General features: G+C 44.3%; 1 protein-coding gene across 1 annotated transcript; it reads right to left on the bottom strand.

The window, feature by feature from the left end:
- Positions 1 to 22,232: 22,232 nt before the first annotated feature.
- MATN1 (matrilin 1) lies at positions 22,233 to 51,235 on the bottom strand. Its single transcript, XM_043997701.1, has 8 exons — positions 51,142 to 51,235; positions 44,122 to 44,468; positions 34,281 to 34,503; positions 31,522 to 31,647; positions 29,474 to 29,890; positions 24,996 to 25,148; positions 23,698 to 23,778; positions 22,233 to 22,282 (listed from the first exon to the last, which is right to left on the bottom strand). Exons 1-8 carry the CDS (start codon positions 51,233 to 51,235, stop codon positions 22,233 to 22,235), a joined length of 1,491 nt encoding a protein of 496 aa, XP_043853636.1.
- Positions 51,236 to 72,089: the final 20,854 nt, after the last annotated feature.

The following is a 72,089-nucleotide window of genomic DNA, read 5'->3' as shown; positions in this document are numbered from 1 at the left end:
AAATGCTCCCCCTCACCTCCAAGTCTTGAAGCCTCCTACCACCCCTCAAGGTATATCTTGAGGGCCACCCACTTCAAGAGGTTGTTCCTGATTCTTCCAATCGTTAGTTGCTTCCCCCACTCCCCACCTCCATACCTTATATTGATTTTGTATTTACAAATCTCAGAACCTGTCATATCTTCCCAGTAGAATATCAACTCTGTGAGGAACTGTCTTTTTTTGGTTGTTTTTGTCTTTATATCCAGTGTCTAATAGAATTTCTGGGACATAGTAGGTGCTTAATAAATACTTGTTGATTGATCTTTGATCATTATGATCAAATTGATCCCTAATATTTTAATAACGCTTTCAATTTTTCAGTATAGCTTCATTCCTATTGTTTCACTAAAATTCCATGCAGTAATTGGATTCTGAAAGGTTAGAATTGAACTCCCATTGCTTAGGAAACCCTCAAGATAAATGAAGGAAGAGAGGAAGGGAGGGAAAGGTGAATGGGAGAGGCAGGGAGGGAAGGAAGGAAGGAAGGAAGGAAGGAAGGAAGGAAGGAAGGAAGGAAGGAAGGAAGGAAGGAAGGAAGGAAGGAAAGAAGGAAGGAAGGAAGGAAGGAAGGAAGGAAGGAAGGAAGGAAGGAAGGAAGGAAGGAAGGAAGGAAGGAAGGAAGGAAGGAAGGAAGGAAGGAAGGAAGGAAGGAAGGAAGGAAAATTTCCTGGTGTTTTGTCAGGATCTTCCTTTCTCTCTTCTCCTGATTAGCCATACTGGTCACATATACTAACATGCCTGCTCTCACTCATGGACTTTCACCCTGAAATTGGTTCCCAAAATCAGTCTCAGAAGGCGCCTTAGAGTTCACCTGCTCTAACCCCTCCATAATACCCCTGATAAGTGGTATCCAATGTATTGAGACAGCCAGATCCACTTCTGGACAGCTCTGATTTTCAGAGACAAATCTCTCCAGACCACAGTAACTACCCCTAGATTCTTCATTTGATCCCCATCTGACATGGTTTCTACTTCTTTCACCATCCTGGCCACCCTCCTCTGGATTACCCCCAATCTGTCAATTTCCTTCCTAAAAGGTAATTTCTAGAACTGAACACAATACTCTATGTGCAGTCAATCCCAGCAAAATATAGCAAAACTACAACTTCCTTCATTCTGGATTCTATGCCTCTATTATCTATAACAATAATAACAACCAACATTCATACAACACCTACTATGTGCGAGGTACCACACTAAGCACTTTACAAATATTATCTCCTTTGACCCTCGTAACAACCCTGGGAGGTAGGTGCTGTTATTACCCCCCTGTTACAGATGAGGAAACTGAAGCTATCAAAGGGGGAGTGACTTGACTAAGTTGACAGAAGTTAATGTCTGAGGTCAGATTTGGACTCAGGTCTTCCTGATTCCAAGTCCATCACTCCATCCTTTCAGCCACCTAACTTCCTGGACTATTAAGAGATCATTGTCTTCAATGGATGCCTTCTTCTAATACCGCATCAAAGCCTAAAACCACATTGGCATTTTTGGCTACCAGGCTAGCAGTCTGCTAGAACCACCCACCCAGATCATTTATTTAGTTATTTGTTTTTGGTATGGACTACTGTCTAGCTATGCCTCTCTGGCCTAGCTTTATGATGCCTACCTTACCAAGAGATAGATAGATATGTAAATATAAGAAGCTTCCTAATTGAGAAAGAACTTGTTGTGTCCACCAACCAAATTGCTTTCCAGTGTTCTATTCTCTCTGCCTTGTCAAGCTCTTAATTGGTGGGGAACCGCCTGGAGTCCTGGATCTCCTCCCTGCTCTGAGCCCTGGAAATGTTATATACTTTAACTCTGTTTTTTCCTGCTTAGATTTCTGTGATCAGAAGCCTAGCTCTCTCCCTGGCATTTTCTGGGCAACCCTGCTCTGCTGCTGCCTAGGGTCCCTATGTGGCATTGTCCCCCTCTTAAGAAGGGAACAAATTCTTGGTCTAGGTTGCCATCATTTTCTTTCTTTCTGGAGACCCAAACTAGTATGAATGATGCCCTAAGGCCCCATGAGAGAAGACCAAGTTTGTTCTATTCCAGGTGCTCCTTTCCCCTCTTAGAGAACATGGGGCCAAGCTTGTCATGATTTGGGTTTGGTGCCTTTTCTGAATCAAAGAGATATGGGAGGGAAGGAGGCAGGGAAGAAAGGAGGGAAAAGAGATAGGGGAGAAAAAGAGATTACCAAGAGTTCCTGAGTAGGAAAACCACATTTTTAAGAAAAAGGGGTAGGGAGATCCACTGTGGCCCAAAGCTAAGCCCATCTTGTCTGGGTAGTAAAGTTTGTCTACAATGCCCTAACCTTTCTTCTCTTTTCTGTGTCCTTTCTGCTCCTCTCAGCATCCCTTCCCCCAGTTGTCCAGTGACCTCGTGGTGCCCCTGGGCCTGGGAAAAAATAATATAGAGGCATGTAGGATATCATCAAGCCTTGAGTTTCATCTAATCTAACAGCCATCTGTTAGTCAAGTGTGATTTTAGAAATCATTAAGTATAATCTCTATCTTTCTCTCTCTCTCTCTCTCTATCTATCTATCTATCTATCTCTCTCTCTATCTCTCTCTATCTCTCTATCTATATATCTATGGAGAAGCTGAAACACAGAGAAAGGAAATGACTTGATCAATGTCATCTAATCAGTTAGCAACCTGGATTTTAAAAAAAAAATACAGACCTGGGATCTAATATTAGCTTTTCTATTAATCAGACATCTGAGCTTAAAGAATTTACTCAATCTTTCTGTTTTCTCATCTGTAAAAAGAGGTGAGAAATAGATCTCTAGTTTCCTTCCCAGATCTGACATTCTCTGTTCTAAGATTTCCTCTTAGCTCTGCCATCCTGTGTTCTAAGGCCCCTCCCAGTTCTGACATTCTGGTCTAAGATCCCTCCCAGCTCTGACATTTTGGGTCTAAGGGCCCTCCCAGCTCTGCCATTGTAGTCTAAGGGCCCTCCCAGCTCTAACATGATGGTCTAAGGCCTTCTCAACTCTGACATTCTATGAAGAGTAATCACATTAAGTGCATAAAATCAAAGGGTTTAAGAGCTAAACAGAACCTTAAGGATTAGCGCACATCACTGGGCACTCATGAAGGCAACTGGCCCTGAACAAAGTAAAGGATACCAAGGCCCCTGAGGCATGTGAAATGTGAACAGAAGTAAATCCTCTGGGAGAGGGGTTAGTGGTGAGAGAGAACACTTCAGCTCCCCCTTCTTTCTGTGGCAGTGAGCATCATATTTGGCCCCACAGGAAAGAATGCTGTACACAGTATGAATTCCTTTTTGGATGCAAAGGTTAAACCCATCAAACATTGCAAGGCAGTATGAATGACAGAAGGCTAAATGGTGTTAGCTCTAATTACCGTCAGTGTCAAACTCAGCAGCTAGGGAGGCCAGCCGGGCAAGCTGCCATTCCTTCTCTGATGGCGACCTCCAGTGGCCATATCATTCATAGCAATTTAGCACCAAGAATTCCAAATGAGGTTATGCTAGGCTGACTCTTAATAGAAACTCATTAATTCAATGAGCTTTCAACATTACCTTGCCCAGGCCCAGATCTCAATGGCACTTCCTGGAAGTCCCCTCACCATCCTGCAGCAAGGTCCCCATTCCTTCCCCACTTTTAGCACCCCTTTAGCTATTGTCTTTCTCCCTTTTGAATGTAAACACTTGGAGGGCAGAAAGTATTTTGCTAATTTGTATCCCCAGCATTTATCACAATGTCTAGTACATAGTCTGTGCTTAATAAATGGGTTATCTCTTTTTTTTTTCTTTTTCTTTTTCTTTTCAGGGGAATGAAGATTAAGTGACTTGCCCAGGGTTATACAGCTAGTAAGTGTCAAGTGTCTGAGGCGGAGTTTGAACTCAGGTCCTCCTGTATCCAGGGCTGGTGCTTTTATCCACTGCACCACCTAGCTGCCCCAAAATGCATTATCTCTCTACCTAGCATCTAGCATCTATCTATTATCTGTCTATCATCTAACATCTATCATCGATCTATTATCTTCCTGTCATCTATTATCTATCCATCTGTCTATTCACATTTGTTGTTGTTTTTTGTTCAGTCATGTCTGACTCTTCATGCCCCCATTTGAGGTTTTCTTGGCAAAGATCCTGGACTGGTTTGCCATTTCCTTCTCTAGTTCATTTTACAGATGAGAAAACTGAGGCAAACAAGGTTAAGTGACTTCCCCAGGGTCAACCCACTAGGAAGTATCTAAGGCCAGATTTGAACTCAGATATTCTTCACTCCAGACCTGGCGCTCTATCCACTGTGCCACTTAGCAGCCCTCATGCTATTTTTTTTGGCAGGACAATGAGGGTTAAGTGACTTGCCCAGGGTCACACAACCTCATACTATTTCTTAAAGAATATGTCCTAGAAACCCATCAAGAGACATTAAATTTAATAGCCTATAGTTTGCAGTCTTTACATTCTTCCCTTTTTTAAAAAAAAATAGTGACATTTACTCTTCCTAAGTCCTGCAGCTCCTCTCCCATTCTCAATTATCTTTCAAAGATTATTAGCAGTAGCTTAGCAATAATAACCACCAGTTCTTTCAGTGTGCTGCATTGTAGATGGGAGGCAGCAGAGCACAGTGGAGAGGGTGTTGGATTTGAGTCAAAAAACATGGGTTCATAAAACACTGGCCCTGGATTCAGGAGGACTTGAGTTCAAATCTGGCCTCAGACACTTGACACTTACTAGCTGTGTGACACTGGGCAAGCCACTTAACCCTCATTGCCCCACCCCCCCCAAAAAATAATGAGTTCAAATCCCAGATCTGCAATGTGTGTTAATTTTCCAATTTGGGCCTCAGTTTACTGATTAGTAAAATGCAAGGGTTGGACTAAACAACCTAGGAACCTTCCAACTCTATATCTAATATTAATTAAAAAGTTAAAATAGGGGCAGCTAGGTGGCACAGTGGATAGAACACCGGCCCTGGATTCAGGAGGACCTGAGTTCAAATCTGTCCTCAGACACTTAATACTAGCTGTGTGACCCTGGGCAAGTCACTTAACCTCAATTGCCCTGCAAAAAAAAAAAAAGTTAAAATTATTTGGGCTTGAGCTCATCACTTGAACTTATCAAAGATGTGTTCTCTTACTATCTCTATAATTATGTTGGGTTTCAATTCCTTATTAACCAATTTTCTCCTGTCCTTTTCAAGCACAGCTCTAAAATCATTGTCCCTAGCAGAGTAAACAAATGTGAAATGAAAGTTAAGTAGTTTTTTATTCTTCCTACAATCTATTTCCATCCATTTACCTTGAATAGTGTCTTGTCCCTTCTTTTATCTTTCTTCTGACCCCAACATAAGCTTAGAAACCCTTTGTTTATCGTTATCTTTAGCATTCATCACCAGCCTCTTGATGTAGTCGTTTTATGATTGTACCTTTCTTCCATTCAATCCTTTACAATAGACACATGTTTTTGTCTTTTATTAGTGGCTTTTAAAATTCTAATTTTGTTGGTGAGTTCTCAGTGCATCCACATCTATCTCTTTAGATAACTCCCCTTTATTGGAATAAAGGGACTTTCAAGCATTCCTGATAAAAAGACCAAAACTGAGTAGAAACTTTGAATTACAAACTCAGGAATCAAGAGAAACCTATAAAGGTTAAATCTGGTCAATGTATTTGAGCAAAAATGTCATACATTTCAAGATAATAAAGTTAAGTAAGATGAGTAGAAGACATAAGGGTGGATCTTTTCTGTTATGAAAAAGAAATGCATGGGGAAGGGGAAAGGAACACAGGGAAGAAAAGAGAAAGAAGGAAGGGAGCATAATTTTTCTCATAATTGGGTAGATGAAAATTATTAAGTGTATACTATGTGCTAAGTACCAAGGATACAAACAGATAAAGTAAAACAGTTTTTAGTCTTAGGGAACTTACACCTTAATTGGGAAGACAACACATAAAAACAAAGTTTAGCTTCAAGCCAGATGGAAAGGCCCAGCAGTGCTGAGGGTGCTTTGATGTGATGGGTGGCATGGCCCAGGGATCTTTAGGATACATCAATTAATTAGAGCATAACTCCAGGGATCAAGAGGGTACAGAAACAGGGCAAATGGGAAGACCTGGTGATTTTCCATATCACTGGAAGAAATAAAGTTGGTGACTTCCCAAGTTATCTCTCTTATCCAAGCTCTCTGAGCAATCAAATAGTCCAGAAGAGTTTTATATGTCTCAGAATCAGGACAGATTGAAAGATGTAGAAGGGCAGTTCTGCTGGTGGTAAAGTCTTATTTCCTCATGGAAGTTCCAGGTTGGTTCTGGGTTCCCAGGGGAAAGGACAAAGGGGGAATGAAGAGGGTGTGGGGAAGGAATATTTACAAACATAAAAGGAGGAGAGGGAGAAAAATCCACATGAACTTCACTTATCTGGAGCAGGCAAAACAGGATTGAACACACACACACACACACACACACACACACATACTTATACATACATTCAAAGACTTTGTTGCAAAAATATCCTAAAATCCTTGGGGAAACAGATAGGGACAAGGAGGGGAGAGAGGCCAGTTTCAAAGGGAAGATAATATTGAGGAGGGAATAGACACAAAACAATTTCAAAATCAGAAAGCCGTTTGCATGAGAGAATTAAAAAGGAAAAAATGGGGGAGGCAGGAAGTATGGTAATGAAACTGAATAAGATCACTCCAATTATAGATCATTAGGGCCAATCACACTCCTCTTTGTAAAAAGGAAAATTGGGAAACAAAGAAAGAGAAGAGTTCAAGAGGACAGGATGGAGAAAAACACAAAATTAACTATTATAACCATGACCATAAATAAGATAGACCTACCTATAAAATGAAAGAAGATAGGAAAGTTATTAAAAATCTAATAATATGTTGTTCACAAGAAAAACACATGAAATATAAAACATTCAGACAGAATTACAACAAGAGGTTGAAGCAAAATAAGGTAAAAGTAAAAATAGACAAGATTAAAAAATATTAAGCAGGGACACTAAATTAAGCTTAATGACACTATAGACAATGAATTAAAAAACATATACATATATGTATGTATATATTATATATACTGAATGGCATAGGATCTAAGTGCTTGAAGGAAATTTTGATTAAATTATAAGAAGAGCAAACTCTAATAATGGAGGACCTCAATATATCCCTTTCAAACCTAGGTAAATCTAACAAAAAGGTAAACAAGAAAGACATTAAGGATCTGAATATAGTATAGGCTCTGGACTTATTCTCCAAACCCCTACTTATACTGAAGGGCCAAGTTTTCAGAGAGTGGCTGCTATTTCTATCTTCAGAATTCTAAGGATAGCCTTGGGGATTTAGAAGTACATTTTTAATGCTATAACTAATGAGCCCCCATAAGTGTATTTCCTCCATTGGTCACTTGTATATACAATTGGTTAGCCAGACAATTAGCTTTTAGAAAAAGCTATTTGCTAAAGTGCCATAGTAAGAAAAGTTGGTACAAAACACGTCCCCAAAAGTCTGTGACACATTTTCCCATCAGTACATTCAAGTTCTAGGGGAAAGTGTATTCTAACTGAGATGTCACATATGGCAAAGGAATAACTCATAGTTCCTGGTTTATAGAATTCCTCTTTACCTTTTATAAAGTACTCATGAAGCTCCCTTAGGTACAATGTAGTTTTCTTCTGGGCTCCTTTAACAAGTCCTGCTTTTCTTTGGTGTGCCTCAGCTATTTGTTTTTAATCATAAAAATATTTTATTATTTTCTAGTTACATGTAAAGATAGTTTTCACCATTTGTTTTCATAAGATTTTTAGTTCCAAGTTTTTCTCCCTCTCTCCCTTCCCTCCTCCTCTCCAAGACAGAAAACAATCTGATATAGGTTATATATGTACAATCAAATTAAACACATTTCTGCATTAGTCATGTTGTGAAAGAAGAATCAGAACACAAGGGAAAACCTCAAAAAAGAAAAAAAAAACAACCAAAAATTAGAAACAGTGAGGTTCAATCTACATTCAGAATCCACAGTTCTTTTTCCTGGATGTAGAGAATATCATGAGTTCTTTGGAATTCTCTTTCTCCTCAGCTCTTGATACAAATACTGCTGCCACTACTGTTCTAAAATTCCAGTAGGAGACAGAGGAGAAGTCTGAAACATCCAACCTTACAAAGTCCACAAAGTCTTCCTCTGGTCAAGGAGGTGGGAAAGGAGACAGAGGCTTCTCCCTGCTCCTCCTCACCTCCCTAGAAATTCCCTCTCAGGGCTCTGTCCTGTAGGCATCCCAATTCTGAACTAGCTTGTGACTTTTAGATGAGTCTCACGAGGGATGATTGAGTCTCCACTTGATTAACTAGGTTATTCTTGCTCAAGCTTATTTTAATGTCTTTGATTGATTGAATGAATGATTCAATAGAGATATCTAGGTCTTGTTCATCCCTAGGTCATATCTCTCTGTGATATATTCACCTGAAAAGTCTTGGCCCTTTGCAATTATTGGAGTGGAGTTTGGAATAGGAATTAGAATAGAAATAGAAATTTCCTTGCAATAGAAATTTTTTTAAAGTTGCATATTGTTCTCTTGTAATTGTGGAATGGAAATTGAAAGGAACATGCATATTTCTCAACTATAAATGGAAACTTCACAAAAATTGACCATGTCTTCCTATCAAAAACCTCAGAAACAAATGTGGAAAAGCAGAAATATAAAACACATCTTTTAATACAATTTTAAAAATCATAATAAATAAAGGGCTTTTGCAGAAAACTTCCAAACCTAATTGGAGACTAAATGATTCAGTCCTCAAGAACTGGTGAGTCAAAGAGACAATCACTAAAATAATAAATCATTTAATCAAAGAACTAACAAGGAGATAAACCAGTGATGGAAGATGGAATGTTACATATGAGAAACAGCAAGCAGAACAATATGGTTGGAGCATAAGATTGTGGAGAAGAGTAATATATGAGAAAACTGAAATATTTGGAAGGGGCCATGTTGTGAAAGGCTTTAAAAACCAAACAGAAGAGTTTATATTTATAGGAGTTATATAGCTAAAGGTATCATATTTACATGAGTTTATATGGTTTATGAAGGTAATAGGGAGTCATTGGAATTTATTAAGCAGGGGAAAGGGGATGATATGATCAGCTTTACCTACAGCAAGGTGCAGTGGATAGAGTACTGGGCCTGGAGTCAAGAAGACTCATCTCCCTGAGTTCAAATTTGGCATCAGACACTTATTAGGTGTGTGACCCTGAGCAAGTCACTTCACCCTGTTTGACTCAGTTTCCTTATCTATAAAATGAGCTGGAGAAGGAAATGGCAAACCACTCCAGTATCTCTGCAAAGAAAACCCCAAATGGGTTCATGAAGAGTCGGACATGACTAATTCGACTGACCAACAAAACTTAAAGTATCCAACACTTTAGGAAGATCACTTAAGTCGCTGTGTGGGGAATGAATTGAAGTGGGGAGAGACTGGAGGCAGGGAGTCCAATTAGAAGCCTTTGTAAGGCTTGGCAATTGACTGGATATGCAGGGTTTTAGTGAATTGAGGACAACACTAAGTTTGTAAGCCTTGGTAGCAGGGAAAATTGGAAGAGGGGTGAATGTTTATTGAATTTTGAGTGAATTCAAAGACAGCAATTTTAGACCTCTCCCCCCAACCTCAAGGTTCCCACCATTTCTTCTTGGTTTGTTTTTGGTTTTGGTGAGGCAATTGGGGTTAAGTGACTTGCCCAGGGTTACACAGCTTGTAAGTGTCAAGGGTCTGAGGCCAGATTTGAACTCAGGTCCTCCTAAATCCAAGGCCAGTGCTCTATCCACTGTGCCACCTAGCTGCACCCCCCCCTATCATTTCTTCTTCAGCATACAGTTCCTTCTTGTCCAACAGAGTCAAGCTGAGAATAGCAGTTCCTCTACCTCTTAAAGAATGAAATTATCCTTAAAACAAGACAGAAGTCTAATACAAGTTCCATCTTAGACAGAGAAAAGTTCTACCAGATGTTTGAATAAGTGAAGTTCTCAACCACTGGTAAGTTGTGCCTCCGTGGAAGGCTTGAGATCTTTTCCCTCAATTTTTCATCTATTTCCTCCCTCTGTCCAGGTGGTCTGTAATTTATTTCCACAACAATATAAGTTCTATTTCTTCCTCTTGTTTGTCTTCAATTAAACTTGGTTATCTCTACCATACATCACCCCTCATGTCCTTTAATTTCCTCACATGAGCAACTCTTCTCTACCCCATCCCATGCTGTTTTCTTTTACTTTTGAATATAGTACACCTTTCCTATTTTAAGCATTGCTCCAGGGCTTCTCTTTATGTAAAACTGATAGAATAATATCCCTACTAACTACCTTCTAGAATTCTTGTGAGGAAAACACTTTGTAAACATTAAGGCATTGTAGAGGGGTGAACTATCATTATCACCGCTGTCATCAGCACCATCATCATCAATCACCACCATCATCATCATCATGCCTTCCTTCCTCCCAAATCTTTTCTTCCAGTTAAATCTGTCCATCTTCTTCCACTGATCCTCATGTCCCATGGTTCCCAGCCTTCTCACCTTCCTGTTCACCCTCCTCCAGACACCCTCCAACTTGTCAATATCCTTCTTGAAATGCAGTGTTGAGAAATGAATACAATTCTCTAGATGTATCCTGTCTGGGGCAGCAGACAATGTAACTCTCATCTCACTCTGTCTAAAGGCTCAGTCTGGGTCAATGAAGTTCTAACATTCTATTCTGGCCCTGCTATATCACCCTCTTGATTTAAACTGAACATGGCACCCCTAGATGTTTTTCCACGTGAATTACTGTCCGGCCACATTTCCCCATTCTTTACTTGAGAAGCCAATCTTTTTGCTCCAAGCTATAGGATTTTCCCATCTATCCCCTTTAAATTCCATCTAATTTGATTTCCCCACCTTTCTAAACTGTTTAGATCTCTTTGGATTCTAACTGTCACCTGGCATATTCTTTATATCTCCAAGGTTTGTAATATCTGCGAATTTGCAAAGTTTGCCTTCATCTAAGTAGTTAATAGCAATAATGAATAGCACAGGGCCAAGAACAAACAATTCCCTTGTTAGGAGAATTTGACTCTCCTAACAGGCTTAACGATTAGATCTCAATCGTACTAATTAGTGGTTTGATATCCACTGTTGAGGTCCCTAGTGGAGTTCCGCAGAACTCTAACCCTAAATCTAACCCTAAACTTCAACCTTATGTCAGCACTTAAGCTTTAAAAAAACAACCTATCTCAATTAAAATGGAACAGTCATCCTAATCCACACAGTGAGCTATATTCATTAGCCTCACATCTGGAACATATGGGCCAGTGTGATTTTCATTTTTCACAGAGCTTTTGTTGGGGAGATAACCATGTAATTAAAAAGGGAGAAATGCAAAACAAACCACTTCGAGGGCGGATTCCATCTCTCCACCATTGCAGATCTATTAATGAACTATAATTGCAGTGATAAAGCCTATATTGTAACCTGGTAACTAATTCACTTTGGGGCCAAGGGACCTCTTTTGTAGTGCCAGACCGGAAAAGAAGAGGCTTAATTAGTTTAGTTCTGTTTATCTAAAAAATCAAAAAACAAAAATATTAGTTGCAAAGTAATTTGGCGCCTGCCAATATATTCAGACCTTTCCACCAAGGGTGTCAGTTTTCCATTCTTTCTCCAGCTTATTTATAACATTCTGTTAATCAAACCTATGGCAGAGCCGTGCTTGGAAATTATCCATAGAAGAGGTGCTTCATTAGAGCCCAGAATAGACGTGCCAAGAATGAGAAGTCGGTAGCAGGAGGTGGGGCTACATCTTGCCCCAAGGACTCAAAGGAAAGAAGAGTCCTCTCTTAAGGCCTAACTTGACCCCTCGAATAAAATGTTTGGCAGTTCCCCTTCCTCCAGTCTGGTTCAAGCTGCTATATTCAATAAACCCTCAGCTCTCCTACACTTCCCCAGAATTTTTATAGATCTTGTCACTGTTTGTATAGAAAAATCAGTCACTCAAGTACAGAACAGATAAAATACATTCAAGTGAAAAAATCTTGGTGTGAGGTTGGAGGAGAGCAAAGGTTGGGAGGAAAGTTAGTAAACTCCCAACTCAATAGGACTCAATAACTTATTGGTGAGCTCCTCATTTTTAAATCCAATAGTCTTTTTTCAATACACATATGTCTTGTCCTCTTTGCAGTTTTTTCAATGCTGTCTCCCACAACTCCACCTCCTATTTATTCCTTCCTCTCTAGGGTTATGTAACACTGCACCTTCCTACTTCTCTCTTGCCTCTGGGATAATGTATAAACTCTCCAGACTGTCATCTAAAGTCCTTCACAGCCTGGTGTCAAGCAATCATTCTTTTTCAGACTGATTCCATGGTCCTCCCCTCCCAAAGTACTCCAGCTTCCAGTTAAACTCATCTGCTGACTCTTCCCCAGACACAAGATTCCATCTCCTACCTCAGCACCTTGGCACAGGCTGTCCCTCATGCCCAGAATGCTCTCCTTTCTCACTTCTACTTCTTAACATCATTCAAGTATCAGCTCAAGTGCCATTTGCTACATAGGACCTTTTCTCACCTCTCCAATGACTAGTTCTCTCCTCCATCTCCAAAATCACTTTCTATTTCCCTTAAAAGTATCTTGTCTTTACTTATTCATGCACATGCTGTTCCTCTTAGCAGAATGTAAACTCCTGTACAGTTTTGTTCTTATCATTGCATTCCTAGTAATACCTAGTACATCATAGGTATTTCATTCCTTGAGGTCTAGGACTATCTTTCTTTTCCATATTTGTATTAAATGTTTGTTGATTGACTGACATACTTCACAAACAGAACAAGAGGAGAAAATAGTAATAGTTTACTCCTTGCACATTCAATGAATCATCATCAGCTGTTCTAGCTCAGGCAATTAGGCGACTCTTCATCATTTCCCATTACAAGACAATCATCAATGAGACATACATGACCAGAAACAGCTCCACCCCCAGTCTTCCATGTGATCAGCAAGAAAAGTGATGGGAGGTGCCCCCCCATACCATCAGAAAAAAAATTTATTGATAATTAGATAATTAGAGGTGTCCAAAGTAGTATGACCTACCATGAGGCCAAGAGGGTTCCCCAGCCTACAGAAATCTTCAAGCAGAGTCTAGAGTAAAGCTCACTGGAGGTGCTGGAGAGAGGATTTCTGCTCAGGCAGAATTTGGACTGGATGACCTCTGGAGCTTCTCTCAACTATGGGATTCCACAATCCTCCAGAAGCAGGAGGAGGTTTTTGACAATCTCCTTAGATATAAAACTGCCAACCACAAGATTCACTGATTCAGACAGAGGCAAAGGAACATGGTACATGCAATATAGAGAACAAACTTTTTTCAGGGCAATCAGGGTTAAGTGGCTTGCCCAGAGTTACACAGCTAGTAAGTGTCAAGTATCTGAGACCAGATTTGAACTCAGGTCCTCCTGAATCCAGGGCTGGTGCTCTATCCACTGTACCACCTAGCTTCCCCTTGTACATGCAATATATTTGACCTTTCTAGATCTTAAATCATGATTTGTTGAATAATACCCCTGTTGTGTTGGGTCTGGTTTTGAAAAGCTTAGCCACTTCTATCCATGATAGATTACCTGCACTGGCTAGGAAATGTGCTGCCTTTAGTCCTTTGGCTATGGCTAAAGTGATTGGGGTCCATGTAACATTCCCCTAGCCCATCTGTCAGTAGCTCAGTCATCTTCTTAACCAGCTGTTCACTTCCCAAATCTGCCTTTCACTTCTAAAGCCACTGCCTTTGATCAACAGCAGTGATGAAAATACCACCTGTGGTTCAAGGTACTCCACTTCTTCTCCAAGGTTCCATAATTCTGGGGGCAGCTAGGTGTGCCTGGGCTTGGAATCAGGAAGACCTCATCTTCCCAAGTTCAAATCTGGCATCAGACACTTAGTAGCTGTGTGACCCTGGACAAGTCACTTCACCTTGTTTACCTTAGTTCCTCATCTGTAAAATGAGCTGGAGTAGGAAATGGCAAACTGCTCTAATATCTTTGCTAAGAAAACTCCAGATGGGGTCATGGAGAGTAGGACACAACTGAAGCCACTCAACAACAAAAATATAACCAATCCTAGGGAACTCAGGTCATGGAGTTTCTTTCTCCATTCCTATGTGCGATTGTTCATAATTCTCAGAAACTCCTTTCTGCAGGGTTCGGTGTCCAGGAAGCTCGTTCTGGGTATTTGTGTAGGGCCTGTCTCACCTGTCTGTAGGTTGAGAGAGGAAAACAGAGCCTGGAATTCTAAGGCATAAAACAGCCTGAGGGGCAGCTCCCTGGCCTTGCTCTAAGGCTGGTGGCTGAGGTTCTCTCTGGTGTTATCATCATCATCGTCGTCATCATAGCAATGTGCATTCATTAAGTGCCTACTATGTGCCAAGAACTTCACTAAGTGCTTGACAAATATCTCATTTTATCCTTACAACAATCTTGTGAGGTAGGTGCTATGATGATTCCCATTTTACAAATGAGGAAACCGAGACAAACAGATGCTGAATGACTTGTCTGGGGACAATTAGAAAGACTAATTTGAAAGCTTCACAAGATGGATTAGAAGGGACAGTATGGAACATGTCAAAAAAATTCTGGCTAGGAAGTCAGAACCTGGGTTCAAATCCCACCTCTCATGCTTACTATCTGTGTGACCTTGGACAAGTCACTTAACTTGTATGGGCCTCAATTTCCTCATCTGTAAAATGAGGGCATTGGGCTAGAAAGCCTCTAAGGGCCCTTCTAAACATAAATAAGGTCCTCAGGTGTGAGTAGAAAGAGTGGAAAGGCTTAGGGCAAACAGGTTCCCATAACAATGCTTTTTTTTATCCTACATCTATGATTTCATTTTTTATTCACAGCTCCCAATGATTAAACTCCTACTAAATGCAATCATTGAATAACATACAGCTTTAGAGAGTCCCCTGGGGCATTAAGACGTTTAGGTACTTTGCCCAGGCTCACAGAGGCCCTATATATCACAGCCAGGACTTGACCCACATAGTTCTGCAGCCTAATGTTTACCCATTCCACCACATGACCTATGAACTCTCCTTTTTACATAGGAGGGATTCTTACCTTGGGGTCCATGAATAGAGGGAGAGAGAAAGGCAGACAGATAGGCAGAGACAGAGACAGAGAAAGAGAGGGAAGGAGGAAAGGAGAGAGAAAAATATATATGTATTTCTGTGTGTACATATACATATATACCTGCATATGTAGAGAGAAGGAGGGAGGGAGAGAGATAACGATAGATAGAAAAAATAGATGATAGATGGATAGATAGATGATAGATAGGTAGATGGATAGATAGATGATAGATGGATGATAGATAATAGATAGATAGATAGATAGATAGATAGATAGATAGATAGATAGATAGATAGATAGATAGATGGATGGATAGATAGATGGATAGATAGATGATAGATGGATGGATAGATGATTGATAGATAGATGGATAGATGGATGGATAGATGATAGACAGATAGATGGATAGGTAGATGGATAGATACATGATAGATGGATGGATATATGATAGATAGATAGATAGATAGATAGATAGATGATTGATAGATAGATATAGATAGATAGATAATTATTTCCATATAATTGGTTTCCTTTGAAATGCTATGGATTTTATCTTGTTCATTTACAAACACTCTGGAGAAGAGGACCCTAGGCTTCACCAGACTACCAGAGCAATTCCACAAATCGATTAGGAAGCCCTTTTATACACAAACACATAGCCATTGGCCTTTTGCCTCTCCCTCTGTCTTCCTTCACATAGCCTTGCTCTCCATCCTAGTCACGGTCTCCGATTCCCTGCTCCCTCAGTTCTCTCCCAGACCATCTCTCCGGCATTAACCACTCTCTTCTCCTCATCTTGACTCCTTGGGGAAGCAGTTCGACTCCACACTGCCCTCTCTTGAATCCCTAACCCCTCATCATGTTGCCAACAATGCCCAGCCAAGCCTCAGCCTTGGATCACCCCCACCATCCACTTCCTTTGACCTCATACATTCAGCCCCTGCAGAATGAGGGTAGAGAAAATCACACAATTGTTGTGACTGGATCCACTGCAAATTTAGGTGACACAACCTCCCCTGGGCCCTCACTGCTGCTAGGCAGTCCTACCATACATCTCTTATTTCCTCACTCTGCACAGAGGCTCTTCCAAACTTTTTCATCCTCTTCAAACCTTCCATGGTCCCCCTCCCCTCACGCTTTCCAGTTGAGAGCCTTGCCTCATATTTTTCAGAAAAAAAAATGGAGTCCATTTGCCAAAAACTCTCCCTTCTCCCCTCTTCCTCATCTCCTATCACTCAGCTGCCTTCTGTCACTCTCTGCTCCTTTACCCATTTCATACGATAAAATGACCTTCCTCCTTACCAAGGTTGATCTCTCTATCTGCTCAAATGAGCCTATTCCATCCCATCTCCTCCAACAGATTGTCCCCTCTCGTCCCCATTCTTTTTTTTGTAGGGCAATGAGGATTAAGTGACTTGCCCAGGGTCACACAGCTAATAAGTGTCAAGTGTCAAGTGTCAGAGGCTGGATTTGAACTCAGGTCCTCCTGAATCCAGGACTGTTGCTTTATCCACTGCGCCACCTAGCTGCCACCTCATCCCCATTCTTTCACTTATTTTCAATCTCTCTGGCTCATCTACTGGCTCATCTCCTACTGCTTACAAACACACCCATATCTCCATTTCCTGAAAAACAAACACCTCACTTGATCCTTCCACACCCCTGCTAACTATGGTCCTAAATTTCTTCTGCCCTTTGTATGTAAACTCTTCAAAAAGGCCCATCTACAATAGATGCCTCCACTTTTTCTCCTCCTACATTCTTCTCAACCTCTTACAATCTAATTTCCAACCTTATCATTCCACCAAAACTACTCTCTCCAAAGTTACCAATGACCTCTCAGTTGCCAAATCCAGTGGCCTCTTCTCAGTCTGCCTTCTCCTTCACCTCTCTGAAGGCTCTGACACTATTGATCACTCTCTCCTCCTTGATCCTCTCTTCTCTCTAGGTTTTCAGGATTCCATTTCTCTGCTGCTTTTTCTCCTACATCTCTGACTGCTCCTCCCCTGTCTCCTCTGCTGGATTCTCATCCAAATCACATCCTCTAACCATATGTGTATCTTAGAGTTATGTCCTGGGTCCTCTTCTCTTCTCTATACTACACTAGGTGATCTCATCAGCTCCCATGGATTTCATTACTGTCTCTATACCGATGATTCTCAAATTGACTTTTCTTGCCCCAACCTCTCTTCTGACCTCTAATCTTGCATCTCCAATTGCCTTTCTGACATTTCAAACTGGATGTACAGTAGACATCTTAAACCCAACGTGTCTAAAACCAAACCCATTATCTTTATATTTAGGGGGCTAAATCTTACCCCTCTCCTACCTTCCATATTCATCCTCCCAGTGTCTCAGGATCACAACCAAAGAGTCATTCTGGACTTCTCACTTTCTCCCACCCACTCCCATATCCCATATTGACGAAGCCTGTCGATTTCACCTTTGCAACATCTCTCCAATACGCCCCCTTCTGATCTCTGACACTGTCACCATTCTGATGCAGGCCCTCATTACCTCATGCTTCTATTGTTTCAATAGGTAGCTGGTGGGTTAGCCTGCCTCAAGTGTCTTCTCACCCCACTCCATCCTCCATTCAATCACTAAAGTGATTTTCCTAAAGCACAGGTAGAATCATGTCACCCCTCTACTCAGCAAACCATAGGCACGCCCTGTTGCCTCCAGAATCAAAGACAAAAATGCTCTGTTTGGCATTCAAAACCCTTCATAATCTAGCCCCCTTCTACCTTCCCAGCCTTGTGAGACCTTATTCCCCAACACACATATTCTCTGATCCAGTGACACCAGCCTCTTAGCTGTGCCACTAACAAGATGCTACAGCTTTGGTTCTCGACATTTTCTCTGGCTGTCTCCCATGCCCAGAACACTTTCTCCTCTCTACTCTACCAATGGACCTCCTTGGCTTCCTTGAAGTCCAACTAACATCCCTCTTTCTACAGGAATCCTTCCTCAATTCCTCTTGATTCTAGCGCCTTCCCTGATAAGTATTTCCTATTCATCCAGTATATAGCTTGTTTTGTGTGTGTGTGTATGTATGTGTGTGTGTGTATGTGTGTGTGTGTATATGTTTGCATGTTATCTCCCCCATTAGGTTGTAAGCTCTCTGGGCTCAGGACCTGCCTTTTGCCTCTTTTTGTATCCCCAGCTCTTAGCACAATGTCCAGCACATAGAAGACACCTAATAATTTTTTTTAGTGAGGCAATTGGGGTTAAGTGACTTGCCCAGGGTCACACAGCTAGTAAGTGTTATGTGTCTGAGGCCGGATTTGAACTCAGGTACTCCTGACTCCAGGGTCGGTGCTCTATCCACTGTGCCACCTAGATGCCCCATAAATGTTTATTTTTTGTTTGTTTGCAGGGCAATGAGGGTTAAGTGACTTGCCCAGGGTCACATGGCTAGTAAGTGTCAAGTGTCTGAGGTCGGATTTGAACTCAGGTCCTCCTGAATCCAGGGTCGGTGTGTTATCCACTGCGCCACCTAGCTGCCCCCCTAATAAATGTTTATTGATTGATTGAAAAGGCATCAAACATCACAGAATCTCCATGTAGAAAGGCTTCTGACTCAGAATATCCAACCTTTGGCTTTCTTCATAGGCCACAGTTCCTGAAATATGCCCTGGGAACTTCCAGTCCCTCACTCAGAGCAAGTCCTCTGATGACCAGCACAGATCCATGGAATCTCAGTGCAGGACAGGCCCTCCGAGGGAATTCAGCCCAACCATTGCCTAAACCTGAATTCTCTCTACAATTTCCCTGGGGAGGCTGGACACCTACTGGCTTCAAGACCTCCAGAGATGGAGAACTCATTACCTCCCTGAGCAAAGCAGCCCTTCGGAGCAGCTCTCATTGTCACATACTTTTTCCTTGCCTTGAGCAGAATGCGGCTTCCCGCCAACATCCTCCTCTCACCGGAATTGTTCCTCATGCTGCCCTCAATATTTACATCTCGGGATCTGCTGCCTCTACCATCTGTTTTCCTTCCATCCCTTGAGAGTCTGGGGCCACCTGGCATCCTGTTCAAGCCAGGGAAGAGGAGACCCACCCTCCAGCTGGCTCTGCCGCCACCAGGCCCACACCCATCCATCATGTCCCAGGGCCACGGAGGAGCAAACCTGTGATTAGTGAGTGTGATTACACACCCCTTCTGTTTTTCTCCAGAGAACTCCAAGCACATTAAACTAATTTGTTTCCCCAGGCTCTACAGGAGGTAAAAGGGAAGGTGTATCAGGTTGGGGAGCTGGCACGGACAGGAGTGATAGCAATCCAGCTCCAAGATCAATCAGTTAGGTTGGAGACGGTGAACAAGACATGATTCCTAACCAAGGAAGGAGGTTACGGGGTATGGAGCCCAGTATGTTGATCCAGAATAATAAGAAATTATTGCACTTAATTCTCTTTCCTGGCAGCAAAATTGCTTTGAATTCATTCATATTGGGAGAAAACATCCCTCTAGGTAAAGTATTTCAGCCTTGTCATGGGCATATGAGGCCTTCTGAGGAGGGAAGTATCTGGTTAAATTTAGACTGTGAATCACTTCCTTACCCCCAAATGCTCAAAAACAAAGGCCCTGAAAGGGAAGAAGGAAAGCTCCCATGGCTTTGATTCCCCATCGGTACTCCCAAGTACCAAACACAGGGCCTTGCTTTCTATACACTCCAGTCAGTGCTCAGCCAATGTTGGATTATTGAAGGCAGTGGGAGGAAAAAGCCCAGGGCTCTCTTGAAGAGAAGGGACTGGCAAAGACAAGCCAACATTGGTCAGTAGGATTGGTCTACAAGGTCCTGGTCTACAAAATGCACCCTCCCCTCCTCTTCCCAGCATTATGCAGAGTTCCCTTATTTAAATTCTTCAAAAAACCAATAATGTGATGACTTTGACATAAATCCAGCAGCTACTGCCTTCTTCTCCCCAAGTAACCCTTACATAGCTCTTGTTTGTACACAGCTGCGCTGTCTCCCTCCTTAAACCGTGAGCTCCCCGATGGCAAGGGCTCTTTGTATTCCCAGTACTTAGCACAGTGCATAGTAGGTGCTTAATAAATGCTTGTTGACTGACTGAATGCATTGATTTTGTATTTGCTTATAGGTATATAGGTTGTTTCTCCCAATAAAAGATATTCTCCGAATATCTTTTATCTTTGTGCTTTGTATCTACAGATGCTTGGTAGATGCTGCTGTTCAGTTGACCCCATTTCTTGGCAAAGATACAGGAACGTTTTGCCATTTCCTTCTCCAGCTCATTTTACAGAGGAGGAAACTGAGGCAAAGAGGGTCAAGTGACTTGTCCTGGGTCACACAGCTAGTAAATATTTGATGTCACATTTGAACTCAGGAAAATGAGTCTTCCTGATCCAGGACCAATGTTCTATGCACTGTGGTGCCCCCTAGCCGCCCCTGATCACTAGTAGAACCTTGCAGGAGGCTTTTGATGGTGCAGAGGTAAAGTGAGAGAGAAGACGGGGCAGGATGAGAGTGAGGAATTTAATAGGACCTTCTAGATCTTGGAATCCTTTGACACGGTCCTCAAGAACCCAGCGTGTGGTTCACACTGACCAGAAGGCCAAAGAAGAGGGTATTTAAAAGCTGAGCAGGCTGTAACAGCGACGACACTGAGACTAGCCGGCGGGGGCGGGGTGGGGGGGTGCTTGGGAATCTTTAATGATTTCTGTCCCTCTAGATCGGTCCTGAACAGTATGTTTCTGCACAGTCGGAGATATTCCAAAAAACCTTTTACAGACACTCAAGCATAAATATTCTGATGCCTGAAACATGAGATGAAGAGATACCAAAAGATGGGGCTCCGTGATTCCCCAAGGAGCACAGATGTGGGGAAGGGACCCCTGAAGGCAGGATCTGGAGGCCAGGGGACCAGAGCCTCCATCAGCATGCTGAGAGCAAGGGAAGGAAGGGCAGGATCTGCAAAGGACTGAGTGAAGTGTGTGATGCACAGAAGGTGCATAAAAAATGCTTGTTGACTTCACTTCACAGAGTCTAGCATGTCAAGTAAAGGTCAATGAGATCAGGTGTGTCCCTCCTGTGGTAGCTGGAGTGAGTGTGGGAGATGATAGGGAAGGCAGGAGCTACATCTGGTGGATGGAGTAGGACGAGGCAGCAAGGACCACGAGAGCAGCCTTATAATGCTGACCATCAGCTTTGATGCCTGAGCACCAAGATACCAATGCTACTGTTGATGAAAAGTGAGGATGCATCTTAGGGGGCCAGCAGCCCCCAAGTGGTGGGAATAAGCTAGAGACCTTCCAGCAGGGTGTAAGCTCTTCCAGAGGAGGGAGTGTTTTGTTTTTGTCTTTGCATGGCAGATGCCCAGAACACATCTGGCACATAGTAGGGTACTTAATAAATGTTAAGTGGGACTAAACTGAATAGAGTTGAATTGAATTCCCTGGATAGATACATTACAGGTCCACCCTAATTTCTGTACTGACAAGGAGTCCTGGAGCCTCCACTGGATCTGGGCATAGCTTTCTCTTCTTTGCAGGAGTCCAGAAAAGTATCAAAAGCATCCCTCCTTACAGGGACTCCCATGAGTCCCATCTTCTTTTCAGCCAGAAACCCAGCCCCCAACCATGTACATTTAACACACTTAAGTTATCTGGAATCACTCTATAGACAGAAAATGGTCCACAGAACTCACAGTCAAATCCAGATTGACCCAAAATATGGAAATATATTAAGCTTTGGATAATAAAAATGAAAATCAAAACTCCTTTGGGCACACACAGATTGCGCTTGCACACACACACACACACACACACACACTCACATTCACACCTCTTTCCAGGACTTTCTAGATGCACACTAGATAAAAAGGCTGGCTAGGCTTGCATACGCTCCCACAAGCCCTGCCCAAGCAGCCCAGTCTCCCAGCCTCCACCATCTCCCCCAAGGGGAGGATGTTAACCAGGCTAGCCTCTGAGCTATAGAAGGATGGATGGAGGAGATGGCTGAGCTGCTGTCAGGGGTAGGTGGAGGCTCCCCAGCGTGTAGCACTATGTGAAGAAGGAGGAAAACCAAGGGGAACAGAAAGGAACATTCCGGCCTTCTTCCTAGAGCCTAGATCACATTGTTCTCCAGGGCGGCAAGCCGCTTGGTCACAGCTTCCAGTGAGACGGTTAAGGAAGGACAACCAGGGTCCTGCCGCGGCGCCCTTGTCAAGGGAGTGAGCTCCTCCCTCCCCTTCTCTGAGCTCTTCCCTTTGGCTTGTCCACCCTCCTCCCCAGTGCCCCAATGCTTCCCTAGGCCACCTGGTCCATTGCTGTCAAATTCCTGTCTCTTCCCTAGCTGCTGCCTCAGCTTAGGCAGAAAGTGGGGCGAGACCTTGGAGTCACGTGTTTCCGGCATTTGCGGCCAGACCAACCTCAGGCCAATCCTCGTCTGCACCTGCAAGCACGCTTTCCTCCGGACACCAAAGAGGAGGTCTGGCTCTCCCCCTCCGTCATCCAAATGCCTTTGAAATGGAATCCAAGTGAGGGCAGGGACTGTTTCCTGTTTGCTTTTGTATCCCTAACACCTGGCAGAGCTCCTTCAATCAATGAATCAAGAAGCATTTATCAAGCACCTGACAGGGGGGCAGACTCTGTGCCAGGTCCTTGGGACACTGGGATAAAGAATGTAATTGTCCATGTTCACAATGCACTAACATTCTGCCAGAGTAAGAAAGCAGATACATTGGGACAGAGATGGGGACTGAGCCTGCTACTTCAATAGCATAAGGAGCTCCCTCTGCCAAGGCTGGCTGGCACTTTATCTGCCCCTTGGAGCCTTAGGGAATTTCCTAAAGTGTGGGTCACATGAGCAGTGTATGACAGAGGGAGAATTTGAACCCAGGTTTTCCTGATTTCGAAGCCAGCTTGAGAGAGAGACAAAGCCAGAAAAAGAGACAGAACCAGAGAGAGATAGAGCCAGAGAGAGCCAGAGCCAGAGACACAGAGACAGACAGACAGACAGAGAAACAGATTCAGAGAGAGAAACACAGGGAAAGGGAAACAGAGACAGAGAGACATACAAAGAAAGGGAAACACAGAGACTGATAGAGAAACAGAGATTCTGAGAGAGACAGGGACAGAGAAGGGGAAACACAGGGAGACAGAGAGGTACAGAAAGAGAGACAGAGAACAAGCAACAGAGAGAGACAGAGACAGAGGGACTGACAGAGAAACAGACAGAGTGACAGAGGGAGAGAGAGAGAGAGAGAGAGAGAGAGAGAGAGAGAGAGAGAGAGAGAGAGAGAAGAGTAAGAGAGATTCATATGCAGAATAAATATAAGGTAGTTTAATACAAGGTAATTAGGGGGCCCTATCAATTAAGGTGATCAAGAAAAGCTTCCTGGAGAAGTGGGTTCTTAATAAATTCTTGTTGAATTGAATTGGTTTGAATTAATCTAAAGCCGGTGTCCTCGGAGGCAGCCAAGAGAGTCTAATGAGAGGCCCCAGCTCTATCCCCACACTCCTCCTGCCTGAGCTGCCCTGTCCTCCATCTCCGGGCCCACCCCACACCCACTCCCGCCAACAAAAGATATGTTTCCGTGTCAGGGCCTGAAGGAGCTCCTCCACCTTGGTCTGGAATTTCACCACAGACTCACAGGCACACGGGTCCTCCTCTGGATCAAATGAAAAACAAGAGGGGGCTGGAGCCACAAGCCTGCTAGGCTCCACCACCTCTCCCCTCTTCAAGTCCTGCCAAAGGAGGGGGGTCTCTGTGAGAGCTAGGGCAGAGCCGGGCGGGATGACAGGCAGCATCCGCCCAGCTCTTAAGAGGAACTCTTGGAACCTCCTTTAGTCCACGCAGAAACTCCTGTCATCTTCTTTGAGGATGAGCAGAGATCCCAGGGGCTTCTCTGAGACCTGGGAGGATGCTGGGGGTGTCCCACTGACTGCTGGGTTAGAGTAGTGGGAAGGGGTTGGGATTCTTTGGCAGAGATAGGGAAGACAGTGGGAGTCACAGGGAGTGCCAAGACAGCAGGGGGAGATGCCCAAAGCCCCTGAGAGTGCTAGGGGCCATGCCAAAGTCCCCATCCTTGGGAAGAGAAGACTGAAAGACCAGGTGAGTTTCCCTGGGAGTGTTAAGGGAGATGCGGGCAGTGCCTGTCAGGGCCTGGTGAGAGAAGTGAAGAAGAGACTGACTGAGAGTCACTCTCTGTTAGGGGAAATGCTGGGAGGCCCTGCGAATGCTGCGTGTTAGAGAATGGCTGAGAAAGATGTCCGAGACCCTCTGAGCAACAGGACATGCCATGGGGAGGTTCTAGCCCAAGAAACAGGTCATTGACCCTGATAGGGCCCTTCCGTACTTCTCACCTCAAGCTAAATGGGTGGTGCAGACCCCGGGGGAAGAGGGGCTGCCTAGATGGCCCCTCCAAATAAACTAAGACAAATCAACATGACAGGATGGAGCTAGACCAGAACCCCAGCCTCTCTCAATGCTTCTCAGATGCCCACACCTGTCCAAATCTGAGCCATGCCGGGGGATCATATCTCTTCTTTCCCAGACTCTCAGCCTCAATCCCTGGCTGCCCAAACTCTCTGCCAAGGTCCTTTGTTCCCCATTCTCTCATCCTGGGGTTCTAAGGCCTGTTGCCTGATTTCCCGAACTGTGGACTTTTCCTGTCCATGACCCACCCTATGATGGTACCTGCCAGCCCTCCCCCTATCCAGATAAACCCTTGGCCTTGGTCCTGCCCTCTTCCAGTTCTGTTGCCACTCCAATGACAACATGACATAACCTTCAGATCTGACATAACGTGGGCTTAGGGGCCCCATCTGCCCCTCTCCTAACAGGATTTTCTTGTGCCCAGGCACCTCTCCCATCCCTCCAACTCACCCACACATATCTTCTTCTGCAGTTTCTTGCCAATCTGGTTGATGGTCTTGAAGTCGGCCGTGTAAAAGTAATGTTCTGCCACAGGATCCGACGCGATCTCCCTCAGCTCATCTTCCACCGCATTACCAACACCCACAGCAAACATCTTAAACCCTGAGAGGAGCAAAGGAATCATGACTACTGAAGTCAGAGTCTCTACTTAGCTGACCCTGACTCCGAGGAGCAGCAGGATTGCCCCTTTCCTGAAAGGTTCCCATTGCCAGAGTTACAGAGAAAAGCTTCCTGTGGGTGAGGAGCTTTGAGGTAGGTGCTACGAATATTATCATCTCCATTCTACAGATGAGGAAACTGAGGCTCAGAGAGAACTTGTCCATGGTTACAGAAGTAAATCAGAAGCAGGATTTAAGTCCAAGTCTTCCCTGAATTTAAGCCTCCTTAAAGTCTTACCACTGTACCACTTTGTGTCTTGGCATTGTCCCTAAAGGATGTGGAACTCCAACATTCCTGGGAAGTGTGAAGAGCCTGGGGCAGCCCTGGGGGTACAGGGTCATTCCTAGGGAGCACAAAGCCCCAGGTTGATGGACCCACCATAATCTGTAAGAGGTGTGGGACCCAGAACCAACCCTAGGGGGAGATGAAGGAATCGGGATTGTTCCTAGGGAGTATGGGAGCCAGGGTCATCACTAGGCAGAATGAGTTCACTATATGAGGCTATATTAGGTATCTAAGAGGAATTATAATCCATTCTTGTGTTCCTACTAGTCAGCACAATGCCAGGAACATAGTGGGTGCTTCATAAATAATAGACTTGTTGAGCTATTCTTAGGGAGCCCAGGACCCAGTATTGTTTTTAGAAGGGGTCAGGTCAAGTCAGTAAGCATTTATGTGCCAGGAACTGTGCCAAAGTTCCAGAAGACAAATACAAGCAAAAAGTCAGTCCCTGTCCTCAAGAATCTTACATTCTAATGAAGGGAGACAACCCATAAAAGGACACTGGAAGGGGGATGAAAGATGGCTGAGTGCTTTGGGCTCTTCCTCAAAATGGAGGTTCCAAGAAGAATTCACCAGAGGGAGAAGGGGTGAAAAGGTGCAGAGAGGGGTGGGAATAAGGCAACCAAAGCATGGTCATGAAATCTGTGACTCAGAGCCCTCCTTAAGGGGGTAGGGTCTGGGTCCATCCATAGGGGTCTCAAAGCATAAGGACAAAGAATCCCAAAAGAACAGTAGAGGCATGCAAAAGGGGAGATGGCCACCTGCTTAGCTTTGAAGAAGACCAGAAGCCAGAGGACGAAGGTGAAGAATGGGAACTGAATGAAGAGGTAGAACCTAAGGACCTTCCCTTCCTTTCCCTTCCCTTCCCTTCCCTTTTCTTCCCTTCCCTTCTTTTCCTTTCCTTTCCTTTCCTTTCCTTTCCTTTCCTTTCCTTTCCTTTCCTTTCCTTTCCTTTCCTTTCCTTTCCTTTCCTTTCCTTTCCTTTCCTTTCCTTTCCTTTCCTTTCCTTTCCTTTCCTTTCCTTTCCTTTCCTTTCCTTTCCTTTCTTTCATTTCTCTTTCTTCTTTTTCTTTTTCTCTTCCCTTTCCTTTATGTTTTCCCTCTCCCTTTCTATTCTTTTTCCTTTTCTTCCTCCCTTCATCACTGTGCAACTACAGAAGAACCCCAAATTTCAGGGTGTGTCCATGGTTACCCCATTCCAGGTCCCTAGAGGCAAGCAGCCCTGCTTTCCAGTGACTCCCCTCCCTGTTCAGCTGACTTTAAGGCTAATTCTCCCTCCCTCCCTCTCTCCCTTCAACAGCCTGGATCCAAGGCAGCTGATTAGAACCATTCCAAGCAAAGGGATGCTTGAAAGGCTGCTTGCATTTCCATAATCCCTCTGTCTCAGTGAGAGGGAGGGGGACTGGGAAGAGGGAGAGCAGGCACAAAGAAGGGAGAGACTGTTGCCTGGGTTACATCACACGGGAAGGGATGCTGTTGGCTCTGATCTCCTGGCCCTTCTGGGGTCTGCTGCTAGGTGATCTCAGGCTATGCTTTATAGAAGGGAGCTCCTTCCCTCTGAAACTGTCCAAGAGAGTTATCTGTTCTGGGCGCAATCATTTCACAGGCGGCCCAAACAGCCCCAAGTGACAAAGCCTCCCAGCCCAGTCCAGGAGAGGGAAGATGGGGGTGCTGAGATGAATGGACCAAAGCCCATCTGGAAATCAGTGCTCAGCAGGGTCTACTCTTGGGGTGGGACTGGGGGATGTGGAAAGGATGTAAAAACAGCACTTCCTCTTCTGCAACTAGGCAAGGGGAGAAGGGTTGGGGTGAGTTTCCAGATCCTAAACACACATGGGTGGCTAACTTCACTCTCCTCTAGCAAGGAACAGAATCTATTCTCAGGGCTTTCCTGACTGAGGGGAGGATTCCTCTCCCCACCAACCCACTGGGGCATGGGGAGAAGAAAAGTCAGCCATGGGTGGGCTCTGTCTCCACCCAAGGAAGTTGAAATAGATCACATCTTCAGCCTGATGTTTCAAGAAAGCCCTCGTGGGGCAGCTAGGTGGCGCAGTAGATAGAGCACCGGCCCTGGAGTCAGGAGTACCTGAGTTCAAATCCGGCCTCAGACACTTAACACTTACTAGCTGTGTGACCCTGGGCAAGTCACTTAACCCCAATTGCCTCACTAAAAAAAAAAAAAGCCCTCAATGAGTTGGATCTGCCAACCTACCCTAGCTCCTCTCCAACCAGGCAACTCTCATTACATCTCGCCATCATGATCCTGGCTTCTTCTGGACCTTGGCTAACGTTTTCCTAGTGCATCAAGACAAGTTCTACCTTGGGATCTGGGTTCAAATCCAAAATCCTAGCCAAGCTCTGAATTGGGAGTCAAAGGACCTGGGTTCAAATCTCAAACCCTGGCCAAGCTCTAGCTCAGGAATCAGATGCCCTGGGTTTGAATCTGGAATCCTATCTGTAAAATAAGCTTAATGACACTTGTAGAGCCTATCTAAAAAGGTGGATAAAGATGTGACATGAGGCTCAAAGGAGATAATATATCAAAGCACAAAATGAATGCTGGTTATTATTATCAATATCATGATCATCACGATCACCACCACCCTCATCATCATCCTCATCTTCACCATCATCATTATCTTCATCTTCATCCCCAACACCATCATCACCCTCATCATCATTACAAGAGCTCTGCCACATGTTAGCCATATGACCTTGGACACTCCAACTCTCTAAGCCCCAGTTTCCTCTCCTCTAGTATGGAGACAATAATACTTGAACTACCTTTGAGGCACAAAGAGTCATTGCAAGGCTCAAATGAGGTCATTGGTATAAAGCACTGATTTAATTTGAAATATTAATTTTCTTGGGGGCAGCTAGGTGGCGCAGTGGATAGAGCACCAGCTCTGGATTCAGGAGGACCTGAGTTCAAATCCAAACTCAGACACTTGACACTTACTAGCTGTGTGACCCTGGGCAAGTCACTTAACCCTCATTGACCCACCCAAAAAAGAAAGAAAGAAAAAATAAATATTAATTTCATTATTAAGTGACATCTGAGGTTCCTTCCAGCTGAAAATCTTGTGACCTAAAAGTTTAGTTTCCATTACTGAACCCTTCTCTGATTAGTCAGGGACAAGAAAGGGGCCTCCAGGTCAGCGCCTTGAACCTCATCTGGTCCAGGGCTAGAGATGGAAAAGGCACAGGAGAATAAGTCACCTCTATACTAGGTCTTAGGACATAGAATGCGAGCATTGGGCTGGGTCATCTCTAAGATCTTTTCCAACTCTAATTTCTGTCATTCTTTGTCCTAGAACATACCCTAGAAGTGTTTTTGATTTTGTTCTTGACAAAAACCTATGATCTCAGGTGGCTTTCTTATCATTTGATTATTTTTCCTAAAAGTTCAGTGTGGGAGTGGGACGTATTTTGGGTAACTGAGGTTCAGCTTATTTGGGTTCTGGTTAGTGGAGGTTTTTGTCTTTTATGGTTCTGACTGAATGACTAACAACAATCCTACAACATACCTGGAGCAAAACCAATACTTGCAGCCCTACCACCAACATCACAGCCCCAGTCACTCCCACCTCTGACTTCAGACCTTTATATCCTCCCAAACTCCAATAAGCCAGAATGGAGTCAACTCAAGTGAGTTGAGCATACGGACCAGATAAGGGCGATGTCCTTTAGGGTACTGGGGTCATGAATGTCCAATCCATGGAGATCAACAGGGAGGGAGAAAGGTAGTAGATTATAGTAGAAAGAGTAATGACTTTGGAGTCAGAAGACCTGGGTTTAAATCTTAATTTTGCTACTTAGTCCTTGTGTGACTTGGGGCAAATATCTAAACACTCTGGACTCCAGGTCCCTCAGCTATGAAATGAGGTAGTTGAGTTAGATTTTAGGGATCTATAATCTAAAATCTAGGAAGATCTAAAGTCCCTCCCTATAGACAGCCCCTCCCAAGAAGGGCAGTAGGGTCCTACCAAGCTCCTTGGCTTTCTTGGCTGCATCATTGATGTAATCCTGGGACCGGCCATCAGTGAAGACAATGCCCACCTTCTGGGCACCGGGCCGTGCCCCACTGGAGATGGTGAAGGTGTTATCGATGAGGTACTTCAGTGCTGCCCCAGTCATGGTGCCCTTTTCCATGTAGGACATCTTCTTGACTGCTGCCTTGATGTCCTTCTTAGTTTTGTACCTGCCCAGGGGGAATTCCTGCCGGACCGAGCTAGAGTACTGTACCAGGCCCACCTGTGCCTGCTTGTCAGACACATCCAGTGAGTCCACAATCTGGTTGATGAATCTCTTCACCAGCTCAAAGTTCTCAGGGCGGACACTCTTGGACCCATCGATCAGGAAGACAAGGTCAGTGGCAGAGCCTCCACCGCCCCCACTGCAGGCTGGAGAAGGGAGGGGAAGAATAAGAGAGAAGATATCAGGGAAAATAGATGGGACCATTATTGACCAGTCGGGGAGACAACCAGGCCCAAACCAGTCCTAAAGCCATTTTTCTGAATTGGTACAGCACATAGTTACCTATATAGTGATATGAAAAGTAGTAAGAAAGTCTCCCTGTTCCCAAATCTCTTTCCTATGTAAGTGTCACACTGCCTGAAATTCCACCATTATTAAAGATTCATCCCTTTAGTTTAAGCAGGGGCTCCATCAACCATCTTTCTGATTATAGAACCCTGGGGGAGTATTGATTTAGTCCTTCACAACCCTCCTTTTCCTGAGTGAATGAGAAAGGAGGAGTCAGGGAGAGTACAAGGGAGCTGATGGGGGGAAGAACAACTAAAAACAGGAGGGTGGAAAGGGCATTACCCAGAATTCTCACTTTTAAAAATTCACCACTGCCACACTGGCTTGACCCTATTTCGATGGATTTCTGGAATCACGATTGATGATCTCAGTCAGTAGGGGCTCTTTCTCCCTCTCACTAAAGAATGACTGTTGAACTTCCATTTGTAATGGCTAATGCCTTCTTAACAGAACTCTCTGCTATAGGGAAAGATACGAGGCTTTGGGTCAAATCATCTATAACAGTAGGGTGTTTGCATTAAATGGTCCCAAAGAGCCCTTCTGCCTCTGTGAGTCAATGAGTCCAGCCTGGCAATAAGTTTCCAGAATTTGTATCCATTTAGAAAAGCTGAATAAGACTGATGTTTCTTCATCCCAATGCCTTGCTTCTCCTTCCCCCTCCCCCAGTCCTAGCCATCTCTGAATCAACCCCTCTCTCATCTCTCAACATAAAGCCCCATGAGCACTTTCATGGAGCCTAAGCACAACAGCAATGACCACAGATTCATCAGGTATTTTACATGGTTATCTCATTTGATTCACAAACAACCCTATGAGGTAGGAGTTATTATTATCCCCAATTTACAGATGAGAAAACTGAAACTGAAAAAAAGGGACTTGCCCAGCATCAACAGAGCTCGTAAGAGTCTGAGGTAAGATTTAAATTGAGGTTTTCCTGACTCCAGATCCAATACGCAATCCTCTGCCCCACCCTGCTGCCAAGAAACTTCATATTCCAACCCTCTACCTGGCTTCTTTCCAGCCAGGGGCTTAAGATCTAGTGGCTCCTGTCTGGTTATCAGCACCTTTCCTCCTGTGAAGGGCCAGAAGAAGGATGAGGGTGTCCAGCTTTCCTAACAACTCCCTATGCCATCCCTCTGCTAGGCACTTAGCCCTGTGTGATGGGCAGATGGGGACAGAAAGATGCTGCTAATTAACCCACTTCAGAGGGAAAGCATCCTCAACCTTAGCCCCAGAGCCTCCATCTGCATTGCATCCTGAGGCCAAGTAGAAGGGAGTCTTCAGTGCCCTTCTCAAGATGGCCACCAGATTCTTTCCCCAAACTGCTCTAATGTGAGGACAGTGTAGACCCCACCTCCCCTAGACAAGCTGGCCCTGGCCTCGACCCAAGCCCCTCGCCTCTCTCCCTCCTTGTTGATTCTCATGTGACATCCCCTCACTCCCCCTCTATTCCGGACACTAGGGGATGGGGATGTGGAGTGGCACTGACCGCTGCAGGTTTTCCCATCACTGTTCAGGATGAAGCCATCCCGGCAGGAGCAGGTGTAGGAGCCCGGGGAGCTGGTGCAGATTTGCTGGCAATCGTGATCTCCAGTGGCGCACAGATCTGACACCACTACAAGAGGAGACAGAGACTTAGGGTGAGTTCTTGGTCACGGTGAGGGAAGGCCTGGGTGATGAACTCTGAGATTAACTATCCACCTCCCTCCTTTTCTCTGGAGGGGAAAGTATGCCTTGAGCCATCTGAGCCAATCACTTTTTCTTTCTTTTCTTTTTTTCTTCCTTCCTTCTTTCCTTCCTTCCCTCTTTCCTTTCTTTCTTCTTTCTTCCCTCCTTTCCTTTTTACTTCCTTATTTCCTTCCTTCCCTCTTCATTTCCTTCCTTTTTCTTCTTTCCCTCTTTCTTTCCTCCTTTCCTTCTTCTTTCCTTTCTTTTCCTCCTCCCTTCCTTCTTTTCTTCCTTTCTTTTCTTTCTTTTCTTTCTTTCTTCCTGCCTTCTTCCCTCCCTCCTTTCCTCTCTCCTCCCTCCCTTTCTTTCTGTCTTTCTTGCTTACTTACCTTCTTTCTTTCTTTCCCAGGTCTGAGAATATGCAGTGAGTCAATTCCTCTGCCAAAGCAGATTGGCACCTGCCCTGCAACTTCTAGCCTTCTTGTAACTGATTCCTCTTCATCCCAATGCCTGAAGATGGTGTTCTCTAAATCTCTGATTTTGACCTCCTCCTCTTCTCTCTTTGTATTTTCTCCTCTGCCAACTATCACTTCCATTCAGACAACTCCCAGGGATATGTTCCCATGCCTAACTGTTCTTCTGAGCTCCAGACCTATACCTCCTGCTGAAAAATGGACTTTATTATCTCCCCCTTTCCAACTTTGCTTTCTCTATCGATTGGCAGCACTGCTCATTCATTCTCCCATGTTTGTAACTCAAGGATGACCTTTGACCCTTCCCTTTTCCCTGCCTCTCAGATCCACTCATTTACTAAGTTCCATCGAGTCCTCCTTTGTAACATCTCTCACACCCACCTCTTATTCCCCTTTTTGTTCCCACTGCCACCCCCTAGCAAGCCCCCCTGCCCCAGGATGATTATACTCACCTCCTAAGAAAGCCTTCCACTTCCACTCTCTCCTATCCTTACTACCTCTACCAGGTTAATCTTCTTTATGCAAAGAGCAGCTAGTCAGGCCATTCCTCTGTTCAAAAATCATTGGTGGCTCCCTATCGTTCATTGAGCAAAATTCAAACTCCTAACATCTGGAACTCAAGCCCTTCATGCTCTGGTGTCAAACTACTTTAACACCCCGCCCCATACATTTATTAATGCTTATAGAGCCAAGCTGTTTTTTGAGTCTTCTCTCATAGGAGCCTTCCCCCCTACTCTGTGCTCCATATTCCAGTTAAGCTGAGTTTTGTCCTGCCTCATATCCACGCTCAGCACTTCCCCATCGCCACATGTTTGTTCACACTGTTTTGTATGCCTGGAATGCTCTTCCTCCTCCTCTTCCTCTCTTGAATTCTTACCCAATCTTCAAAGATCTATTTAAATGCCACCTCCTCCAAGGAGCCTTCCCTGATCCCTTCTGCCAGTGAGGTAACTCCCCCTCTAATGTCATACTCTATTATGCTTAGCAAATATTTTTAATGGTCTGTTATGCATTAAGGGTCTCTGTATTTGCATCTTACTTGCTCTTCCCCCTACACTGGTCTGTGGACTCCATGAGAACTTGGACCTGATTTTATCTAAACTCTGCATCTCTCCCAGATCTGAACAAATTTCCGAGCACAGCAGACCTTTCATAAACGTTCATGAAATTGAATGAAATTCTCCTGAGCCTTCAGCCCCACTGGAGCTTCAGAGAAAGCCCTAGGGAGCAAGAAAGGATGTGGGCTTGATTTTCTACAGAGATTTCTCTATCTTTACACTTATGTGGTGTTTTATCCTCTAAAAATTGCTTTGGTGTCTCTGAGAGGTTGGAGAGGGCAGGAATTGTCATCCCTGCTTCACAGAAGAGAAAGCTGAGACTCACAGATGGCAAACAATTTGTTTAAATTCACATGGCAGAAGCCATGCCTGGAATTTAGGTTGTTAGAGTATAGAAAATATTCAAGGATACTTCCCAGCAATTGAGGATCCAACATCCCCTGACCCCTGACACACACACCCCCAAAAAGAGGGGATGATGCTAGAGTACCACAATTTTAGGGGTCAGAACCTTGACAGAAGTCTTCCTATAGCACCCTCTGCTCCTCCCTCTACTCCTTCCCTCTGTTCCCTTTCCCTTACATAATTCCTTCTCTCTCCCCTGCTCTTCCCTCCTCTCTGTTCCTTATGCATGCCTCTCTTTCCCTCTTCCCTATTTCTCCAGTCATTCCTCTCATTTGTTTCCTGCTCTTCCACACCGACTTTGTCCCTCACTCCTCCTGGCTGTTCCTCCCCTTCCCACAATCCTCTTTATCTGTACCCTGATTCTCCCTCTACTTCTTCTGTTCCTTAATCCCCATTTATTCCTCCCTTTCCTTTGCTCCCCTACCATTCCTTTTATCTGTTTCCTACTTCCTTCACCCCCTCCTCTGTCCTATACTCCCCACTTGCCTCCTTCATTCCATTCCCAGCTCCTCCTTTCTCTCCATTCTCTGCACCTCCCTTCACTCTCCACCATTCCCTAATCTTCCCACCATTCTTCTTATCTTCACCCTGCTCCTCCCTCCCCTCTCTTATCTACTCCCTTTGCCTAAATGTCTTCTCCTCACCACAGAAGGCCTCCTGGAACTTCTTGGACAACTTCTCAATGACGCTATAACTTTCCACGTAGTCCACATGCTCCTCCAATGGCTCACTGGCAATCTGCCTCAGGGTGTGTTTGTCCACTCGACCCACCCCAATGGCAAAGAGCTCAATGCCACTCTGCTTAGCTCTTGCTGAGACATCCTTCACACCATCCTGAGGCCGACCGTCTGTCACCACGATGGCCACCTTTGGGGAAAGGGGAAATAAGGGAGAACAAAGAGCCTGTGAGATCTGACATTAGGAGCTGCTACCAAATTGGTGAAGAAGGAGGAGGAGGAGGAGGAGGAGGAGGAGGAGGAGGAGGAGGAGGAGGAGGAGGAGGAGAAAAAGTAGAAGAAGTAAAAGAAAAAGTAGAAGACGAAGTAAAAGAAGAAGAAGAAGTAGAAGTAGTAGAAGAAGTAAAAGAAGAAGTAGTAGAAGAAGTAGAAGTAGAAGAAGTAGTAGTAGAAGAAGAAGAAGAAGAAGAAGAAGAAGAAGAAGAGAAGAGAAGAGAAGAGAAGAGAAGAGAAGAGAAGAGAAGAGAAGAGAAGAGAAGAGAAGAGAAGAGAAGAGAAGAGAAGAGAAGAGAAGAGAAGAGAAGAGAAGAAGAAGAAGAAGAAGAATTTGTCTTCTGAGGTGAGTGATGACAAACCTGTCTACAAGTCTGACCGTATCCTTGGGTTGTAAGCCCATGTGGCAGAGGTAAACCTAAGTCATGCCCCTCAAGCTGCACTGGCTCTCCCTTATGAATGCCATGTTACAGGCTAACAGTCAGGGAGATGACTGAAAGGACCAAGATGGCCCAACCAAAAACATTAGCATCATAGATTTAGAGCTCAAAGGGATTGTAGAAGTCATCTAGTCCAACCTCCTTGTTCTACTTGCTGAAGAAACTGAGACCCATCAGAGATGAGTGACTTACTTAAGGTCACACAGGAACCAAAAGGCAGAGCCAAGAATCAAAGTCCTAGCCCTGTGTCTCCAAGATCAGCAAGGGACAACTCTAAACATGCAGATTTGCAGATAAATCAGTGGTTTCCTTCATCTTGGCTACTCCCTTTTGAATAGCCCTAGAGCTATTGCCTTAAAAGGGATCTTGCAGGACAGGTGTATTTTCCAGCAAATCCTAACTGAGGTTCCTAAAGGGAGCCTTCAGGTGAGTGTTCCACCATGGTGGGTGTGGGTTGTTTTGCCTGAGTCATCATGTAAAGAAGGTGGATACCTAAGAGCTCCTTCCCAGCAACATGGCGGGTGGGCCAGCAGGAAGTCCATCCCAATGGGAGGACAACATGAGTGTTACCTTAGCCCAAGCTAGTCTACAGGGGCAAAGGGTCATTAGCAGTTTGATGTGTACCAGGAGCCCCTGGGAAGTCAAACAATATGGGAGGCTTGTTTTGCTGATGGGGGGTGGAGGGGAACAGTTGCTTTCACTTGCCTTCAGGGCTTCTTGTTCTTTCTCGTAGGACCTCCAAGCCTCCTCAGATTGAGGCCAGTTCTCTGGCAATCTAACCTAAAAATTGATAGAACCTAGTGATCTTGGATCTTAGCTAGAACAGGAGTTCTTAATCTGGGGATCATAGACCCCCCCAAGGAAACCAGGGGTAGATTTCAGGAACTCGGTTAACTTAGATAAGGAAAAAATTACGTACTTATTTCCATTGACCTCTAACAGAAATTTAGCATTTCCTTTAATTATTTGAAACCATTATTCTGAGCAGGGGCCCGCAGGCTTCACTAGATTGCCAAAGAAATTCATGACATGAATTAGGTTAAGCTCCCCTGTTCTAGAGCATCTACAGGGCACCAAAAGACTTACCAAGATTTGGGCTAGAGGGGTTGTTTTTATTTGGGGTTGGGGGCTGCATTCATTGGGATATTTATAGCAGTACAACCCAGAATGGAGAAGAGTAAGCCAGAGTGTCCGCAAGTCTTATGGCCATCCCTGGCATGAGCACATACCTCTCATGACTGGACTTACTGGTCAATATCATGTCACAGGCATGACCTCCAAAAGGAGGCCAGTCTTTAGAGACCCTGGAGCTGGGCACCTGCAGGCCCGCTCCTGGGCTGTCATGGCAAAGATGGAGCACTTACAAGGAGGGCTATCCAAACACAAGTGGAAATGCAGAAGCCCACATGAGACTCATCCTCCCTTGAGGGGGAGCATCAAGCCTGCTGTGCGAGGTTGACAAATGGATCTGAACACAGAAAATCTGCACCTGCTGCTGGGGAATTAATTCTAATAGATCTGACTGAGGCTTAGGAAATATGGAGAGGGACCAGACCAGATATTTTACTGGTGTAGTGAACTTCCAGGTGAGAAAACTCCCTCTACCGATACAGGCAGTGTGTTTTCTGCAACTTATCTTAGAGAGCAGCCTGGGCACAGAGAAGTTAAATGACTTGCCCAGGGTCACACAGATAGGCTGTGTCCAAGGCAGGATTTGAATCCGGGCTTTCCCTCTATTCTTCCATGGTGCACAGCTTGAAGTCTGAAGAAGGACCTATGGGAATGATGGCTCTGCTAGTGGCCCCAATCCGGGGTTTCAGCATAGCACCTCTGCTCACTGACAACAGTACAACAGAACCCAAGTGATAGCAGGTCTGGGATTGATGGAGCATTCAGGCATTCTAAAGAGACTCCATATTCTTCCAATTAGATTGGGAAATGATGGAGTGATGTGGTCACCAGAGTCCCAAATGTGGCTTTAACTTTGATCCACTCCATCCTCTGGGAAACACTGTTCTCCTGCATCAGGCTAGTGGCAGAAGGAGAGAAAACAGGGTTTGAGTGTAGAAGAGAAATTAATTGGATTATGGGGCAGGACCTCCTCTGCCTCAACTACCCTGCAGACATTCCAGGAATCCTGGCCAGAAAGAGGGAGATCTGGAACATGACCTTGGTGGGCATGGGAGGGAACTTCCTGGACACAGCATACAGCTTCCCATAATTCATAGGATTTAGAACTAGAAGGAACCTTAGAGATTAACTTCAATTCCCTCATTAAACAAATGAGGAAACTGAGGAAGTTAGTTGTGTGGGTAATTCACTTAATCTCTCTGTGCCTTAGTTCCTTCATCTGTAAAATTGGATAATAATAGTACCAACTCTGTAGGGTTTGTTGTAAGGATCAGATAAGATGATGTTTGTAAAGTGCTTGGCAAACCTGCATAAATGCTAACTAGTTATTATTATTATTATTATTATTATTATTATTTCATCACAGAGGAATGCAGTCCAGGCCACCAAAAGCCGATTAAATAGGAGCATTCCATAAAGATCTGGCATATTCTATCACATCCCCTTATCCTTTCTGCAGCAAGAGCATCTGAGAATTACCAGTTTGGGCTCTAAGGTGGCAGATGGGGAGGGTCTTAAATACATCCTTCTACTTCTGGAGAAGCCCCCCCACACTTTGCAATGAAGGAGTATTTTCTTTCTTTCTTTCTTTCTTTCTTTCTTTCTTTCTTTCTTTCTTTCTTTCTTTCCTTCTTTCTTTCCTTCTTTCTTTTTTGGTGAGGCAATTGGGGTTAAGTGACTTGCCTAGGGTCACACAGCTAGTAAGTGTTAAGTGTCTGAGGCCGGATTTGAACTCAGGTCCTCCTGACTTCAGGGCCAGTGCTCTATCCACTGCACCACCTAGCTGCCCCTGAAGGGTTATTTTCAATAAGATGAAGAGAGTGATCCTGCCAACAGCCTGCCCTGTGATGAGGACCCGATGTAGACCACCATGATATAAGAGGGACTTGCCCAAGGTCACACAGGTCTTGAGATACAGATGGAATTTGAAGCCAGGTCCTCTGACTCCAGAGACTGTTCCTTCCACCACACACCTCCTGTTCATTCATTCAGCAGAAATATATTGAGTGCCTATTGTTTCAGACACTAAGGGAGATAAAAAGATTAAATAATACATAGGTCCTTCCCTTGTGATCTCACAGTCCTCTAGGGGAATGAGACAAAAGGCAGATCCCTATGATGGACAGTGTTACAATATATTAGAGAAGACCTTTGGGAGGTCTGAGGGAGAAGGTCATTATGGACTCAGGGAAGGTTCCTGAAGGAAGTGGCATTTGAGGGGGGCTTTGCAGGATAATTGGGAATTCCACCAGTGAAAATGAGGAAGGCATTCCAAGCAAGGGAAGCAGTATGAGCAAAGGTATAGAAGCTGGAGAGTATGTGTCCAGAAGCAGATAATACTGCAGTTTGGCTGCAGTGTAGAGTTCAAGGGGGGAAGTAACCTGTAACAAGGCTGCAAAGGGAGGCGGGGGTCAGATGGTGAAGGGCCTTGGGTAGCAGGCAGAAGAGCAGGTTTTATTCCCAAGCTGGTTGCCCACCAACTGCCAACCAGCTGCTACCCACAGGGCAAGCAAGCCAGCCTAGCTGAAGGGGCAAGGCACCCTGAGTGCCTTGGGGGGGGGGAATGTGTCAGGTGAGTTCAACTTCTTCCACCATTTTGAATAGCACCTCCCCTTGGAATCCAACAGAGAAAGCTCAGGAACCTGAGCCCCAGAACCCTGGGAATTACAGGATCATGGACTTCTGATTCCCCACCCCCCAACTGAGTCCTGGCAGCTACCATCCCGGGAAGCAAAATGACCCAACAACCTCTCTTGCAGGTTACCCAGCCCCCTCCTCCTCAGCAGCCACAACAACCAAAAACCCAGAAATGAAAGTTCTCACCACAAAGGTCCTCTGTGTATTCAGGTGGCTCAACATCATAAAGAGCTAGGGTTTTATCAGCGGAAATAACATTTTAAAATATGCATCGTCAACTGCTTTACCACGGTAAACTGTAACCTAAGCAACACGGGGGCCTTTGCATCCATCTGACTTAGAACTGAAATCGCCAGTGTGTGTCATCTCTCTCTATTAGGATGTGAGCTCCTTGGGAAAGGGAGACTATCCGACTTTTCTGTTTATATCCTTAGCACCTGACACCGTGCTTAGCACGAAGTTAGCACTTAATCAATTTCTCATTTGTTCATTCATTCATTTATTCCTTTACTCATTAAGCTTTAGGGAGCCACCAAAGATGTTTGAGCAAAAGAAAGATGGAACCAGATCTGTGCAGAAGAAGGATTCTTCTGGCAGAAGCATTAAGGGTCCATTAAAGTGGGGGAAGAACGATGCCTTGGGGGCACCAGCCCAGGAAGGTTATCGTACAGGAGTGGAGAGAAAGAGGAGCGGACAGATGCAAGAGAGCATTTGGTAATTTATTGGATACAAGGTATGCAGGAGAAGGCAGAGTCCCATATAACCTCAAGGTTGGGGACAGAGGAGACAGTAATACAAAAATACAAAGTCAGAAGATAAAGTTAATTTGAGGGGAAAATAATAAGCTTGGTTTCAGTCCCACTGAGTTTGGAGTCCCACAGGGATACCTGGCTGGAGATTTCTTGTGGAGAAATATAGTTCTGGAGTTCAGAAAAGAGAAGAGGACTCAGGGGGAGTGTATGTCTGTCTGTGTGTCCATATGTTTGTATGTGAGACAAAGAACCAGAGACAGGGAGGGGAGGGGAGGGGAGGGGAGGGGAGGGGAGGAGAGGGGAGGAGAGGAGAGGAAAGACAGAAATAGAGACCGAGTGGGTTATTGTTTTGGAAGCTCAGGGATGAATGAGAATGTCCAAGAACAAACCCTTGAGAAATACCTGCATAAGGAGTAGAATGGGAAGAGGGGAAAGAGGTCAAGTAAAAGATGACGGGCCAAGTGAAAAGTTGAATGAGTAACTTTAGAGGTTCAAAGAGAAGCAGGGAAGTGCAGCTTCTCAGAAGCCAAGGGCACAGAAGCATAGAGGTCAGCTGCAGGCCCTTTGAAAGATATCAGAGAATGAGGACAAAAGCAAAGGGCAATTCATTTAGCAATGAGGAAGTTACTCATGCCCTCTGATAGAGAAGTTTCAGGGGGTAGGCACAGATGAGCTTAGAACTCAGAGAGCTTAATCAGCTTCATGACCAGGTAGGTCCAGGAGGTTGAGGAGGTCATGGGAGAGTTCTGGGGTCATGGAGGTTTTGTCACATGGTACTGTAAAACAGGGATGAGACCTGTGCCATCATTGCTATAGGGAATTGCTTCTGCCACTGCAGGTCAACACCTTCTCTGTAACTTATAGTGCAGGATCCAAATGCCTAGAGCACTTAGAGGCTAAGTGATTCTCCCTGGCTCTCAGAGTCAGTCTGTATCAAAGATAGCACAGGAACACAGGCCTTTCTGGGATCAAGTTCAGATCTCTATTCACCATATTGTCTCTCATGGGACTATCCAAGGTGGGAAAAGTCCTAGGACCAAAAACAAGGTCAAGAGAAGAAGCTGGTGCTATGGAGAGCAGCCCACGGGGGATCTTAGCATCTTCTACAAAGGACAATTTCTTTAGAGAGGAGAGGATGGAAGTTCTCCATGCCTGTAGTGCTAGACACACCAGGAGACTCTCCATCACCCATCAGCCCTAGGTGTGGTCAGGATGCTGCCTTCTATAGATAGGTCTGCTGAGTGACCATGTAGTATATTTCCTTCTTTCTTCCTTTCTTTCTTTCTTTCTTTCTTTCTTTCTTTCTTTCTTTCTTTCTTTCTTTCTTTCTTTCTTTCTTTGGTGGGGCAATGAGGGTTAAGTGACTTTCCCAGGGTCACACAGCTAATAAGTGTCAAGTTTCTGAGGCCAGATTTGAACTCAGGTCCCTCTGAATCCAAGGCCAGTGCTCTATCCACTGTGCCACCTAGCTGCCCCCAACCATGTAGTATATTTCAAAAGGGTTGGCTAATTGTCCAGTGTTCATAGCATCATAAGGTTACAGGTGTTGAGTTGGAAGGGACTTTAGGGACCATCTGCTCCAAGTGCCTCAATTTACAGAAGAGGAAATTTCATCCCAAAAAGGTTCAATGACTTGCCAAGGTCACAAGGTCAAGCATAATAAAAACCACTGACATTAGAGCACTTAAAAGTTTGCAAAATGGTTTACGTGGATAACATCCTGAATTCCTTCTCCTTCTCAACTTGATAATTTATAGATAATCTCCAGAGGCATGATCAAGTTTCCCAGCACATTAATACAGGGTTCTTGTTATTTCACTTCATCCAAACGCTTTCAAAGATTTTTCACACTCGGACTAGCATCTTTTCATTGGTTGAGACACCAATTAAAACACTCCCATCCTGTCTCACCTAATTAAGGTATCCGAGTTAAAATAGGATGGGATGGTCTCAACCCTGTCCAACTCAATGTGTGAGCCTCACAACACACCTCTGAGGTAGTGACTCCAGGCACTTTTAATCCCCGTTTTCCAGATGAGGTAACTGAGCTAAAAAGGTTAAATGTCTTGCCCGGGGTCACAGTTAGGGAGTGGCAGAGGAGGGATTTAAACCCAAGTTTTCTTGAATCTAAATCTATCAGTCTTTAAGTGACAGAAGTAGGCCTTGAACCCAGATCCTAAAGTGTAATTGATTCCATCCACCTACTGCTTAATAATTTTACATGGTCCCCAATTCTGCAGTTCCTTGTAGCTCCCAGCAGGTGTCTCTAGGAGATGTTCTAATTTATTCTTTAACTCCAAAGGGGAAGGGGGTGGAGAGGAGGAGCTAAGGGGAGAGGCATCTTTGCCTCCCCCCAAAAAAAGGGTATAAAACCTCTGTGTTAGCAAACCTTGCTCTATTCTTGTGGATGGTCATCTCTGGTGAGAATATCTCCAAGAACTGACTGTCTGGTGGGAAATAGTTCTTCCACTGCAGAGATCTGGATGTGTGCATGCTGATAGGAAATGTATTAAAGCAACAATTTGCTGGAGGAATGGTCTTTGGAATGGCTGGGTGCATTCTGACCCCTTGTTGTCCAAGGGAACTTTATGAAAGCCAGGATGCTCAATCCTGTGACCCGCCCCACTGTCTAGTCTTCTCTCCAAATAGCCTTAACCACCTTTGGCCACAAGATGGCGCCCAAGTCCCAGGAACGGGGATGGTAGACTTCTATTTGGAGAAACTGCTTTCCAAGCCTGGGAAAGAAAGCAATGGAGCAAAGAAATGCAAGTGCTCACAGCCCAGCAGATCCAAACCAAGGCACCGGATCATCATCAACTCCACATCTGCACAATAGGAGCCAAAGATGAGAGGGCCTGCCTAGTAGAATCAACAGGTTTCCTGCTTTAAAAACGATGCATGGGGCAGCTAGGTGGCGCAGTGGATAGAGCACCAGCCCTGGAGTCAGGAGGACCTGAGTTCAAATCCTACCTCAGACATTTAACACTTACTAGCTGTGTGACCCTGGGCAAGTCACTTAACCCCAATTGCCTCACTAAAAAATAATAATAATAATAATAAAAACATGATGCAACATAATGTGTCAGAGCCAAGCAAGAACTTAGAGAATATCAAAGCTGGGCAGGGGCCCTTAGAACAGAGAGTGTCAGAGCTAGAAGGGTCCTTGAAAATCCAGTCCATCTTTTACAATCTCTTTCCCATCTGCCCCATCTTTTCCATTCCCACTGTACCCATTTTAGTTCCCTTCCCACTGTAAATAGTCTCCTTTGTTCTCGCCCGGGCCACTATAAGTGCCAACTAGCTGATCTTCCTGTCTCAACTCTATCCCATCTCCAATCCATCCATGACATCATGTCTTAGTAATGGCCCTATTTTATCACTCATCAGCTCAACAACCTGCTCTGGCTTAGCCTTTCCTCTAGAATAAAGTGTGGCTGTCACTCCTGAGAGGCAACCTGGTGTCCTTGGGGTCAGGAGGGATTTAAATTGGGATTCTGACACTAACTTGCTATGTGCCCATGGGCAAGTCACTTAATCTCTTAGAGTCCTTGGACTCCTGAATTCAAGGCTGGTGCTTTATCCACTGTGCCACCTAGCTGCCCCCACTTGCTGATCTTTGCATTCAAAGCTCTATCTGCCCATCTACTGACTTAATTTTCACTGGCTGTCCCCCATGCCTAGAATTCTCTCTCTCCTCATGTCCCCCTTCCTAACCCCCCTGGTCTCATCTAAAATCTTACCTTCTACAAGAAGTCTCTCTTAAAACTAGTACCTTCCTTCCATTGACCCTTTCCAATTTATCCCATATATATGTTGCTTGTGCATAGTTGCTTGCATGTTGTGTCCTTGAGAACAGAGACTGGTTTTTTGCCTTTCTTTGTATCCCCAGCACTTAGTACAATGCCTAGCACAAAATAGGCACTAAGTAAATCCCTGTTGACTTGGCTTGACTGGACTACAAAATCCCTAACAGGTGGTTATGCAGCCTCATCTTGGATATCTCCAGTGAACAGAAATGAATTACCTCCCAAAGTAGGCTGATCCACTTTAGGACCACTCATTTGTCATTGTTAAGGAGTTTTTCCCTTGTCAAGCCTAAGTCTTCCTTTCTCCAGATTCCATCTAGTTCTACTCACTGGGCCTAAGTGAAACCAATCTAATGCCCTTTCCCCCATAATAATCCTCTTTTTTGGTTGGGACTAAGTTGTGAAAAGATTTAATACCAAACACAAGTTTGTATTTGATCCTAGAAGTAGTAGGAAATCATTGGTGTTTACAGAGTGGGGGAATTACATGGAATCTTGAATAAAAATTCATCATTCCTCAGGGAATGCATGTGTGTGAATTTTATCAGAGTAATGATCACCTTCTTCATCACTGTCATCTTCCTTTCCCATCTCCACCGTCAAATCCACACCTACCACCACTATCTCCATCACCATCACCAGAGAGGTGTAGAAATTTTGACACCATAAGAGGGTTGAAGACAAGTATTTCCTGCCCTGAAGAGGTTTAGTATCTAGTACCAAGATGGCCAAAGGCCCAGATGCCTAAGAAAATACCATCGACACCTACCTTGCTGATCTCTGGGTACTTGAGCCGAGCCCCTTCAACCTCACTGAAGGCCTTGTTGATGGCAAACTGGATGGCCAGGCCTGTCATGGTACCCGTGGAAAGGGGCTCGATCTTGTGCACGGCCTGCAGGAGGGTGGCTTTGGTCCGATGAGCCTTGAGGGGGAACTCATGCTTGACAGCGCTGGCATAGTTGACTACACCTACTCGAGTCGTGTTGGGGCCCACATCTAAGGACTCAATGACTTGTGATAAAAAGACCTTGACCTTTTCAAATTCAAGGGGCCGAACGCTCCGGGAGCTGTCGATGATAAACACCAGATCTGTGGGCCTTGTCCTGCATAGGTGCCCTGTTTATGGGAGGGAAGATGGTGATGTTTAAAAGAAAAGAACCATGAGGCATTATCCAAGGCTAAGCCTGGGAAAACAGCTAGGCATTAAGAAATTCAGGAGGAAGGACTCACTAGTCAGGTCAAACAGGCAGGAATTACCCAAGCCCTCATGGATGACCTGTCCAGAGGATGTAGGACCAGTTACCCACCCCTTCAGTTAAACAAGTTGTTTGTCTATCCTTAACAAAATATGGACCCAAGAAGGAGAGCCTGGATGGTCCCTACAGTTTGAATAAAGTTGGGGAACCCGAACTCGATGATCCACCTTGTTCTCTGAACACACTCAAAGGGGTGGTTTCCCCCATCTCCCACCATTACTCCTACTCAAAACAGTTATCCAAGTCATGGGTGGGGGTGGGGGATGGGAGAGATTAATAGTCAATTGGAGGGACAGCTAGGTGGCACAGTGGATGGAGCACCGGCCCTGGATTCAGAAGGACCTGAGTTCAAATCTGGCTTCAGACACTTAACACTTACTAGCTGTGTGACCCTGGGCAAGTCATTTAACCCCAATTGCCTCACTAAAAAAAAAAAAAAAGTCAATTGGAGGGCAGCTAGGTGGAGCAGTGGACAAAGCACCAGCCCTGGATTCAGAAGGACCTGAGTTCAAATTTGGTCTCAGACACTTGACACTAGCTGTGTGACCCTGGGCAAGTCACTTAACCCTCATTACCCTGCAAAAAATATATAGTCAACTGGAATCTCAGAAGGGTAACCACAGATTCAAGAATCCTGGAGGATACAGTAGGGTATAGTGAAAAAATAAAGGGATGGAAGTAAGGAAGTTTTGACTTCGAGTCTAGGCTCTTCTATTAATTTGCTGTGCAACCTTAATGAAGTCGCTACCCCTCTCTGATCCGATTACTTCATCTGAAAAATAAAATCTTGTATCATATCTAAGGTTTCTTCAGGGTCTAACATTTTATATTCTCAGATCCTTTCTCAATATGACTTTCCGTTAGAAAGTTGTGGCTTTTTTTTTTTCCTAGCCCTTTCCAACTCTGACATTCTGTGTTCTTGGGTCTTTCCCAACTCTGACGTTATGGGTTCTAAGGGCCCCTCATCTCTGACATCCTGTGTTCTAATATCTCACCCAGTTCTGACATTCTGTTCATATCCGACAACAGTCTTTTCCTGATCCCCTCAGATGTCAACCCTCCCCCACCCCCACCTTCCGTCCCCCACACATTACTTTGTGTATATCCTGTATTTGCTTCTCTATAAACATATAATAAACAATAGGAGGTAAGCACTTAAGAGCAGATTCTCACTTTTGTTTCTGTATCCCCGCTCATAGCACTGTAACAGGTGCACAGTAGCACTGGACAAATGCTTTCTTATTGATTGTTATTCTAAGTTTGGTAGCGATGCATTTCCTCCTCGTGGAAATGGTAACAAGGATGAGGGTCACCTGACCTGCACAAGGGGCCAACCCACTGGTGCTTCTAACCTTCACTGATCAGGGAGAAGATAGAACTTCCCTCCCCTTACCCATCCCCCCTTCTAACCACTAAATCAACAGATCTGGTGCCTCTAAAACATGAGGTGACTACATCAATAGTACCTGAATACTGGAGTGGGGGGAGGGATTGATTACAGAACCATAGAATTATAGTTGGGAGGGTCCTTAGAAGCCATTCAGTCCAACCTCATCATATAAGGAAACTGAGGCACAGAGAATTGGGAGATTTGGGATTACACAACTAGTCTGAGGATTTAAATCTAAGTCTTCCTGACCCCAAGTCCTGATGCCCTGGCACTATTCACTGGATCCCCCCACTCCTCAGCATCATCTGCTCACTCTTTGATCCAATATTCCAAAAGGAAATGTGTTCATTCATTGATTCCTTCAATAAACATGCATCAAGTGTCTACTTACTGTGTGTGGAGCACTATGGTAGACACTGAGATACAAAGACTAAATAAGACATAAGCATAAAGAATTAAATTACAGAACAGGTCATAAGTGCATTAGAGAGGTACCCCCCCCCAAATTTAATTCATGAGATCTGGGGGAAAATTCCATTACCAACAGGATATCAGGAGTCATCTCTTGGAGAAGGGGGCATTTGAACTGGATTTTGTTTTTTGGGTTGGGGGGGGGGGGCGATGATGGTTAAGTGACTTACCCAGGGTCGCACAGCTAAGTAAGGGTCAAGTGTCTGAGGCTGGATTTGAACTCAGGTCCTCCTGAATCCAGGGCTGGTGCTTTATCTACTGTGCCACCTAGCTGCCCCTGAATTAGATTTTAAAGGTAAATTAAGCTAGGTGGTGCAGTGGAAGGAGAGCAACTGCTGGAGTCAGGAAGAACTGAGTTCAAATCTTGCTTCATACACTTACTAGCTATGTGACCCTAGGCAAGTCACTCAACCCTGTTTGCTTCAGTTTCCTCATCTGTAAAATGAGATAGAGAAGGAAATGTCAAAACCACTCCAATATATTTACCAAGAAAAACCCAAATTGGTGGGGGGCGGGGGGGGGAAGCATCTAGGTGGTGCAATGGGTAAAGCACAGGCCCTGCATTCAGGAGGACCTGAGTTCAAATCCAGCCTTAGACACTTGACACTTACTAGTTGTGTGACCCTGGGCAAGTCGCTTAACCCCGCAAAAAAGAAAGAAAAGAGAAGCAAAACCCAAATGGTGTCACAAAGAGTCAGACATGACTGAAAAACAACTGAAAAGGAATTCAGCAGTTGAGAAAAGGCATTCCAGGAACAAAGATAAAGAGATAGAAAAGGAACGGAGCACACAGCAGAAAAAAAGGTAGTGTGGTTTGCTTGTAAAGAATGTGTGGAGGAGTGGAAGATGAGCTCGACCAATCAATAAGCATTTATTAAGCACCTATGAGCTAACAGATGCTTAGTAAGACCCTGTTGCTTCGAAGTCTCCAAGCTGGAAGATGGGCAGTGGCCTCTTGTGGGTGTGCTGTGATGAGGATCCTGTCAGGGTTAGGGAGACTAAGCGATCTTTGCTCTGTGAGGTAAGGCAGAAAAGAGGACACGAGATTATGAAGAGCCTCGAATGTCAGGCAAAGAACCATAGAGCCGGAAGTCATGTTAGCGTTGTCTAGACCACCCCCATCATTTTACAGATGAGAAAACTGAGGCCCAGGAAAGTTAAGTGACAGTCAAAGTCACATAAGTATTAGGATCATAAATCAAGGCTGGGAAGTATCTGGTCCCACCCCCTTCATTTTATAGCTAAGGAAACGGAGGTGCAAGAAAGATAAGGGACTTGCTTAAGGTCACACAGATAGTAAGCATCAGAAGTAAAATTTGAACTTGGGTCCTCCTACTTCAGAGCTGGTACTTCCACCCTCCCATTCTTCCACGATAAAGAATGGAATGCCAGCGTTGGAAGGACAGCAAAGAGCATCTAGGCTGATGCAGGATGATCCCTGCCCAGCACCATCCCTGGCAGGAAGCCTCTAGACCACCGCTGTTAGGAGCAAAGAGCTCACTACTTCCCATTATTCAACAGCTCTGATTGTCAGGAAGTTTTTCCTTATATTAAACCCCAAACCTGCCTCTTTAAGACTCCTTCCCCACCTTAGCCAATTCTGCCATCTGTAACCCAGCAGAGCAAACTCCATTTAACATTAAAACCTGGTTCTGTGGAAGCATTACTTGGGGTCGATAGGTTCCCTAGGAGCAGCACGTAGAAGCAGGCATTAAATAATGTGGTCCAAGTCAGGAGTTAATGCTGCTTCCATGACCAGGGAAGCGGGGCAGGTCAGTGACTTAGCTAGCCTGTTCCCAATAGCCTTAACGAGGACATGAGTGGGGGCATCCACAGGGAGGGGTGGTGCTCACTCACACGGTGGCAGATGGGAGTAGGGGGTGAGGAGACTGTGGGAGGATGCAGACAGGGCATAGCAACTGACTGTCTGTGAGAAATAAGGGAGAGAAAGATGCAAAATTACCTTTTTAAACATGGGAAACCCAGGGAATGGTGGTGCTAGAAACTAAAATATCTCTGTCCCTCTCCCTTGCTCCAGATCATCCTGAAATTGCAGTGCACTTAATCGGTAAGCACCCAACACGTTATAATTGAGTAGACTGACTGACCTGGAATTCAGAAGGCCTGGCCAAGTTCTGTTATTTGCTCACTCAGTGACTGTGGGGAAGTCAAGTCAAGTCAGCAAACATTTATTAAGCCTTACATATGTGTCAGACCCTGTGCCAAGTGCTGGTTATACAAATAAAATAACAACCCCAGTCATAACAACCACCACTAACACAATTATAATAGCTAACAATTACATAGTGCCTACTATGTGCCAGGCACATTGCTAGGCTCTTTATGACCATTAATCTCATTTGATGCTCACAATAGCCATGGGAGAGAGGTGCTCTTATTATCTCCATTTTACAGATGAGGAAACTGAGGCAAACAGGGTTAAGTGATTTGTCCAGAGTTACACAGCTAGTTGGTGTCTTGGGCTGAATTTGAATTCAGGCCTTCCCAACTCCAGGTCCAGAAAGACAGTATCTGCCCTCAAAAGCCTAACAGGGGAAGACAATGACTAAAAGAAAACTAAAAAGGGTGCAGAGAGGAAAGAACCCCAAGTGGGAATATAGCATTGAAGTCTGGAAAATGAAGGATGGCTGATGTGAACCTCTCCCCAGTGGGGAAAGGAGCTGCAGGGGATTAGAGGGAGAAGGCAAGACACTTTATCTCTCTGGGTCTGTTTCCTCAGTTAGCAAGTTGTTACATTGCTATTAGCACCGTCTACCTTATTGTCACGTTAATCAATAATCAATCAACCAATCCGCATTGATTAAGTACTTACTGTATACCAGGCAGTATACTTGATGCTGGGGCTATAAAGAAAGAATGAAAGGAGCTCACAGTGGTCTTCCAGACTACTTTTGAAGCTCCCCTACAAGGGACACCCTCTGCCTCTGCAGGAACACTGCCAGGCTTTGGGGCATCTCTTCTTGAGAGAGGTCAAGATCTGCCTCACTTCAGCTTACTCACATGGCTCCTGTTGCAGCCAGGGGCCACAGAGAACAAAGCTAATCTCTCTTGCATGTGGCAACCTTTCAAATACTTGAACACAGCCACTGGGGCCCCCTTTACTGAATTTTCCCCTTAGCTGGACTCAATAGCCATATCTTCCCAGTTACACACCAACCCTAGCTGCCTAAAGAGAAGAATAGAGGAGCCATGCCTATGTGAAATCTAGAATTAACTCAGGGCTGGGTGAGAGAAAGGAGAGTGCCCTTGGACACCGATCTGGGGCATCAAGCAAATATTCCCTGGACTCTTCCTTCCAAGAATCAATGTTACTGAGGAGAAATCAATGAAGCTTTTCTTGAGTGTCTATCAGTGACCCAGGGCAAAGGAAGGGGTGTGAATTCCCAGTCGCTGCCCTGATTCTGTTCCCATCCCTGTCTCTTCCACTGTCCCCGATATCATCCTTTCCCCAATCCATTTCTCTGTCCCCATCATTGTACCTGCTCCCATCTCTCTCCTCCTTTCCCTATCTGTCACTAGCCTTGGAGGTCTCTTCTGCCCCAACCTTCTCCATGTCCCTGCTCCCTCCCTGCTTCTGTCCCTAACCATGCCCCTGTTTCTGCCCTTTCTCTTCCCTACTCATCCCACCCCCATGTCTCTGCTACCTGTGTGAGTTTCAGAAACTTGTTCAATCTATCTGGACCTCAGTTTCCTCATCTATAAAAGGAAGGGATTGGATTAAATGGACTTAGAAATCCCTTCCAGCTCTAAATCTATGATGCTATGATCCTCTTCCTGCTTTTGTCTCTGCCCCCTGCCCCTTCTCCCTGTCTCTGCCCCTGCTCCTGCCCTTCTCTCTGCCTCTGTTGGTACCCTATTCCTGAGGATCTTGGTTTCTACCCCCAACTCAGCCATTGCCCCTGGCTCAGATAAAACAAGCAACCAATCAACAAGCATTTATTAAGCACCTACTACGTGCCAGGCTCTGACACCATCCCTGCCCCATCTCTCACCTTGTTCCTGCTCTTTAACTTTCCCCAACCTCCACCCTAGTCCCTATCCTGGTCTCCACTCCTCTCCCCTCTACTAGGTGGTACAGTAGATAGAAAACTAGCCTTAGAAATCAAGAAGATCTGAATTCCAATCCTGTCTCAGTCACTTTCTAGCTGTGTGAGCCTGGACAAGTCACCTATGCTGTCCTAGACTGTTTCCTCATCCAAAAAAAAATGAAGATAATAACTATATTCTTCACAAGGTCTTTGTGAAGCCCAAATGAGACAAAATGCAATGCACTTTGCAGAGCTTAAAGTGCTAAATCGAAACTAGCTATTAGTATTATTATTGTTATGTGTCCCATCCCTGCCCCATCTCTGCCTCTCTGTCCGTGCTCCTGTCCCTGTTCCTCCTGATGCCCTGGACCCTGTCCTTGTCTCCCTATCTTTCTTTGTCCTCTCTTGCGGTCCCATGTCTCCAAGAACCCCTTCTCCCCAGCAGGGCTCCCTGAGCCTGGGTCACTACAAGCCTATACCTTGGAGGTACTACTCTGTCATACCACTGGGCTAGTGTCTGCCTCCAGGGGAACAGCCCTTTTCAATGGCCCTGTTCTCTCTCACATCCTAGGCACCTAAGCCTCCTGACCCAGTCCAGGCATAGATGTGGATCCATCCCTTACCTCTGGCCTGTGGGGGTACCCCCTGAGCCCCAGGCTCCTGGAGAAGAACCAGCAAGCTGCAGAGCAGGAAGCCAGAGGAGAAGGTCCCCATCATGTCTCCTCAGGTCTGGAGGCAGACACCAGAATGTCCCCAGAGCAGCTGGAGCAGAGGTAATAACTTGAAGCCCCCCCCCCCTTCCAGAGGCCAGGATGAGGCCCCTGACTGACATGGGGCATGGGGAGGGGGGTGAGGACACTGAATGGATATGTGTGTGGTGGGGGGCAGGGGTGGGGAGGGAGAAGGAGGAAGCAGGTTGGCATCCACGCTGCTCAGCCTTGCCCTGCCCCGCCTGCCCACAAGGGCCCCATTGCTTGCAAAGGCAGCCAGTGATTCGACTGGAATGCAGGGAATCTTAGTAAATCCCATCAGAGACCAGGTAAGGAGGGAAGGAGAAGAGGGAGGGAAGGGGAGCAAAAAGATGGGAGGAGGGAAGGGATGGACTGAGGACTTTGTTGGCATGCGGGGGGGGGGGGGGGGGAGGAGCTTAGATGTGCTTGCTTTACCTAAGGTTTCCTGAATAGCCAATGGGCCCAGGCTAGTGGGGCAGCCCTCCTTAGGGTGAAAATCACTTTTGACTATGGTCTCACAGCATCTTCACCATCTCTCCTGGATATTTCAGTCAAGGGTTTCTTTTTCCTTGGTGTATAAACTTCAGTGTTCCAGTGATTGCTTAGTAGAGGAATATATTATCATTTCTATAGAGATTTATTGACATCCTCTCTTTGGACCTTCACTGCAAGCCCATGGGATGGCTAGGAAGGAAGGAATATTCTCATTTCCCAAGTGGGGGAAACTCACTGGGGAAGCTCGAACACCATATCCAAAAGCAGGCTTCATAACCAAAATCCAGGATCTAGAACCAAGACAATAACAGTCCTGCCATCTTTGAGCCAGGTCAGACAATCTATGGGGCATTGTAGCCAGTACTGGGCACTGCATATGAGAGAGGATGTAGAGAGACCAGGGACCAAGGAGCTGGGGGGTGGCTCATGGTCTCCAGACATTCAAAGGGCTGTCTGGCATCACAGAAGTAGAGCTGGGAAAAGCAAACCATAGAAGCATACATCTGGAGCTAGAAAGCCACACAGTCCTGTGCCTTGTTTGACAGAGGAGGAAACTGAGCAATGGGGAGGTTTAAATGACTTACTCAAAGTCACACAATTAAAGTTGCAGGGAGTAAGTGGCAGAGGCAGGATTTAAATCCAGTGCTTTTTCTGCTAAAGTGTGGTAAAAGTCAAGTCAGCATTTATTAAGCACTAACTATATGCCCGGCACTTTGTTAGACCCTGAGAATGCAGAGACAAAAATTAAATAGTCTCTGCTCTCAAAAAGTTCATGTTCTGCAGGAAGAGACAAACACATGTATAGAGACATATGCAAAATATATACTGGGTAACTGGGGGCTGGGGGAGGCCGTAGTAGTTGGGGGAGAATCAGGAAAGGTTTCACGGAGAAGGTAACAATTGCAAGGAGTTGTAAAGAAAATTAGGGATTTGGGGCAGCTAGGTGGCGCAGTGGATCAAGCACCAGCCCTGGATTCAGGAGGACTTGAGTTCAAATCTGGCCTCAGACACTTGACACTTACTTTCTGTGTGACCCTGGACAAGTCACTTAACCCTCATTGCCCTACAAAAAAAAAAAAGAAAAAGAAAACTAGGGATTCTAAGAAGGGAAGGGAAGGAGGGAATGCACTTCAGGCATGGGGGATAGACAGCCTGGGCAAAGATTTGGAGATCAGAGGATCTTCAAGCTGGAGCTAGAAAGGACCACTGGAGGTCATCTTGTCCACATACTCATTCAACAGATGAGGAAACTGAGACCCAAGGATTCACCCAGATTGTTAAGCATCATAGGCAGGATTTCAACTCAGGTCTCTGACTTCAGAGCCAGCACTATTTGAATGATGGGATATAGAATACCACATATAAGGTCCAGTTTGACTGGTGCCCAAAGGACGAATCTATGATTTCAATGGTGTGGGTATTCTGTCCACCAGAATGGATCATAGCCCATCCATTCCTTCTCATCCTCTGGGATTTGTGCCCTTTTCCTTCACAAAATGTTCTGTACAGATGCTACTCATGTACTAGAGGTCGACTTCTGGATCTGGGTAGTGATGAGCAGCCTATCTACCATCCCTCATTCTCATTCTATAACCATCCCACCTCCTTTTCTGGTCCTATACTTACTGGTGTAGTTAGTACCTTGCTGTCAACTTTTACTCACCAATATATTAGTATATTGGCATATTCTACTGTCTGTTGAGTCACTTGCTGCTTTAATTTTCTGAGATCGTGATACTCCATGATTCATAACCATTATCAACACTGGAAGAAAACAAGCATTAAAAAGATAAACATTTTCAGCAGCAAGCAACTGTGCTGCACCATTTCCCAGATAAATTTCAAGACACTTTCCTCCTCCTCCTATCCAATTTCATATATGTAGGCAGCTGAATGACATAGTGGAAAGAGAACTGAGCCTGGATTCAGGAAGACAAATTTAAATCTTATTTCATACACTTACTACTGTGACCCTAGGCAAGTCACTTAACCTGTCTGTCTCAATCTCTCTGAAAATCAAATGAGGTAATATTTGTAAAGCTGTTAAAACAGTCCCTGACACAGAGTAGGGAATTAATAAATGCTTCTTCCCCTCCCCCATGTGCTAATGGAAAAACTCAATGGGTTACCTGTCCAATTGCTTGTCATAATCAGGGCACTAGACAATTTTCATCCACTTTGTTTTTCCTTTGTGGCTTATTGGGGCTGTTTTCTTCTGAGTGGTCTCAGATTTCAGTGCTTGTTCTAGAAGAATTTGGCACAGTCAGTACAAAGTGATCAGCAAATTGGAACTTCTGGGGAGCTTGCTATCCATAGCAAATCTCCCTTATTTATTTAGGCCATCCTTCAAGTCATAAGCAAATATTTTTGGTTAACATGAAATTTCCTGTTTTATGTCCATTTGCCATTTATAATCAGAAGATTGTCAAACCAGTTTATCTTTATGATTTCATCATTCAAGGGATCATTTCCCTATCGTCCTATTATCCCTAATATCTCTATTATCTTTAATATCCCTATTAAATGCTTTTTCACAACCAACAAATAATAAACAGAATCTTATATTCTCTGGACCTCTCAAGCAGTTGTGAGATTATGAAGATGGAGTCTAGTATAAAAAAAATCACCCGTGAAAGCATATCTGCAGGTGCTGAGTGGCAAAGCCAGGGTTCCAACCCAGTATTCTTTCTACTACAGTGTGGAAGAAGTGTCACTGGGGGAAAGTTACAGAAAAACAGGTTGTAACTCAGCACAAAGTTAGTGGAAACAAGAACTTGTGGAGTATGTCATTTTCCATAACTATCCAGCACTATCTCCATTTGCTTCTCACACTTTCCTCGAAGACTCCCTTGATCCAATCCTAAATCATTAGTATAAAGTTTTCAAAGAAAAAGTAACAGGTTTATGATTCAATAATTGATGTCATCTTCCTTGTCATTTCTTTCTTGCAATGATATTATCTATGATACTTTGTATTCTTTCTTTGGAATGTCTTGAAGATTAATCTCTGAACACTTGAAAATGGTATTGTCATCAGTGCAGATTTCTTCTGCATAGCTTGGGTCAGATGCAATGGCTCTTTCCAATTGAGGATTATGACTTTAGAACTGGAAGGACCTTCAGGGATCATCTATTCCAACCTTTTCATTTTACAGAGGAAGAAACTGAGTTTGAGAGTGATTTCACCTTTTTAAAGATGATTTTATTGGTGCTACTTTCTTTTTTCTATAACATTGGCAATTCCCAATGACTCTCCACACGAATTGAACCTACTTTTCACCCTCCTTTTGACACACAAGTATAGTGTGAGAATCAGAGTGCCTCCCTGCTGCTGATAGACATTGTGAGAACCAGGGCAGTGCCACCCTGAGGAGAAAGCATGTGACTAGCATCCAGAAGTTAGATCTATTCATAGAACCCTTACATCTATTCATAGAACCACCTGTAAGTCATGTTAATCAATGCTACCAGCCAATTAACTTGAAGCTGTGTGTAGGGACTGCTCCTGGGTGAGTCGGCAGGTTGCTTCTGCTCAGGAGTATGAGATCCTTTCTTTCCGTTGGAGATAGCGGTAGGAACAGCAGGTGCAGGGAGCTAGGGTCTTTCCTTCTGAACTCCACGTGTTCTCTTTACTAACCCCTATTATACTTTAATAAATGCTTAATGTGGGGGCAGCTAGGTGGTGCAGTGGATAAAGCACCAGCCCTGGATTCAGGAGTACCTGAGTTCAAATCCGACCTCAGACACTTGACACTTACTAGCTGTGTGACCCTGGGCAAGTCACTTAACACTCATTGCCCTGCCAAAAATAAATAAATGAATGAATGAATAAATAAATAAATAGAAATGCTTAATGCCCCAAAGACTGGTGCTATGAGTTTCTAATTTAAGGCAACCACACACTAGAATTTTTAGACATCACAATTAGATTTTAAACATCACAATAGTCCATGATTCAAGACAATTCCAAAGGACTCATGATGAAAAATGCCATTCTCCAGAGGGAGAATTGAGGAGCTCTGACTTCAGATTGAAGCATACTTTTTTCATTTGCTTTATGTTTCTTGTTTTTTATCATGGGACTTTTTTTGCAACATAGCTAATATGGAAATATGTTTTGAATGATTTTACCTGTATAATTGATATCATATTGCTTGTCTTCTCAATGGAAGGAGAAAGCATGGGAGAGAGGAAACAAATTGGGAACTCAAAAATTTTTTAAATGAATGTTAAAAATAAATAAAGAGAAACAAATAAATATAACCAAGCAAAACAAATCAACAGTATTGGCCCTTTTCCCTCCTACCTTTCTTCCAGTGAGATACTAAGAGTATAGTAAGTCAAGGGGTATGGGAGCCAAGAACTACCACCAAGAACTGTTATTGGTTGTCTTGGAACAGAAACACATAGCAGAGACAGGTATGCCCTTATATATACAGTAAATGGATTCCTCTCTAGCAGCCACAAATTTAGAGAATTCAGAATTTAGCCTTCTAGCTAAAGGAGAAGTTTCATGGAAAATGCCAACATTGGAAAATGATGAAAATTGTCTATTGCCCTGATTATGACATGCAATTGGACAGGTAACTCATTGAGTTAGTCCATTAGTACATGGGAAGAGGGGAAGATGCATTTATTAATTGCCTACTGTATGTCAAGGACAGTTCTAAGATCTTTACAAATATTATCTCATTGGAGAATACCTCACATGTAACTCCAAATTCAAAAGTTTGGAGATCTGGCCTTTTTTTTTTTTTTTCCAAGAGAAGGCGGATTGGGGGCAGCTAGGTGGCGCAGTGGATAAAGCATTGGCCCTGGATTCAGGAGTACCTGAGTTCAAATCTGGCCTCAGACACTTGACACTTACTAGCTGTGTGACCCTGGGCAAGTCACTTAACCCCCATTGCCCCGCAAAAACAAACAAACAAACAAAAACCCACAAAAAAAAAGAGAAGGGGGATTAGCTGAATGGCAAGCCTTTTGGAGAGAAGATAATGTCATGCATGGGCCCTCTGCTGCTGGGAGGAGACATCATAAGAGACTAAAACCACAACACAGAGAAGCAAGGGATTTGGACCTTGCTCTCTCTTGTCTTTTTTTTTTTTTTGTGGGGCAATGAGGGTTAAGTGACTTGCCCAGGGTCACACAGCTAGCAAGTGTCAAGTGTCTGAGACCAGATTTGAACTCAGGTCCTCCTGAATCTAGGGCTGGTGCTTTATCCACTACACTGCCTAGCTACCCCTGCCCTCTCTTTTCAATCTCAGCTTTGAGATGGTATGAGTCTGGTGGGAAGAGGGATTGTCTTTCAAGAAGAAGAAACTTCCCTTTCAGAGGAGTCCAGGCCCTAAGGGGAGTGTCATAAGGCTGAATGCCTGCCGGGTAAAAGAGGAAACCACTGGAATATCTATGTTGACTATCTAGCAGCTCCAAGCTTGTTTCCCTTTTGAAGACAGGGTGAGAAGGTTCAAACCACAGAGTTTTGTTGAGTTTGGAGAACTCTAAGACCCTGGTATAACGTGGGGATTACCAGATAGGGAAAATTGTGTTGATTGTTTATAGAGAACTGTGTTTTCTGCATTATTTTGTGGGCTCCTGTGAGTCTTTTGTGTTTTCTACATTTTCTGTGGGGTGAAATACCACCCCCACACCAGAACTGATATACTTCCCTTGATTCTAGCAGGAGCCATTTTGCCTCCATCTGTGGAGATTTTTCCAGAGTAAACCCTAGGTAGAAGCATGACCAGCCCAAGAGTCAGAGTTTTGATATTTTTTGCAAGAGGCCTCAAAATGAAACCTGGTCTGTGGGGTTCTAGGCCACCATTTATAATCACAGAAATCTCACAGAGCAAAGAGAGTTGAATGCAGATAACATACACAATAACTACAATAGTAGAAGTGAAAATGATACCAGAAGTCAGCTGAAACCAGATTAATTGCAATGAGCCATCGTGGTCACAAATGACAGAGCATGGCACATAGGTCCCTTCTTTTGACAGAGAGGAGAGGGAATACAGGTGAAGAATGTTATATATACTGTGACTTGGCTACTTTGTCATTCCATTTTCTTTTCTTTTGGGGGGGGCAGGGCAATGAGGGTTAAGTGAATTGCCTAGGGTCATACAGCTAAGTAAGAGTCAAGTGTCTGAGGTTGGACTTGAACTCAGGGCCTCTTGAATCCAGTACCAGTGCTTTATCCACTGCATCACCTAGATGCCCCCTATGTCAGTCCCTTTTCTTTGGAGACTTCAGTGAAATGGCGGGTATATTTGGGAAGAGGGGACAGCGTATCAGGAAATGACTGTGATATTTTCATAAATATCTGACCAAAAATAGGGGAAGAATATCCTCCTTCCTTCTTAGACTATGAGCTCCTGGAGTAGAGAGATTGTCATTTACCTTTCTTTATATCTCTAGCTCTTAGTCTAGTACTAGGCATGTATGTAGTAGGGACTTCATTAAGGTTTGTTTCCTTCCTTCCTTCCTTCCTTCCTTCCTTCCTTCCTTCCTTCCTTCCTTCCTTCCTTCCTTCCTTCCTTCCTTAGCACATAGTAGTTGCTTAATACATGCTTTCTGACTAGCAGAATGAAAACTCCATCAACAAGCATTTACTGTTCTAGAATATTAAGGATTCAAAGACAAAAGCAAGGGTCTCCATGCTCAAGGAACTTTTGTTTGTTTTCATTTTTCCGTAAGTCTTCATAAATATCTTCTGGGTTTTTTTAATATCATCATAGTTATTCCTAGTGTCCCTCCCACCACTCCCTCTCCCAGAGAGTGAGCCATATATATATATATTTTGTTTGTTTGTTTGTTTGTTTATTTTTGGTTTGGTTTTGGTGGGGCCATGAGGGTTAAGTGATACCTTCTCTAGTACTATAGAGGGCAACACCAACCCACCAGTCCCTTAGGACCACAACCTAGGAGCCTTCCTTGACCCCAGCTCTTTTTCATCCCCCATAGTCATTCTGTTGACGAGACCTGTCAATTTGGCCTTTACAACATCTCTCCAATATGCCCCCTTCTCTCCTCTGATACTGTCACCACTCTGATGCGGGCCCTTGTCACCTCACTTCTTTATGATTGCAATGACCTGCTGGTGGGTCTGCCTGCCTCCAGTTTTTCTCCATTCCAATCTATCCTCTATTCAGTCACTAAAGTGATTTTCCTAAAGCACAGGTTTGAGCATGTCAACCTTCACACACACAGTCACACACACACACACACACACACACACACACACACACTCAGTAAACTCCAGTGGCTCTCTATCAATTCCAGGAACAAATCCAAGATGCTCTATTTGTCATTCAAAGCCCTTTTTTCTTTCCAGTTCTTCTTACACCTTACTCCCCAGTATATATTCTTCAATCCAGTGACACTGGCTTCCTGGTTGTTCCTAGAACAAGACAATCTATCTCTTAGCTCCAAGCATTTTCTCTGTTGTCCCCCATGCCTGGAATGTTCTCCCTCCTCATCTCCACCTACCAATTACTCTGGCTTCCTTTAGGTCCCAACTAAAATCCCATCTTCTACAGAAAGTCTTTTCCAATGCCTCTTAATTCTAGTGTCTTCCCTCTTTTAACTATTTTCCATTTATCCTATATATAGGTTGTTTGAAAGTATTTGTTTGCATGTTGTATACCCCCATTAGATTGTAAGCTCCTTGAGGGCAGGCACTGCCTTTTATCTTTTTGTATCCCCAGCATTTAACACAGAGACTAGCACATTGTAGTCACTTAATAAATGTTGATTGATTGATTGACAATAAAGGAAGCACTTGCTGATGGAAACAGAAACTGAATATAACTTTAAGAAAGCATTGAGGGCAGCCTCAGACACTTGACACTTACTAGCTGTGTGACCTTGGGCAAGTCACTTAACCCTCATTGCCCCACAAAAAAGAGAAAAGAAAGCATCGAGGGGACAGCTAGGTAGCACAGTGGATAAAGCACTGGCCCTGGATTCAGGAGGACCTGAGTTCAAATCCAGACTCTGACACTTGACACTTACTACCTGTGTGGCCTTGGCCAAGTCACTTACCCTCATTGCCCTCCCCCCAAATAATTGATACCCAGATCACAGCAGAGAATGACACTAAAGTACAAGAATTTCATTAGGACATTATACAAAACAAAGAAGATTATTTAGGCCAAGAGTTCAGAGGTATCCCTTGGTCCCACATACTTGAACACCTCTATACTTTAGGTCTGAACTACCTCTACGAAAGACAGTGTGTATGTGTGTATGTGTGTGTGCAAGATGATAGTGTACCCTCTGGTTTACTGATTTATAGCAATTGTTCTTGCTATAACTTTTCAGTAACTTCCTTTTTCCTGGGAGCTAACATTGTTCAGTCATTTCAGTTATGTTTGACTCTTCATGACCCCATTTGGAGATTTCTTGGCAAGGATGCTAGAGTGGATTACCATTTCCTTCTCCAGCTTATTTTACAGATGAGGAAACCGAGGTAAACAGGGTGAAGTGACTTGCCCAGGGTCACACAGCTAGGAAGTGTCTGAGGTCAGATTTGAACTCAGGAAGATGACTTTGGGCCCAGCACTCTGCACTGTGCTACCTAGAAGTTCTCGGCTTAGAGTTCTACTAGTCAATTGATAGTGGGGATCAGAAGGTATATTAGATTAGGGCCCAGGAAACACAGAACCCAGAAACCCCAACAACCAAGGAGTTAATTCTAAAACCCTAAGGAGATCATTAGTCCCTGCCCTCTGGGGACCCAACCTGCTAATGCTGTGGCAGTTGGGAGAGTCAGCCCAGAGAGAATACTACAAATAGCTAAGTAAATGCAAGATAATTTGGTCATCCTTAATGGACCTTCCAGCTCTGCAATCTAAGTCAAGATAAGTGCATACTTTATCCTGCTCCCACTGATAAATGGCATTCACTTTGACAAAGTGCATCTGAAGGAGACAGGGTCCCCAACCCCCTCCTGCTCCTCCATGATTCTGTAAGCTGGGAGTCTCCAGCAAGACCCAGGACGAGGTCCGGGGCTGCACCAGGGAGGTTCAAGTTGGGGTTAGCCATGGAGATTGTTCAAAGGCCTTTCATGTTTCCCCCAAGGAAATCCTGAAAGAGGACAAGCAGAATTAATGTGAGCCAATCTGAGTGATTTCTGCCCCTTCCCTCCTCCAACCAGGTATTAAAGGAGATTTATTTTCTGCCGTGGGCAGTCGACAGACAAAGATCTATTGGCGGACATGGCAGGATTGCGGCCCATGAAATGGAGCATTCAAGTCTGCCCATAATAGAGGCTCTATGGCAGTTCTTGAGAAGGAAAATATAATGTTTCTCTGTGTCATTTTTCTTCTAATTAGTATAGAAAGATAAATATGGTGCAGGTAAATTTTTAGGAACAGAGGTGGGCCCTAGAAGGCAGAAAAACAGCATCGGGATTCTGCAATCCAAGGAGGGGGAAGGGGATGAAGGAGGAACAGACCCACTTAGAAATTAAGCCTATATGTTGCAAAAAATAAATAAACATCTGTGAATTCAAAATTTGAAGGCTTCCATCCCTTGGACTCCAAAATTGGGAACAGTATGTCCAGTATTGAGGGGTGGGGGGAATGCACTTAGGGTCCCTTTTCAAGTCTGCTTCTGTTCCCCACAGGCAGTGTATTAAGGGATTCAAACCCCTTTGACAGTTCCCCCAAATATTCCTTCTCCCCATTTTCACACGACTCTGATTTCCAGAAAATTGAGTTCAATAACTGAAAAGGGTTTTCCCTCTAAATCAGAGAGCTCAACTGCAATGCAATGCGATGAGATTCATCTCCAAGATGGACCTGTAGGCAGAAATTCACCCTGAGGACCAAATGGCTGACCTAGGATCCATGATTCCCTTAATCGGGAGGCAGGTTATAAGAAGATGCAGAATGGAACAAAGAAAAAAAGGAAGTGCCTCCACTGATTCTTTCAAACAAAAATGGAGTAGACCCGGTCTAGAGCTACATTTCATCCATTCTGATGTCGTCTCATACTCCTACCACTACTGTGGTTCCCTCTTAGTGCCCACAAATAAACACTAACCCTACTGCAGCATCCTCATTCTCCCAGGACCACACAAACACAGTGTGGCTCCTCGGACCCGGACCTGAAAGATCAGCTTCAGAACAAGACACACCCCCTCATAAATGAGGCAAGAGTGGGGTGGGCATCCCAGCCCCGCAAGCTGAGAGATCTCTGCATTATGTATTTCTTCTTTTTTTTTCTTTTTTTTTTTTTTTTAGTGAGGCAATTGGGGTTAAGTAACTTGCCCAGGGTCACACAGCTAGTAAGTGTTAAGTGTCTGAGGCCGGATTTGAACTCAGGTCCTCCTGACTCCAGGGCCGGTGCTCTATCCACTGCGCCACATGCCACCCCATGTATTTCTTCTAATCAGCAGGAATCTGCCCCCACCAAAAGCAGAGGCTAGCAACCAGGCTAGATTATCAGCACTGGGTGATTCCTAACAGCTTTTCCAGGGAGAAGACCTAGCTGACAGCGAGAACCTGTCCTTGTTGTCTGACTAAAGCTTCTTCTTTTCCCACCATCCCCATTGGCTCTTCAGAGCCGATGGTTAAATTTTCAGTGTGAGCATCAACACCTCAGAAACAGTAAATGCTACTAATCATAGCTTGATTAAATGGTTTTATTGATTGGCAATTTTTTTTTCCTCTCTTTGTTTTAGATCATGATTGCACAGTTGGTTTTTCCATCGTCTGTTTCTCCTTGCAAGCCAGGTTCATCTGAGATGATTTTGCAGGCTAGTGCATTTATTGATTTATTCAAAGTTGCAATAATGATACTTGTCATATTACTCAATCCATATTGATATGTAGTCTAACACGAGAATTATGGACTTTGCATCACTAAAATTCTAGCATCTTATCTGAGAAATCTTCATATTTTCTTATTGCATTTAAACAGTCCATAGGGGAAGGTTTGTCTGCATGCCTTGGAACCTTTGGAGACAGATGGGTGGCACAGTGGCTAGAGCACTGGACTTAGAATCAGGAAGATTCAACTTCAACAGTTTAAATCCAGCCTCTGACATTTACCAGCCTTGTGACCCTAGACAAGTCGCTTAACCCTGTTTGTCTCAGTCACCTTGTCTGTAAAATGAGCTGTAGGAGGAAATGGCAAACCACTCCAGTATCTTTGCCAAGAAAACCCCAAATGGGGTCAAGAAGAGTCGGACGTGACTGAAAATGAACAACTGAGTGAAAATGAAAGTGAAACTGAACAACAACAAAACTTGAAACATGTAAACCTTGGTGTTCTTGGGTAGTTCGTGGGTGCTTAGCTGGTCTCATTTGCTGTTTGTTCTAAATGAAACTGTGTGTCCTATTCATAGGTAAGTTTGGCACTCCAATAGAATTGCCCTTCCATCAGAAGGAACCACTAGGTCCCTAAGAGTAGAAAACACAGATAAGATACCAACCTTCATCAATGCTAGCAACCCTGACAAGGGACAAGATGTACACAACTCCCAGTATTAGCACTATGGGCCAAGGTCATTGATAGAGATATCTCTCAGAGAAAGAAGAACTTGACCTGCCACACGGCAGGGCTCTTTCCATTAGATTGTAAGCTCCTTGAAGGCAGGGATTGCCTTTTGCCACTTTTTGTATCCCCAGTGCTTAGCACAGTGCTAGCTTCATTGGCACTTAATTAACATTTATTGATTGATTGATTTCTCTGATCCTCCTTCCTGCCTCTTTCCCTTTTCCAGTCACCAATTTGTAAACCCATCTGCTGATATTGTCTTGGGGAAGGTGTTCAATCAGGGCTCCCCCATCAAAGAGAAGGACATTCTTTGAATTGCTAGCCCAAGACTGGAGATAATCTCTCTGTTCAGGGGTTAATTCTTTGCCCCCTTGACCACCTACTGTTTCAAAAGTATATAAGCTCTGTGGAGTCTTTGGTCTGAGAAAGATGTCCAACGACCATCCTTTTATTAATAACCTACTGGCCTTATTAACAAGATAATTAAATTACCCATAAACCATGTCTCTCAAATTTTTAATCGTCACAGCACCTTCTGAATCTGCATCTCACAGCTTTTTCACCATCAGACCTCCGGCCACCCCAGCAAGCCTCCTCTGTGAGGGTGGATGTCCAAACCCACAGCCTGACCATGGTCCAGCCCTCCCAGAGGCCAGCAGAGCCACCCGCGTGTCCCTGAAACCACAGAGCCAAGCCCACAGTCAGGCCCCTCCATTGTGGTCAGGAAGATTAACATTCCAAATGGTCTCCCAGGGACCCCAACAGGAAACTCAGCCTGGGACTAATTGGCCACCAAAGTAGTTCAGCTCTGGAGAGAAACTGAGGAGGAAAGGAGCCAGGCCAAGGCCTGCTGTTATTTCATTCCAAATCAAGAGAGTTGAGGTGCTTAATTGGCCTTGATTCCACTCTTGAATACTGGAGATATGAATGGCATTTCAGTGGGCAGGCAGTGCTAAGGATTCTATTTCAGATGCTCACTAGCTCTGTGATTGTAAAGCAAGCCACTTACATTCCCTAAGCCTTAGTTTGCTTGCCTGTAGAACAGGGGTGACAATCCTTGAACTACTTCCCTTCCAGGGTTATCATGAGAAAAATCCTTTGTAAATCTCGAATTTCTGGAAAATAGGAGCAGCTTTGTTTCTAGCACAAGCTCCAGAAGGGCTCTCCAGAGAGGAGTTTATTCAATTCCCCCGGCCCCTAATTGTTGTTTTGTTGTTCAGTCTATTCCAATTCTCCGTGACCCAATTTGAGGTTTTCTTGGCAGAGATCCTGGAGTGGTTCTGTCATTTCCTTCTTCAGTTCATTTTACAGATGAGGAAACTGAGACAAGCAGGGTGAAGTGACTTGCCCAGGGTCACACAGCTAGGAAGTGTCTAAGGCAGGATTTGAATTCACAAAGATGAGTCCTCCTAATTCCAAGCTTGACACTCTGCACTGCACCACCTAACTGCTCATGGCCCCAAGTAGACTTTGTCATTTATTTGTTATGTATAGTCATATATAAATACTGTAGTATTTATAGAGCATTTTACAGATATTATCTCATTTGACTCTCACAACAGCTCCAAGAGGTAGGTGCTATTATTATCCACATTTTACAGATAAGGAAACTGAAGAAGATGGGGATGAAGTGACTTGCCCAGGGTCACACAGATAGCAAGTATCTGAGGCAAGATTTGAACTCAGGTCTTCCAGGCTCTGCTTCCAGTGCTCTATTCACCATGGCACCTAATAAATCACCCATCTAGTTTATTGGCCCTGGGCTCACTAGCCAATGGTGCCTCCTGGGGGTTATACCACAAGATCATCAGTCTAAATCATGAGAGGTTAAATATAATATAAGCACCTTAAGAATGGGGACTTTATTATCCTTGAGTCCCCAAGGCCCAACACGGTATCTGACCCAGTAACTGCTTGATAAATGCCTGTTGACTGACTGATTAATTCAGCAAAGAAGATAAGAGTCCTGGAGTTGTGTCCAGTCTGGTTGATTTCAGTAGCAGCCAGACCACACATGAGGGCACCGTCTGCTCTTCTGGTCATTTTAAGATAGACACTGATAACCTGGAATGCCCAAAGAGAAGGATGGCCAGGACAGTGAAGAGGACTGGAAACCATGTCTTCTAAGTGAACACCGCACAGAGTTTGGAGTCAAATTGAACCGAGTTCAAATCCTGAATCTGCCATTCATTCCCTGTGTGACTTTAGACTAGTCACAACCTTTCTGTGCCTCAGTTTCCTTATCCATAAAATGAGGCAGTTAAGATGAGGGGTTCTTTACTTTATGCTTTTTAAGAATAAGATTTTGTTTGTTTGTTTGTTTGTTTCTTTTCGGTAAGGCAGTTGGGGTTAAGTGACTTGCCCAGGGTCACACAGCTAGTAAGTGTTAAGTGTCTGAGGCCGGATTTGAACTCAGGTACTCCTGACTCCAGGGCTGGTGCTTTATCCACTGCACCACCTAGCTGCCCCTAAGAATAAGATTTTGAAATACATAATGTCAAATATGTAGAATTCCAAAGGAAATCAATTATACTGAAATATAATTATCCAAAAAAAATTTTTTAATCAGTTCACCGACCGTAGGTTAAGATCCCCTGACCTAGAGGATGTTTAAGGTTCCTTTGAGTTCTAAATCTATGGATCTTAATTCTATATTCAACCTTGAGAAGAGAAAATTTAATTCTCAGCAGTACCATCATCTCCCATTATTTGAAGGACTGTTCTGAGAAAGGGCATTATTAACTTTGTTCTGTTTGGCTCCTGGGACAGAACAGAGTCCCTGCAGGAAGTTACAGGAAAGATCTGGGCTCAGTGTGAAGAAAAATGTCCTAATACTGAGATCTATCCAATCCAATTATAGTCAATTTTCATGGCTCAGTGGATGGAGCACTGAGGCTGGAATCAGGAAGACCTGAGTTCAAATCTAGCCTCAGACACTTACTAGCTGTGTGACCCTGGACAAGTCACTTAATTTCTATTTGCCTTAATCCACTGGAGAAAGAAATGGCAAACAATTCCATTATCTTTGCCAAGAAAACCCCATGGACCATGGGGTCATGAAGAATTGGACATAACTAATAAATAATTCAATCACAGTAGACAGCAGTATATGAAAAGGTCTATTACAGGAGTGTGCTAAAGCTGCCTCCTGTTGGCTAAGGAGGGCCAAGTGTAACATTTTCAGAGTGAGCATTTATACATTGGAAATGAGCAATTACTACAAATAAAGACTTGATTTATTGTTTTGTTGATTTCTAGACTTAAGAAAGTGATGGGGGAAATGTTATTATGACAGATTAAACTTTTAAAATGTTTTGTGGGTACATTTTTCCCCTACAGAGGAGGTTGTTAAACATTTACCAACACACTCCTTCTTATAGACCATCTCAGAAAGCTAAAGGGTCTATGCTGACACCATTACTTCTCTGAGTGACTTTTATATTCACCTGCCCTGAAATAATGATGATGACGACAAGATTTCTATAGTGCTTTAAGGTTTACAAAACAATTAACAAATAACTCCTTTGATCTTCACTGGTATGGAAGGTTAAGTGTCATTATTAGCCCCATTTTATTTATTATTACCCCCATTTCATCCACCAGGAGAGGAAATTGAATCAGACAAAGGTTAAGTGACTTGCCCAGAATCACACAGCTAGGGCCTGAGGCAGGACTTTCACTGGGGTCTTTCCTGACTCCAGGTACATCACTTGATTCATTGTGCTACCCAGCTGCCTCTAATGGATCGATGGACTAGAACAGTACTAAGGGTGTGGAGGGTGGAGATAGGGAAAAACATCATCACAGCAGGAAAATTCCAACTGAAGTTAAAGAAACTTCCAGAATATTTTTGCATCAGTACCTGCTTGTTTAAAACCTCAGAGAAGGCGGAACGTGACCTTCCCTAGTGTTACTGAGCAGAGTGCCAAGTCTATTCTCAGCAAGCTCTGTGCTCCAGGGTTCAGGATCTGAGTGTGCCTCAGTTTGTGGCATATGAGGCTGTGTCCTGATTCTGGCACTCCATACAACACAGCACCCTAACCAAAAGTGTCGCCCTCATTTGCCCCAGTGTCATTTCCTGCATTAGATCCTGATTGGGGAAACTTTTCTTATGTTCTTTCTTCAAAACCCTGTGCTGAGCACCAAGTTTACAAGGATAAAGAGCAACACAGTTCCTGCCCTCAGGGAGTTTACAGTCTAAGAGGGGAAATTACAAAAGTTAAATAAGTAATCAACTCCCTGGCATCACCAATATTCTAGAAAACCACCTCCAGAAGTGCTGGAAAGGGGATTCCTGCTCAAAGAAGGGAGAATCAGCTAAATATCCTAAGTACAGCTCTAAAGCCTCCTCTGATTACCTCAGTTGAAAACAAGCTTCCTTCTCACACTTAAAGAGCATTTTATGTCACTTGGATGCACTTATCACATTACTATGTTTTAACATTATTCAAGGGGCTGCTAGGTGGTGTCATGGTGCTCCAGGCCTGGAGTTACCTTAGTTCAAATCTGGCCTCAGACACTTCCTAGACACCCTGGAATTGTATCTTAGTCCCCTGAAGCTGTAACAAGGATATAGTGACTTGGACTTTGTCCCAGGGAGCCAGATTCAGAGGGTGCTGGCAGCACTTGCAGTCTTGAAAAGATAACAGTTTAACTCTTAGTTGACAAGCAAGAATAGCTTGTTAAAATGGGAATCTTGGACTGGGGTGAGCTCTTCCTTCCCCACTTCCTCTGCCTCTTGTCTCTCCACAGGGGACACTTGCACAGATTACAGTTTGTGGAATTTGCTTTGAGCATCTCTTATTAGACTATGGGCTTACAGAAAGCAGGAACCTTGCCATGCCAAAGTTGTGTTTTTTTTTATCTCCTTTAAAGCCTAACACTGTGTTCTACACACAGTGGGTACTAGATAAATGTTGTATGAATGATCGGATTTAAACATTCAGTGATAAATAAAATAAAAGATTTAGAGCAGGAAGGAGCTTTAGAGATCACCCAGTCCAACCCCCTCATTTTTCAGATGAGAAGACTGAGGCCCAGAAGAAGTAATTTGCTCAGGACCACACCACTAGTTAGTGGCAGAGCCAGAATTCAAACCCAGATCTTTCTGTCTCCAAATCCAGTGATCTGGATACTATGTCATATTGCCTTTCTCAAATACCTAAACCCCTCAGACACCTCACCTGGTGGCCCAGGGTCCATTCTTCTCTCAGGAGAAGCTTTGTGGAAGAATGAACAGGATGGTGGACTTCATGACATGAAGACCTGGGTTCAAATCCCACCTCTGACACATGACTGTATGACCATAATCTCTCTCTCTTTTTTTTTTTTTTGTGAGGCAGTTGGGGTTAAGTGACTTGCCCAGAGTCACACAGCTGGTAAGTGTTAAGTGTCTGAGGTCGGATTTGAACTCAGGTCCTCCTGACTCCAGGGCCGGTGTTCTATCCACTGCACCACCGAGCTGCCCCTCCCCATAATCTCTTAATTCTTCTAAGCCTGTATCCCTTCTCTGACATGGGGCACCTACCTCACAGGGTGTCTGGAAGTCTCCAATGAGGCAATACGGGTAAAGTGATTAGTCCCTTCGCCTGTCCCCCATGCCTGCTGAAGATTCTCTGATCTCTATGGGTACTATGATGCCTAGAGGGAGGGTCCTCAAAGTTGATGGAAGGGAGTAATTTGAGGGGTACCTGGCTCTCCCAAATGAGTCTTGGAGATTTCTTTTCCTCTTTCTCAGGAACTAAGTGTTCTCTTCACTCTCCCTCTGGCTGGGCCCCCCGGACCTCCTGTTCTCTGTGCTCTCAGATCAGGGGGAGGGAGGGGCTGACGCCAGAGAACATCCATCCGAAAAGAGTTCCTTTCAGTTAGTCCAAAAGGAGTGGAAACCATCCCCCACCGGCCACCATCTGCTAGGGCCACTTTCAAAGGAGGCTTGTATCAGCCTCAAACACAGCATTGATAGGGCCCCTGGCCCGGCTGGGAACAGATCTCGGCAGCTTCCGTTTACCTAGGGCTGGCCAGGACACTTCTAACATTTCAGCAAACCTAAACTATTTCCTGTCTCCCACCCTTCTTCCTTCCCTGCCCTGGGCCCCTGTGTGCTACTCCCCCTCCACTGTACATGCTGTCTGGTCTCACACTAACTGGCCTGAGGGGGCTACCTTCAGTCCCGGGCACAGAATGCTGTGTTTTGTGTGGTTGCCTGGACCTCTGAACATACAACAGGGCGGTGTAACTCTGAAAGCCGAGTCTGTGCAAAGGGGCCAGTGGTGGCCCCTAGGACTCAAGTCATAGCAAATGTTATCGTCATCATCACCACCACCATTATGGTGAATATTAATCAGCAAGCATTTAGCAAGCGCCTTCCCTGTATCAGGCACTGTGCTAAGAGACAGGGATACAAAGAAAGGCAAAAGATAGTCTCTGCCCTCAAGGAGCTCATAGTCTTAAAGGGGGTGGGGGTATCACCAGTCATCTTGGCCTTTGTCTTGCCACTGGACTCTGATGACTCTGGAGGAGAGAGTGGAGTTGATGACTTTGTACAGCCCTGCTTCACTCAGATCCAATTCATTTTCAAGTCAAGATATCACCCTCCTGATGTCACTGGTCCTCTTTGAGAAGGGAGGATGAAGGGCAGCTATGTGGCACAGTGGATAGAGCACGGGCCCTGGAGTCAGGAGGACCCGAGTTCAAATCCGGCCTCAGACACTTAACACTTACTGGCTGTGTGACCTTGGGCGAGTCACTTAACCCCAATTGCCTCACTAAAAAAAAAAGAGTGAGAAGGAAGGATAAACAACAGTCTAATGGGGGAGACAACATGCAAACTGTTGTATACAGATGAGATAAAGACAAGATACACTGAAGATAGTCTAAGAGCGCAGGCACTGAACGAATATTTGTTTTGGTCCAGACCTGCGATTTCAGCAGTACAAAGAACTTACAGTGTGGAAACTTCTTCTCCTAATAAAATCAGCAATTCTTCTGTAACTTGTCTGAGAGAGGATCCTGGGGGGGGGGGTAAGGGATTTAGGTGTCACTTGTGTGGCCGACATCACATAGTCAGTGGGTGTCTGTCATAGGCAAGAATTCTTGACTCCAAGCCTGGCCCTCCATGCACGGGGGTCTTAACCTGAGCTTTTTGGTTTTGTTTTTTTTTTAATATTTTGACCATTTCATTTTAGTAGAATTGATTCCTTTGTAATTCTGTGTATTTTATGAATTTAAAAGCATTATCCTGAGAAGAGGTCCATAGGCTTCACCAGATGGCAGAAGGGTCTATAACACACAAAAAAAGTTAGGAACCCTTGAATTCCTTTAACTATATGCAGTATCTCCTTATTATTTCTATCATTTTTGACCAAAAGATCTGCCTCAAAGCCTCCCCAAGATGCTCTGAACTGGCTCTGTTTGCATATGAAAGGGCTGGAAATTTGACTGAGAAGGAAAGGGAAGAGTAGACAAAGACCTTGTTCCAGACTTGATTTGTCTCTGCAGCTTGTCCACATCTATTCATCCATCTCAAAGAATTCAAGAAATTAGGGTTCAAAAACTGTCGAACCCCATGCCCCAGAGCTTGGGATGGCTATTATTTTTCTGATTTAAAATTCAGCCTGAAGGGAGCAGCTAGGTGGCACAGTGGATAAAGCACTGGCCCTGGATTCAGGAGGACCTAAGTTCAAATCCAGCCTCAGACACTTGACACTTACTAGCTGTGTGACCCTGGGCAAGTCATTTAACCCTCATTGCCTCGGAAAAAAAAATCAACCTGAAGAGATTAAAATTAGGAAATAAATGCAATGCTTAGTTAGCCAGAATGGAGCTGCCCACCTCGAACCCAAGATCAGGAACTAGCGAGTTAGCACAAATCAAAAAATAAGCCCAATAGCATTAACTACCTGGGATAGAGAGCACCCTACTAGTTGTTCTGAAGAGTTTGGCACCTGGGGTGGAGAAAGACTAAAGAAAGCAAGAGGAGACCAGAGGGAAGACTCTGTGTGTGTGTGTGTGTGTGTATGTGTGTGTCTCAGATAAGGATTTCTGCCCTTTTTAATCATCCCAGGCCTTTTCTGAAAGAAAAGGAGAAGGGGGAAAGAGGAGCATGACAGTGTCTACTCTTCTCTTAAGGAATAGATAGCTAAGGATTTCAGCTTCAATAGAAGTTGAAAACAAAAATATAAATTCTAAATATAAATATCAAATTTTAAATGTACAAATAAAATTATAAATATAAAGAAAAAGAATATAAATTCTTTGATTACACTGTTTTATTCATCATATTTATACTCCAGCAAATCAGCACAGTCCCTGGCACATAGTAGGTGCCTAGTAAATACTTGCTGACCCAGAGATTGATCCAACTGAACATTATCCAGTCAGGCAGTGTACAGCAGAGACTACTCATCCCAAAGAGATGATATGTCTGTTACAGACCTTTGTGTCAGTCTGAACAGTATTCAACTAAGCAGTTTCTAGGGGAGCAAAGTCTAGCAGAGCAGCATCTCTCTGAGCAGGGTTGTGTATAGACTTTGAGCCCAGGGGAATTCAGACGCAGCAGGAAAATGTAATAACACAACTAGAAGGCATTAGGAGCCCTGCAGCTGAAAAGGTACGAATTGTTTCTCCTCATGTTCCCTACATGTGAGCCTCTCCATAAAAATTTTTAAAAATAAAAACAGCAAGAAACCAATTCCAGATCTAAGCAAAGAATAAGTTCCGGGTGGGTCATTCAGATTGCACGGTAGTTTGAGTGTTGATTTTTTAAATTAGTGACAATCAATAGATCTTTCAGGTCCTCAGAGCTAAGGACAATGCTGCCTTGACCACAAATTCTGTGTTTGTGT

The sequence above is a fragment of the Dromiciops gliroides genome, chromosome 3, assembly GCF_019393635.1.
Source record: "Dromiciops gliroides isolate mDroGli1 chromosome 3, mDroGli1.pri, whole genome shotgun sequence".
In the NCBI taxonomy this organism is placed as follows: Eukaryota; Metazoa; Chordata; class Mammalia; order Microbiotheria; family Microbiotheriidae; genus Dromiciops; species Dromiciops gliroides.
This window is presented reverse-complemented; position numbering and strand designations above follow the sequence as displayed.

Excerpts from the sequence above, each read along its gene's own strand:
- MATN1 (XM_043997701.1), bottom strand. The coding sequence starts at position 51,235 with ATGATGGGGACCTTCTCCTCTGGCTTCCTGCTCTGCAGCTTGCTGGTT. Across the intron at positions 34,504-44,121 it reads AGTACCCAGAGATCAGCAAG|GTGGCCATCGTGGTGACAGA; the intron begins GTAGGTGTCGAT and ends CTTTCCCCAAAG. Across the intron at positions 31,648-34,280 it reads GTTCCAGGAGGCCTTCTGTG|TGGTGTCAGATCTGTGCGCC; the intron begins GTGAGGAGAAGA and ends CTCCTCTTGTAG.